Here is a 63,880-nt window from a genome sequence, read left to right as displayed (position 1 = left end):
ATAGTAGTATTATCCACAGAATCCAGACTCCACCAAAAATCAATGGGCTGGTTCACCGTTGCTTTTTTTTTACTGAAGGTATTTGAAAATAAAGAATGTGGTCATTACACAGAGAAGTCAGAAATTAAGAGCAGTTTTGAAATCTGGTAGGTAAATAGTACATTTTATTACACATATGTATATATCAGACTTCTGATTAAATCAGAAGAGGGATGGCTCCAAAAGAAGGACTGTCCCTAAAAGTAGGGTCTGTTAGAAGAAGAGCTATTTGTCCTGCAATACATTTAGTTATTAGTGCCATACAAATGGATTCATATAGAGAAGCGCAAGATCCAGATAACCCTGATTTGCCTGATTGACAAAATATTTTGCGTTGTTCTTTATTTTTGCTGACCTTTAGTGAGATGGAAATAAAGCCTCTCATTGGCTGTCTCTGGTGGGGCATCACCTGTTGTCATGTGACCCATCACTGTAACAGCTGATAGATACACTTGACACAAGTCTTGGTTTACATAGCTCCCAACTGTCCCTGATTTGAAGGGACTGTCCCTGATTTGGAACAAAGTCCCTCTGTCCCTCTTTCCTTTTCCTGTTCCTCATTTTGGTCTGATCTATATAGTTGTATATAAAATGCACTATTTATCTATCAGTGTTTCCCAGTGCTAAACCTTTCATCCCATTTCTAAATTGCTTCATTTGTAAATTCCAAAAGCCAATATAAAGGAGTTGTAGTGGTAAAAAAAAAGCACTTGTTGGTTTAACATATAATTTTTTTGTACAATTCTTCTTTATGGGGGGTGTGGCAGAGGGTGTGTCCTATGCCTACAGACTTCTGCTAATATGTGTCTCTCATTCCCATTTCAGAAAGTTGGGAAGTATATGGTTTCAAACAGTGGCAGAAGTGGTTAAATAGCTTTGCTTTGTAACATAGTTTAACAAGATAATACCACAGAATTAATATATGTATGTGTTACAAAATAATCTTACATACATATAAACAACATGAATATAGTATAGAATATAGTGCAAATTCACAAGCCTAAAAAAAAATTCAAAAATTTTTTTGCTAAATAAATGAATAATTAAATTTGAATTTAAAGGTAAGCTTACTTTAAAAAAATAGGATTTTTTCTACTCACTGTAAAATCCTTTTCTCAGAGTCCATGGACAGACACAGCTCCTTAAATCTTGACGAGTGGGTTATGTTCCGGGTTATGTTCCCTGTTTACAGGAGAGGACTAGGCAGAAACATGTTAGATAATCAAATACATGTTAAATTAACAGAGTTGAACAGCCCCGCCCAGGGGGCAGTCCCTCCAGACACAACCCTCCTCACTGCAGCATGCAGCCTCAGTTCGTAACAAACAGTAAAAACCTAAAAAGGAGGGGTGGGAGCTGTGTCCGTCCATGGACGAGTACAAAAAATCCTATTTTCTCTTATTGTCCATGGACCGACACAGCTCCTTAAATCTTGACAAGTGGGACGTCCCCAAGCAGTGTCAAAAAACGAGGGGTGGGAAATATATCAGTAAAACCAATTTTAACTGCACCCCAAAACCTCCTCAACGGAGGAGGTGCAACTTTAAACCGCTGCCTGCAAAAACTAGCGGCCGAAAGAAGCATCAGAAGATGCACGCACAGCAAGCATTTAAATACTGGGAAAAACGTGAACGGACGAGTAAGTCGCCGCCTCGCACACCTGTGAGACACCGACGCATGCTGTCCGAAAAAACCCAAGAAGCACCATTGCTCTGGTCGAAAGTGCCATGACGGGCAAGGGGGGCCCGCCCCTTAAGTGAATAGGCCTGTATGACAGCCTGTCTGATCCACCGAAAAAAGGTGGTAGACTAGATAGACCGCCAGGTCCTTTTGTGGACCAGACACCGACACAAAAGAGAGTCAGATCTCCAAAACGGAGCCGTAGCAGGCTGGTACACCCGCAAAGTGAGTACCACGCCTAAAGTATGAAAGGCAACCTCCGTAGGAATGCGCCGGCCGAGGACAGAAGGATGGAAGAACAATGTCCTTATTCCGGCGAAAGGCCAAAACCACCTTCAGAAGAAGAAGGAAAGGTCGCGGGCGCACCACCACCTAATCCTTATGTAGGATCAAGCATGGCGGCTTGCAAGACAAGACCGCCAACTCAGAAACCCCTCTAACAGAGGTAAAGGCCACCTTCTGAGATAGTGTCAAGAGAAATCTCTCTGATGTTTCCAAAAGGAAGGTTCCTGGAGAACCGAGAGCACCAGAGTCAAAATTAATGGGGGAAGAGACGGGCCAAGAGGGGAAAGTATAGGACAAACCCCCTGCACAAAAAGGTACCCACCAGGGAACGGGCAGCAAAAAGACCACTGAAAGAACACAGCCAAGGCGAAACCACCTTCAGAAGAAGAAGGAAAGGTCGCGGGCGCACCACCACCTAATCCTTATGTAGGATCAAGCATGGCGGCTTGCAAGACAAGACCGCCAACTCAGAAACCCCTCTAACAGAGGTAAAGGCCACCTTCTGAGATAGTGTCAAGAGAAATCTCTCTGATGTTTCCAAAAGGAAGGTTCCTGGAGAACCGAGAGCACCAGAGTCAAAACTCATGGGGGAAGAGATGGGCCAAGAGGGGAAAGTATAGGACAAACCCCCTGCACAAAAAGGTACCCACCAGGGAACGGGCAGCAAAAAGACCACTGAAGGCTGAAATCTGCCCCCAAACGGTGCTTTAAGCTATTTTTAGATCCACTCCAAGCTGTTGTGTTTTCTTTGTTGTTTTGTTGGCCAGACCTTTATTTATTTTCTTTTTCTGATTGAACCCAGGTGGAAGACACCCATTTAGCCCACAAACTGATCTGTTTCTCTTTCGCTGTTTGTATTGGATGGCGGTGGTCTCCATCCAGCTCGGGGGCTGCCATGTGCATATGGGAGTTATTTTCCTGATCTCTTGCTGTCCTCCCCTGTCTGTAGACAGGGGTGGCCACCTGCACATCGGCGCCATGTTTTCCACGCCCACACACGGACAACTCCCTGATGTCACAGAGGTGTGGGCTGTGTGGGTCATCCTGGACGGTTGGGTTCTTTTACACATGTAATACTTATGAAATTTCCACATTGTCCCGTAGTCTCCCTGCTCATACCAACTTTCTAACCATGTTGGTTTGCATTCATGTATATACCATATCTCAGATAGTCTTTTATGCTAACATACTTCAGTAAGCTTAATTTATTTACTTACATCCTTATATATAGATTACATTTTATCTAGTATAACCTTACACATTAAGCTCATTTTGCAACCATGATGCCTTCTAATACATGTGCATCCTTGCAGATATTTTCTAGACATGATTTCAAGGGGCTTAGTGGAGACTGCAGTGATAAATACCCCCATCCAGACCATGCTGATCCTCCGGATGTTCCCCTGTTGTGGCTTTTGTTTGCTCCGTCTCCTCAGCTCCCGAGCTGGATGTACTACACGGCCACCATCTTGATATCCAGCGTTTGGCAATTCATTTCAGCCCATTGGTAAGTATGAGGTCCCTCTTCAGACCTCTCTTGCCAATCATTCTGCCTGCCCCCATTTATTAACAACATACATCTAATGATTTTATCCCTTACATTGCAGATACAACATTCATGCATTTGCCCCTGAAGAAGCGAGCAGGGTCTCGCAAAACTAGTAGGGCTTTATTGATGCTTGTTTTATGCCTGTACATGCTGGATATTATTAATGTCTGCATTATGTCTACATATTTCCCTGTTTATATGTATGCACATTTTATTTGCTTATTGTATATGTGTATCCACTGGCCCGGCAACTTTCAAGTTTTATTGTTGCTCATTGATGTATAACATTTGTAATAAATCTTTATATATTTACTTTCATCGGTGCTGTGTACATTGGCTATTATGCCGGGTAACTCACAATCATTGTTGTTGCCGCTCCGTTACATAACACTTTGAAAATAATAAATTAATCATTGTTCGCTGTGAACATTGGCTAAACCTATTTTACCTAATTCAAAGTCCCAGGGCTGCCTATTTTGTCTACAAGTGTTTCTGGGCACACTCCCTTGCTAACCAGACCAGCAATCTCTGTTTCATGACACAATTCTCTATGGTGAGAACTGTGGCAAACAAACCGGCCCAAGAGGCTTAACCACACCTGGGACCATTTCACAATGCTAGGTTGAGTGCACCCGAAAATGTGTGACACTACTCACAGGGCATAGTGACCTTGAGGGAGATTTACTACAACTGGAGCACTTAGAATCTGGTGAAGCTATGCATAGTATTCAATCAGCTTCTAACTTCAGCTTTGACAATGAATACTGTACGCTGATTGGCTACCATGCACAGCTGCATTTTTTATTAATAGGAGCAGACTAGATATAAATGAAATACAATGTTAAAATGAGTATATGATTTTATATTTTGACCAGGATAGATAATCTTTAACATTTTTTTTACAAGGTTTCTGATGGAAGGGGGATCCCAGGAACATACAGCCCCCTTTACCATTGTCTTTGTATATTCTGCAATGATTTACAATGGGAAATCCCCATATAAACACACAAGGATTACTATGATATAACAGAAAACAAAAGTGCTTACAATTTTACAGTCTATATAAAAAAAGGGAAGAAAGTCACAAGAATACAAACAAATTCCACTTGGGCATTACGTAGCATACATGTGCTAACCATGAAAAATAATACAAGTGATGGCAGATCCATTTATATTACGGCTGCCCATTACTTAGTCTTAGGCCCCTTTCACACTAAGGAGTTTTTTAGGCGGCACAGAGCTAAAAATAGTGCCTAATAACCGCCTGAAAAACTCCTGCCCAGCCTTCTCAATGTAAAAGCCAGAGGGCTTTCACACTGAGGCGATGCGCTGGCAGGAGAGAAAAAAATCTCCTGCAAGCAGCATCTTAGGATCGGTGAGAGGAGCGGTATGTAAAACAATGGGAAATCGCGGTAATACCGCCAGCAATGCGTCTCTGCAGAGGCGCATTGCGGGCGGTATTAACCCTTTATCGGCCGCTAATGGGGGTTAATACCGTATCGCTAGCGGCCGAATCCCGCGGCAATTTCCGATGGTATAGCGCCGATATTTTTAGCGCCGCTATACCGCCACCATGCCTCCCATCCCAGTGTGAAAGGGGCCTTAGAATGTACACACTAACAGAGTTTTGTAGTACGGTAATAATAATAATAAGAAAAAAATGTTATTTTAACCACTTCCTGACTTTATACGGCCGCAGGGTGGATCTAAATTTCCGGGAGGCCATCTATATACGGCCTCCAGCTACTGGGGGGCGCGTGCCCGCCGCATCACTGAGATGCTGTGCGCGTGCCTGGCGGCCGCGATGTCCGCCAGGCTCCCGCGATCGGTGGTTACAGAGACAAGGACGTGGATCTGTGTGTGTAAACACACAGCTCCACGTCCTGTCAGGGAGAGAGGAGACCGATCTGTGTCCCTTGTATATAGGGACACAGATCGGACACCTCCCCCAGTCAGTCCCCTCCCCCACAGTTAGAAACACTATGCAGGGCACACATTTAACCCCTTCCTCACCCCCTAGTGTTAACCCCTTCAATGCCAGTCACATTTATACAGTAATCAGTGCATATAGAACTTATAGAACTGATCGCAGTATAAATGTGAATAGTGCCAAAAATGGGTCAAAAGTGTCCGCTATAATGTCGCAGTGCCGATAAAAATCGCAGATCGCCGACATTACTAGTAAAAAAATAAATAAAAAATAATAATTCTGTCCCCTATTTTGTAGGCGCTATAACTTTTGCGCAAACCAAATGCATATTGCGATTTTTTTTTTTTACAAAAAATATGTAAAAGAATACGTAGCGGCCTAGACTGAGAAAAAAAAAGGTTTTTAAAAAAAATTGGGCTATTTATTATAGCAACAAGTAAAAAATATTGAATTTTTTTTCAACATGTACAATTTTTTTGTTTATAGCGCAAAAAATAAAAACCGCAGAGGTGATCAAATATCACCAAAAGAAAGCTCTACTTGTGGGGAAAAAAGGACGTCAATTTTGTTTGGGAGCCACGTCGCACAACTGCGCAATTTTCAGTTAAAGCGACGCAGTGCCGGAAGCTGAAATTTTAACCTGGGCAGGAGGGGGGTATATGTGCCCAGTAAGCAAGTGGTTAAATTAAAACAAAGTGATGGCTGTGGAAGTTCTACATTTTATTGTGACATTTCTTGGAAGTTTCCACTTCCTCTTTTTCATTCGGCCACATCCAGTATTAATCCAATCAAATATCTACATTTACTTCTTTATTTCACTTGTATGTCTTGTTAAAGTTTGTGTCTTATCAACGATGAAGAAATTCAATACTGATATAGAGAAGTTGTCCTTGTGTGCATGTACTAACATTGTAAATAAAAAGAATTCTTGGAAAACTAAAATAGCACCAAGAAAACATTTCCAGACCAAAATGACTTCTAATGCCCTGTACACACGATCAGAGTTTCCGTCTGAATAAACTCAGACGGGTTTTTCAGACGAAATTCCGCTCAAGCTATCTTGCATACACATGGACACACCAAATTCCGACCGTCAAAAACGCAGTGACGTACAACATTAAGACGATCCTTGAAAAATAGAAGTTGAATTGTTTCTGAGCTTGCACGGTTGTTTTTTTCTACGTCGGCGTTTCATACAGACAAACTGAATTTCCGACCATGTTCTCTTTCTAACTCCGTCGGAATTTCTGACGGAAAAAGTCAGATGGGGCATACACACGGTCGGAATATCTGATGAAAAAATTCTGTCTCACTTTTTCCATCGGAAATGCCGATCGTGTGTACGAGGCATTAGCCCTGGTTCACACCAAATCCAACTTTGAAATTGTGCGACTTCACTTGAAATAGCACAATTTCAAAGTCGCATGTCAGTTTGTCAGATCCTTTGTGAGGTCAGGCACTGATGTTGGATAAGAAGGCCTGACTCGCAGCCTCCGCTCTAATTTATCCCAAAGGTGTATATCAGGTTGACATCAGGACTCATCTATGTCTTTATGAACCTTGCTGACAAAATAATAATAGATGAATAATAATAATTTAAAAATAAATGAAAACGAAGGGAAAAGCCAAAAAAGCTGAAATACAGATGATAGTTTTCTCTACTGGCAATAAAAAACGCCAAAGCTCAAAAACACGTGCAGGTCGTGCATAAAAACACACAAAAAAACGCTCAAAGGCGTTACGCTCAGGTGTGAATGCAGCCTAATGGCCCACATAGACAGCAACTATGTTTGAACTTTATCTCCAGAAAATAAATGACCTACACTGCAGGCAAAGAAAAGGCCGGGTTCACACCTATGCGAATTGGTTACGGCTTAAACCGTATCTAATTTGCATAACAATATAAAATACATTGATTTCAATGAATTTGTGTATAGTGATACCGGCGCAAAAAAAAATATATTTGGTTTTATAATATATTTGTTGTATCTGCTACAGTTCTTGTACTCACCTACAGGAGGTGTGCAAATGTTAGTGATAAATATTTGTATATGATATTCATATACTACTGCGCTGATATGTTATAGATTTAAATTTTAGCGTTTTTTACCCTTATATTTATATAACACCAGTATTCCAAAAACAATGTGAAAACAATAATATAACAAATGTTGAATTATTCCATGACACCACCGTGCGGTGGTGTCATGGCGTTTTTTTTATATATAAATATAAGGGTAAAAAACACTAACATTGATTTCAATGAGGCTGGTTCACATATGTGCGATGCATTCGCACTGCGCATTGCCCAAAAAACGTGTGCGTTTTCTAGGCATTGCGGTGCGGCTCAGGTTCAAATTCAGGCCCAAAAACCAGCATGGGTTCCCCTCCATGAGCATACCAGGCCCTTAGGTCTGGTATGGATTTTAACGGGAACCCCTACACCGAAAAAACGGCGTGGGGGGTTCCCCCAAAATCCATACCAGATCCTTATTCGAGCACGCAGCCCGGCCGGTCAGGAAAGGGGGTGGGGACGAGCGAGCGCCACCCCTCCTGAACCGTACTAGGCCGCATGCCCTCAACATGGGGGGGTGGGTGCTTTGGGGCAGGGGGGCACCCTGCGACCCCCCACCCCAAAGCACCCTGTCCCCATGTTGATGAGGACAGGGCCTCTTCCTGATAACCCTGGCCGTTGGTTGTCGGGGTCTGCGGGCGAGGGGCTTATCGGAATCCAGGAGCCCCCTTTAATAAGGAGGCCCCCAGATCCCACCCTATGTGAATGAGTATGGGGTACATCGTACCCCTACCCATTCACCTGGTGGAAGAAAAATGTCAATAAAAAAACACTACACAGGTTTTAAAAGTAATTTATTAGGCAGCTTTTTCGGGGGTTTTCTTCCGACTCCGGGGGTCTTCTTCCGACTCTCCGGTGCCTTCTCTGCGCTCTCCAGTTCTCCTCCCGCTCTCCGGTGCTTTCTTCCTTCTGCCGGGCACCACCGATATCTTCTTCTAGCTCTTTTACTAGCGGGGGAACGGTCTTCCTTGTCGCCTTCTTCCCTCTTCTCTTCTTGAGATGTTGACTCAACGCTCTGTCCCACTGAAATGTCGGTTTCACGGTGCGCAACGACTTATATAGGAATGGTGCGTGGTCACCGGGTGATGTCACCCGGTGACTCCACCCATTTATGGCGTCACAGCCCCTGCCCGCAGACCCCTACAACCAATGGCCAGGGTTGTCGGGAAGAGGCCCTATCTTCATCAACATGGGGACAGGGTGCTTTGGAGTGGGGGGCCGCAGGGCACCCCCCTGCCTCAAAGCATGCACCCCCCCCCCCATGTTGAGGGTATGCGGCCTGGTACGGTTCGGGGGGGTGCGCTCGCTCGTCCCCACCCCCTTTCCTGACCGGCCGGGCTGCGTGCTCGGATAAGGGTCTGGTATGGATTTTGGGGGATCCCCATGCAAATTTTTTTTAAATCTACCAAAGAAGTTGAGTGCACATGCTCAGCGTCATATCCAGAGTTTGTCATTGGGAAATAAATGTATGAATGCTGCCAGCATTGCTGCAGAGGTTGAGGGGGTGGGAGGTCAGTCTGTCAGTGCTCATACCATACGCCGCACACTGCATCAAACTGGTCTTCATTGTTGTCATCCCAGCCAGAAAGAAGGCTCCTAGATGATGCACAAGAAAGCTTGCAAACAGTTTATTGAAGACAAGCAGACGAAGGACATGGATTACGGGAACCATGTCCTGTGGTCTGATGAGACCAATATAAACTTATTTGGTTCAGATGGTGTCAAGCATGTGTGGTGACAACCAGGTGAGGCGTACAAAGTCAAGTGTGTCTTGCCTACAGTCAAGCATGGTGTTGGGAGTGTCATGGTCTGGGGCTACATGAGTGCTCCCGGCACTGGGGAGCTACAGTTCATTGAGGGAACCATGAATGCCAACATGTATTGCAACATACTGAAGCCAAACATGATCCCCTCCCTTCAGAGACTGGGCCGCAGGGCAGTATTCCAACATGATCACGACCCCAAACACACCTCAAAGACAGCCACTGCCTTGCTAAAGAAGCTGAAGGTAAAGGTGATGGACTGGCCAAGCATGTCTCCAGACCTAACCCCTATTAAGCATCTGTGGGGCATCCTCAAATGGAAGGTGGAGGAGCGCAAGGTCTCTAACATCCACCAGCTCTGTGATGTCATCATGGAGGAGTGGAAGAGGACTTCAGTGGCAACCTGTGAAGCTCTGGTGAACTCCATGCCCAAGAGGGTTAAGGCAGTGCTGGAAAATAATGGTGGCCACACAATATAATACAATATTATACAAGCTGTACACTCACTACTTTACATTGTAGAAAAGTGTAATTTCTTCAGTGTTGTCACCTGAGAAGATATAATAAAAATAGTTACAAAAATGTGAGAGGCGTACTCACTTTTGTGAGATACTGTACATATGTGATTTTGCACAAGAGAGCCGCCATGTAGTAGTAAAATTGACGGTCTTTAAGCTTTTTTGGTTTTACGTTTCCTGTGGATTACAGGAGTGCAGTTTGTTCTGCACTCCTGTGATCCATTTTAACACGACAGCATATGGTCGGGATCCACCCAGAAGCTTGGACCGGTGTCCTGTTGAGACATGCCCCCTATGGAAAAATGCCCGGCCGGAACTGTACATGCGCCGCGCAGAACAGAGCCTCAGAACAGCTGAGTTTACGGTCAGCTCTTGTCTCGCGTTGCTGAGGCACGTTCATGTAGGAGAGGGGTGGATATTTCAATGATAGGCAGTGCTGGGGGTGGAATTTTTATCGATGGCCAAACAAATCTGCTAAAGTAATCTTTAATATAGAAAAAGCCACTCTTCAATTGACTAAACATGCTCCGCAAGCGTTCAAAATCAATAGCAGATAAAGATTTATTTTGCAGATTTCTTCGGCCATCGATAAAAATTCTGCCCCCCCAGCACTGCCCATCATTGAAAAATCCGACCCCTTCTTGTAAATATCCGCCCCTCACCTACATGAACATGCCTCGGCCACGCGAGACAACAGCTGATCGTAAACTCAGCTGTTCTGCAGTTCCACCCGGGCACTATTCGATAGCTGGGCAATTCTCGACAGAACACCGGCACCTAGCTCTGCCTCTCAGTGATGCCAGCCCCCCTCCTCTACAGCCTAGTGCTCCAGTGAGCCCTGGAGGGGAGAGCAGAGGGCCGCTGACTGTGACTGACAGTCCCGAATCTCTGCTCAGAGACTCCGTTTCAGGGATGAATCAGGGCCGAATCTTTGCCTGAATTTGGCCCTGAAACTGAAACAAAGACTCTGCAGCCGCCCCGGAGATATGTGAACTGTCTCCATAGAGAGTCGATCACCATCTCCTGTCATGCGAATCGGATGGGGGGAACCTGCATTTAATTTGCATAGGTGTGAACCAGCCTTAGTGGTGTTGGATCGCTCAGTTTTCACTGCAGAGCCAGCGCCGGCACCTAGCTCTGCCTCTCAGTGATGCCAGTCCCCCTTGCATTTTACTGCTCCTAGAAGCTAAATAGTATTATCCTATGTGTCCATGTACACTCATTTAGGCTATTATCATTTTTTGAGCTTCAGCATTTAGGAGCAAAAACATATATTTTTTTGTAGAGTTTCTTGGAGTGTTTTTCCAACAGAAAAAAACGATGAATGCTCCTAACTGCTACTAAAATGCCACTAACAGCTTTTTGTTTTTTTTTCTTCATGTACTGCAAAAACGTTAATAAAATGATATCGCTCCTAAATGCTTCTAAGGCCCCTTTAACACTGGCGCGATTTTGATGCGATTTCAGGGAATGCCTGTGTAAAATTGAGGTCAAAGTTGGACCAAAGTAGTACAGGGACTACTTTGAAGTTGGTGCGACTTGAAGTCGCACAGATATGAATGTTTATCATTGGAAATCGTGGAGTACGACTTGTCATGCCACGCTGATGTCCAAAGTCGCAGGAAAAGTCGCACACGTGTGAAAGGGGCCTTAAAGCTTCTACTAAAATGCTACTAGAAGCTGGCATAAAAATGCTATTATCAATATTTTTCATCCAGCGATTTTTTTTCCTAGCTTTTTTGGAGCTTATGAAAAATGCTAGGAGCCTTACTATATCCAAAATGAATAAAACAGTTTTGCTAAGAGGCAATGTTCCCGGCATGAATTGTGGAGAACCTCTGCACTTCTAGGCCTCACGGGCCCGACAGTCCTCTATGGCTGCTACTACTTTCACTTTTCTTCTGCACAGGCTCTCCAATTAACCTAAACTGCAGAATGACAACAAAAAAATGTGCTTCTTGTGTGTTTACAGACAATCTGGTGTTAGGAAACCATTACCATGCACTCTGATCACCTGTGGGCGGGGTCACCTGCCTGCACTCACCTGAGTGGGTGTGTCGTCAGCACCTATGACAGGAGACAGCTCAGTGTCAGCTCTGATGTTGCTGGGGTAAGTCCTATGCTGCACTCTTCCCTGTTACTACTTCTGAACATAGATCAGAGCTGGAAGACCGAAATATATAAATGTAGAATGTATGAAAATATAGACAAACTTTTTATTATTTAGTAAAGCCCTGACAACTAGGGGTCTGCACATATATTAGGAAACCAGTGCCAGGCTCCAGACATTGGGCAGGAAGAGGGCATCATTCTTTACCTTACAATGGAAACATAATAGGATATTCTATAATGATATGCAGTATAAAGGCACAGCTCATTTTGGGAGGACATTGCCTCCTATTGATGTCAGCTTTCACCTTTTCTGCAGAGCGCTGAGGTTCTGCTGTTTAAATCTGATGTTTCTTAGTAAGATAATTGCTTTTTGTTTTATTACATTTTGCTGCTAAGTGATGATACATATGTGTGTGACTTGTAGATTTTGATGCAAAAGTTATTTTAAAAGTCACTGCTGTGTTAGGATTAATTCACACCAGTGCGTTTTTTTTTTCATGCTTTTTACAGAAACGCAGGACTTTATTTATTTATTTTTTTTTAACATGGATTCCTATGGAACACGGCCACATCAATGCATTTTTGTGTCTCTGCGTTTTTGAAAAGGGCCAGGGACTTTTTTTTATATTTTTTTTAATGCAAAACCGTGCTGTTTTTGGGCTAATAGACTTCTATGGAGAAGCTGCAGAAAAGCATGCAGTGCAATTTTACTGCATTTTTTTGCTATGACGTTTTTTTATCTGCAAAAAAAATAAATAAAATGAGCATAAAATCCGCAAATTGTGGCAGAATTGTGGTAAAAAAAAAAAACACTGCAAAAAGCACAGCAGAAACACTCAAAAGCAAACTGCATAGGAGTGAATGGAGCCTAAGTAAAGCTCTTCCACATTTACAGCGATAAAGGTAACCACAGCTCCCCCCTCAAGTCAAGTATATTGTACTGTTCTGTATGCCGTCTCTTTTCCTATACTCAAGACTAATTGGGGACAGAGTAACTGTTGTCATATATATTTATTGCAAGATATTGCTTGTACCAAAGCGATGACATCACTGTTCATTAAACAGGGCTCCACAGGAATGGCACAGGTATGCCGTTCCTACAGAGCGCATGCTTCGGTGGTGTCACCGGTGCATTCACAAGTAAATATCTCCCAAACAGCGCACGTTTAAGGGATATTTACTGTACCTATAGGTAAGCCACAGTATATGGTATATGCTTACCTATAGCTAAACATCAACAAATGGAGTTTACTCCCACTTGAAGTCTGAACAAAGGGGGGGGGTTCTCATAAAAACAAAATATGTACACATATGCTTCTTTGCGCATTTAAATGCATCTATATGCATCAATTTTACAGATCATTACGCAGTAAAAAAATTACGGTCGTGTAAATTAGGTCTTTACACTTTTTGAAGTCTCTTGAAATCTTTTTCAAAAACTGTTTAGGAATAAGATGTTGTTTTATATATGGAGTCTGCCAGTGGTGGGAAAAGTCACCAAAGAAACTAAATTTTTAGGCCCCGCATTCAACTGCTCACCAAATAAAAAAATAATTTACTGTGTATCAATTGACAGAGGGGTCCCAGCACCTATCTGACTCACGTTTAGTAGAAACAAACCCCAAAGTCCCACAGGGCTCTTGTGCAGCCTTGCAATCTGCAGAGATTGTATGCCCACCTTGGTATCTATATAAATGAGTTTGCATTCTGAGCATCTAACGTCCTGTCTTATTTCTGGATAGCTAAGGACAGGGAATGCTGAGAGTTGCAGTAGCTGTAGCACTGACTGAGCCCTTTAGACCTTTAATATCTCCATCCTGACACAGAGCAATTCATGCTACTTACCTTGTGCACTAACATAATAGTTTGTGCTACCCACTGAAAGAAACTGCTGGGATCTATAGTTCAGTCAGAGGACGAAACCAATGTCTAATCTTTCCTAAAATAGATCCAAGAATGCTCACCGTGACACTGGCTCTAAAGCCTCATACACACGATCCGATTGTTGGCAGGGGATTGTGTGATGACAGACTGTTGGTCTAAAATCTGACCGTTGGTACGCTCCTTCAGACAATTGTTGGCCAACAAATGTTGGATGGCAGGATGTCCAGATTTCCGTATCGTCTGTAAAAAAAAAAGTCCATCACACAAGTCCAAAGTAGAAACAAGCATGCTTGGAATCAATGTTCACGCAACACGACATTAGCAGAAGGTGCTCAAAGGGTGGCGTTCAAGAGCTGAAATTCCACCTAGTGCGTCACTACGTTTGTGTTTGTTGGCCGACAATTGTGTGCCATTAGTATGCAAGACAAAATCTAGGCACACGCCCTTTTGACAAAAGGCCAATGCCTGGTTGGCCAAAAATCAGATTGTGTGTACGAGTCCTAAGGCCTGGTTCACACCTATGCATTTTTTTGTGCGTTTTCAGATCATTTAACACGGTTTCCTATGGCTGTAGTTCACATTTGTGCATTTTATGGAAAGGGCTAGGGACTTTTTCTGGTTTTTGGTTCCATAGACTTCAATGGATGAAAAACGTGTTTTAAAAAAGCAAAACGCAAAATGCACCCGGAATATGCAAACTGCAACCTGCAAAGGTGTGAACCAGGCCCAAAGGGTGATTTAATTATTTTGCAGTTTCACGATTATGTGTTGCCCTTGGGGTAATTCTCTTTAGTTCAAAGGATATTTCCATCCATTACGATGAATTCAGAATAACAAATGAAAGCTTTGGTAATTATTATGTGTGAAATAAAACAAATCCTAGGATATAAAATATTACGTGATGGAGGGGCGTGGCTTGACCTGGCTTGAGGATGGCTGCTTAACTCCTTGGCTCCCGCCGCTACGGCTCATCTTTTGATCGCCGGAGGGTAATTAATCGCGATTTCTACACAACTACTATCCTATTAGATTCTCAAGATACTACTGATCTTAGTGATCGATTTTTGAAAAAGCGATTATCGATTTCGGAATCACAATCAGCGATTTGTTGCAGCCTCATTGACAATATCTAGAGGCCCTCACTTCGATATCAGTCAGAGCTTTTATCCCCTGTTTTGATTGAAATTGAAAATTGATTCCAGAATGGCGGCTGATAATATAAAAGAACTACCAAACATTGGATCTCTACAGCCCAGTTTGATGGACCTTAGATCAGTCGCGATTGACATTAAAGAGACATTTAAAGAGTCATTGTCCGCAGCTATAGCTGAACTGCGTATCGACATACGCGACATTGCTGTTAGAGTGCAGGACGTTGAAGTAACTACCGCTCAACATGACACGGTGCTTCGCCGTATGGCTTTTAAAATGGATACCCATACACTTCAATTGAGAGACCTCCAACGTCACACTGAGGACTTGGAGAACAGAGGACGAAGACACAACATTCGTGTTAGGGGACTCCCTGAGGAAATTGATTTCGACCACCTACTTGGATGTGTTACCGAACTATTTAATGGAATTCTAGGTAAACCCCCCCAGTCCTTAATAGGGATGGAACGTTTCCATAGAGCCCTTAGACCGAGGAGGAAAGACACTGACCCCCCTAGAGATGTGATTTGTTGCTTGATTGACTATGGGCTAAAGGAAGAAATTCTTAGAAACGCCAGACTAAAATCCAATCTCTCTTATAATGGAGCGCGTATACAGATTTTTCAGGATCTGTCCAGCATTACCCTAAAGAACAGAAGAGACCTTAAGCCACTACTTGAGATTCTACGTAGCAAGGGCATTGTTTACAGGTGGAAGTTCCCCTTTGCACTTTCTGCTACGCACCAGGGCCGCACTGCCCTATTAAAAGTACCTGAGGACCTCAAACCCTTCTGTGACGCACTTTCTTTACCGTTGATTGATGTCCCTGACTGGTACGCGGAGTTCCGTCACGCACACAAGAAGAAGGACCCTGGATCATCCGACGCTATGGAAACACAAGCTGCAAGAATGCGTAGGAGGCGCTCTCCCTCTACTGACAGGAGCTCTCTTACATCACGCGGACCGCAGGCTGAACCAACCAGCTCTCCCTGCTCACGAAAGTCACGCTGCAAGTAATGAAGAACAGCGCTGTTCGTTCTGCCTGTGTCCCGTAGGACTGTTTACCTATTGTCTGACTCATATGTCAGTATGATACTTTTATTTTGTTCACATGTGCAGATTTATGCCTAAACTTTCTTCACCTTGTTATCTAATTGTTGCTGAGTGTTATCATCCCCACAGTAATGCTACATTCTATGCTCTGTGTTTAACACATAGACCATAGTTGTTTTTCCTTTTAGGATTTCTTGTTTACACACAGGGAAAATTTTATTTATCTCTTCTAACTAATTGATACAATGTTCTCTTTTCCTTTTTTGAAAGATTTAATAATATTGTTACATCCTTTTGTATCCATTAGCATACTAGTTAATTTCTTATTGTTTGCTGAAAATGTTTGCACGCACTATTTCTATGAGTGGTTAAAACCCAGGACTTTTATTTTAATCTCCTGTATTTTAAACCTATTGTTATCTGGATACTCTTTACTCAGTCTCCTCTATGGTTTAGCAAAACAAAATAATCCTACACTGCTGAGATATTTTTCCTTTTTTATATGTCTCATTTACTCTGATTTTGCTTACACATAGAGGCTGATTTCTTCACTCACGCTAGATTAAATATTTATATGTTCCAATATCTGGGTAAGTTTTCATTGTATACAATTCCACCGATGTCTGCCGGCTCTACTTTTGTTATCTTTTATTGCCGCATAGTAATTTATATCTTATTCATTTACTTATTGCATCACATTATTTACTTTCCTCTTCATATCCTTGCTGTTTTCACGTTTTTTTTTTTTTTTTTTGATCTTACAACAACCTCTCCTTTATTATACCTATATTTTTTTTTTTATATATACCGTGGCGGCGGGATATAGGTCCTTTATTTTAGTCTCTTCTCGATCCGGGCTCTCCAACCCCTCTCAGTAATAGGGTGGTGGGCATTGCCGTCCTTGATTGCATTCCCACTACTTTGTTCTGGACCAAACCTTTGTAATATTTACGGTTAAGAAAACATATCGGTTTTCTCCGTGGTTTTTTTTTTTTTTTTCTTCGGTTTTTTTTTTTTTTTCCCCCTTTTTTTTTTAAATATTTTTTTTTTTTTTTTTTTTCCCTCCTATTGTGTACAATTCATTACTCTTAAGGTCAAATGTCACAGCCAAACAACAACAATTCGAATTCCTCACAAACTATCAATTTGTACTCTTTAAATGTTAAGGGCCTCAATATCCCTGAGAAGAGGTCGAAACTATTTTTATTGCTACGTAAAGCTAAAGCAGATATTGTTTTTTTACAGGAAACCCATTTTAAGTCCGACAATATTCCAAATTTTCACAATAATCTGTACCCTGTTGATTATCACGCCACTAATCCGGATTCCAAATCAAAGGGGGTTTCAATCTTTGTTTCTAAACACTGCCCATTGCGAGTCCAGGATTCCTTAATTGATCCTGGAGGTCGTTATATTTTTTTGAAAGGTACTCTTTACAACAAAGACATTACCTTAGCTAACATTTACGTCCCGAACAAAAAACAAGTCCCTTTCATCAGGGACACTTTCGACGCTCTCTTCCATTTCCAATCTGGTATGTTAATATTAGGTGGAGATTTTAATGTGACTCTGGATCCTTTAATTGACTCTTCTTCTGGTACCTCCACTTTGCCATATTCCGCTCTTCGTTCAATTAAAAACTTGCTTAAAGACTTTACACTCCATGACACATGGCGCACTTTACATCCTAAGGCCAAAGATTACACTTTCTTTTCTCCACCTCATAATAAATACTCCAGGATTGATTATTTCTTCTTGAACCAGACAGAACTTGACTCATTAATCTCAGCGTCCATTGAACCTATGATCCTTTCTGATCATCATCCAATAACACTTTCCATTACTCTCTCCAATAAACCAATTAATTCTTTTATATGGAGGCTTGATAATTCCCTCCTTAACAACCCTGAAAATGTAGAATTGATTACTTCTCACCTAACCCATTTTTTTAGAGAAAATGATTCCTCTGAAATACAACCTCTGAACCTATGGATGACTCACAAATGTGTCATTAGAGGCTTACTCATTTCCCTGGCTTCAAAGCGTAGAAAGGCTCACCGAGCTCACATAGCTGCTCTGACTGACCGTATTCGTATACTTGAAAACAAACACAAACAGTCGTTAGCGATTGAAGCATATAATGAACTTCTTCATGCCAGAGAGCTTCTACTTGAGGAATTGAATAAAACAACCAAACGTAAATTTATGCTGTCCCATAAGCTTTTCTATGAATTTGGCAACAAATCCGGGAAATTGCTAGCTAGAGCCCTGAAAAATAATAAATCTAACACGACTATTCACTCCATATCTGACCCCTCAGGGAAAAAATTTCACTCTTCCACTGATATTGCTGCACAATTTAAGATTTTTTACTCAAACCTTTATAATATTTCTGCTGACCAGAGTTTCGACCATTCCACACGTAGAAAACAATTGATCACAGAATTTTTAGTAACTCACAGCCCTAATCCCATCACTAAAGAGGAGGCCGAATATTTGGACCGCCCACTGGAATGGGATGAATCTAAATTTGCCCTTAAACAGCTGAAAACTGGCAAATGTCCTGGTCCGGATGGTTTGAGTGTAGGCTACTATAACACCTTCACAGATATTGTGCTCCCTTATTTTTTGAAAACTTTCAACTCAATCCCAGATCAACCTCTCAACAACAACAGGGATCTTCTTGAGGCACACATCACGATGATTCCTAAACCTGGTAAAGACACACTTTTAGTCTCTAACTATAGGCCCATTTCCCTCCTTAATGTTGATTTGAAACTTTATGCTAAAATTTTATCAAATAGATTATTGCCATTAATCCCTAATTTAGTTTCTTTGGACCAGGTTGGTTTTGTCCCTGGACGTGAATCTAGAGACAATACCCAAAAGGCCATCAATATCCATCATTGGCTGACGAGACACTCTACACCTGGATTCTTCCTCTCCCTCGACGCGGAGAAAGCATTCGACAGGGTTGCTTGGGACTATATGGCTGAATGCCTGAAAGCCCTTGGGATTGGTGACCGCATGTTACGTTACATTCTTACTCTTTACTCCTCTCCCACTGCTAGAATAAAAATTAATGGATGCCTGTCGGAGGCTTTCTCCGTGTCGAACGGAACCCGCCAGGGATGTCCTCTGTCTCCAATCATATTTGTTTTAACTCTGGAACCTATCCTTAGGAGAATTCGATCTAATCCCAGCATTAAAGGTGTTGATATCAATGACAAACTATACAAATTAGCAGCCTATGCAGATGACATCCTGCTCTTTTTAACGGATCCTGTTAATACTATACCTAATCTAATAAAGGACTTTTCAATTTTCTCTTCAATTTCCAACTTTCAAATCAATTTTAATAAATCCAGAGCTTTAAATATCACTCTGCAGAATGATGTGGTTTCCCTGTGCAAACGTATATTCCCATTCATATGGGAAACGCATTCGCTAACCTATTTAGGCATACGCATACCCATTCTACTAAAGGACTTATATTCCTCTAACTTTCTACCTATGCTTAAATCTATTCAGGATGACCTCCTAAAATGGGACAAAAACCTTTTTTCATGGTTTGGAAGAATAGCCATAATCAGGATGAATATCCTCCCCAGATTACTCTATCTTTTGCAAACCATCCCGATTAAATTGCCAGCTTCCTTCTTTAAATTATATAAAAAATTGTGTTCAAAATTTATTTGGGATTCCAACCAACCCAGGATTAAGTGGGATACTCTACTCAACCCTAAACTGTTAGGTGGGGTAGGTTTACCAAATATACAAAAATATTATTGGTCTTGCCATTTGTCCCGTGTTATTGATTGGCACATTCATAAGAAGACCAAAGATTGGATTGATCTTGAGGGACTTTCTTCTAAAATTCCTTTATATCACCTTCCTTGGACGAACCCCCGTAATATACCCCGAGGCAATAGCTCGCACCCCCTTACTGGTCCCACGTTACAAGTCTTTAGGTTAATATGTGCTAAATTTGACATATCGTCTTCCCCGGGCCCAATGACACCTTTCCCTATAATCCCTAATCTTTTTTCTGAATCCGCTGTATCCATCTCCATAGATCCTACTTTATTTCCTTCATTAAGAGCGGAACTCTTTTTCAAAGATGGTAAATTTTTGACTTACGACGCATTTTGTCTTACTTTCCCGAACCTCACTATTTCTAAAATGGACTATGAGATTATGCTAAATTCTATTTCAAACTCTGGTTCTCTTTTGACTTGGAACAGGCCTAAAACCCCCTTTGAAATGTTATGTGTTAGTAATAGCCCGCAAAGACATCTCATATCGAAAACGTACTCACTATTATTTTCTGATGTTGATCTTGAAATGGATGAAAAAGTTCAATATTGGGAAAGGGTTCTTGATATACACATATCTACCAACGAATGGCGTCACATTTTCACATTCATCCATAAGGGCTCTCTGAATGTTCTCACTCAAGAAAACGGTTATAAAATATATTCCAAATGGTATAGAACACCTAATGTTATTCACAAATTTAGCCCTTCCACTTCACCTACCTGTTGGCGTTGCAAGTCTGCTTTGGGTACTCTCATACATATTTGGTGGGAATGCCCAATCATACAAACATTTTGGAAAGAGGTTTACCGTATTATTCCCCTAATCACTACTTACTCTCCGAACTTCACCGCTGCCCAATTCTTATTACATCATACCTCACTACCCTACCACGTTTATAAGAATTCCATAGTATTACATTTGATTAATGCAGCAAAGCTCTGTATCCCAACACATTGGAAGGACACCTCTCCTCCTAGCATTTCAGAATGGCTTCAAAGAATTAAATGAATAGCGGAAATGGAAGATCTGATTCTTCAATCATTGGACTCTCCCTCTAAATTTCAAGATAAATGGAAATGTTGGATACGCTTTACTGACTCTACAGAGTTTCGTAACTTAACCCATCGCCCTGCTTCTGACTGAGACTACCCTGACCTTTTATATGACAAATTACCGAGACTCCCTATCCCCCCCCCCCTTTTTTTTTTTTTTTTTTTTTCTTTTTTCTTCTTTTTCTTTTTATGTTTTGCTTGGTGATTCTTATTTGGAAAATAGTTATTAAACAATTATTATCCATTCCTGATAGAATTTTCCACTTGTTATCATCAGTTATGAAAAACAAAGAGATATGTATTCTCTTGACTTTTGTTGTTCCGTGGATATTTTTAATTCACTTCATTCATTCGTTCTGTTATTTATCTTGATGTATTAATAGATGTTTTTTGCTTTATTGTACAACCTATTTTAAAATTCCAATAAAATCTTTAAACAAAATATTACGTGATGTGTAAATAAAAACACAAAAACATGCACATACGGCGTGAAAAATTAAACAAGTCTGGTATGTAAAATCTTTCTGGATTATGAAGAAATTACTGTTATGTTTTAGGAAGTGAATTTCTTTAGTTCATTAAAGTCAATTCAGAGTAACACATGAAAGGTTTAGTAAATTTGTTGTGGGAAATAAAACTAATTTGGAATGTTAAATACTATGTAAAAAAAAGTGTGTAAATACAATTATTATTATTTATACAGGATTTACATAGTGGCAACACGCAGCGATATACAATATAAAGGGGGACAGTACAATTACAATACAGAAGGAGTAAGAGGTAAAAATAACACAAAAATGTGTAAATATTAAACAAATGAAACAATACTGGGGCATGAAAACACTATGAATTGCAATGAAACTACTGTTATATTTTGGGAAGTGATGTAAAAAAAAATCATTAAATTAATTAAAACTAATTTAGATTAACAAATGAAAGTTTTAGTAAATATTATGTAAGAAATAAAAAAAATCTTGGATAATAAAGATACTAAGTACTAAAACTGCTACATATCAGGGAAAACATGAATCTAATATAGTTGAGATGAGGTGGTGTATTTTCAGTGCCTTGATGGTTTATTTTCGTAGCGAAAAGCCAGAATAAAATACTCTGATACACAGAGAGACTTCCCATAGTCAGGAGACAATATAATGGGTTACCAAAGGCTATACCAAAAAAGATTGGAGATTGAAAACGAGGAAAATAAAAAAAAAAATCAGGCAGAAAAATGTGTCTGCCTCCCCTTTGTTTTGCTTTTTTTCTTAAACCGTAGTGACCGTATCTTAGAAAAATACGAGTTCAAGACTGAACAAACCTGTTTTTGTAAATTAGAAGAGAAGAAGCTGGGACAGCCGCACTCCAAAAACTTTCTTTTTAATACAACTGGTCCCAAAAATAGAGAACCTGTTCTCTATTTTCTCATCGGGAGATTCTTGCCAATTGTTTTCCTGCCTAGAAACCCGAGCGTGTGTATACTTGCCTCTCCATGGAAACCTGTGCATGCTCAAAATGACTTCAACACAGCATGCGCGGTAGCTTCCAAGGCATAGGTAGGGTGAAGCAAGATGGCGGTGACGGCATCGAATGTGACGAGCGCATGCTCGTCGTAGTCGATGACGTCACCGCATTCATGCCATTCAAAAGAACGGCGGTTCTTTTGAATGGTGTGTCTGTACACTCGGCCGGCAAGAGATTCTTGCCAAGAATCTCGTCAGGAAACGCTGTACGCGCGATGTCCCGTAATTGGACACATGGCAGTCTACGAGCCGTTCCACTGGAGACTCTGTTTGAGTTGACTGCACGGTAGACGTGCAGCGTCATGACGCAGAGTGGTCCCTTTGGGTCCACACAGGATGTTGTTTCTTCATGCCCGCGCTTTCACCATTGGTTGCCAGGCCTGCACTGTGATAGTGTTTGACCTGGATAATGTTCGAGGCTGGGTTGTGAGTGGATAGGAGCAATCACATGACCTTCACACCCGATTTTCGCTGGCTTTTTCATATGTTTCTGATCATGTGTATATTTTAGGTGCTTCCGGGTACACACAGTGAGTCATCACTAACCTGGAAGTGTTTTATAGTGTCTTATGTCATTGGTTCCTGGTTTGTGAGTTGGAGCTTAGCATATCATTTGACTGGCTCCCCTCCAATCACAGGCCGTAGCATTGAGATCTTGACTGATTGGTTAATTATTGGTTTATACTTTTTATATGTGCAATATGGGGGAACAGGTAGATGCCCCAGTAGCATCGGGCTAGGTACACCGCTCCCCATATTGCTGTTATACAATGATCACTTTTTACCTGTATGTTGGTATTTTACAAATAAAACCCCATCCTTTTTTTGACCTGCACCATTGGAAGCCCCTTTTTCTTTTCTTTCATGTTCTGTGGACGTGAGTTTTTTTTCAGTTCTTCCATTTGGCCATTTGTTCCTCAGTTAGGGCTATTACCATAAAGAACCCATAAAGAACCCACCGAATGCTTTTGGATTGTCCTTGGACCCTTTGTGTCATTCGGTTCTCCCATAAGATTGGGATATCCATGTCCGACTGAACACTGGTCGTGAGCAACTGGGTCCACCGGTTCCATTTGTGGCTACCTCCATTCAGATCCCAACAAGAAATGCCTGGAGTGCCTCTGGATCGTGCCGACCATCCGGTCCACCCATTGATTGTGAACACATATGCCTGATTGATCTTTTGTCTCCCCAGTTTTTCACCCCAAAAAAATGGGGAGAAGAAAGTTTATGATGTCTACAATTCATTGGTTTGTGTACATTGCAGAATATTATTATAATTCTGTTGCAAATTCCTACCTTTTTATTGCTGTTCTGAACAAACTTTTTCATTATGATTCCTGGCAGAGAAAGGTTTAGCTCATTAACCACCTGGTGAATCAGGGCTGTAGATGAAGGCTTCAGTCTCCCTCTAACAGTGGTTAACCCATTGGGGTTTGTTACTAAGCAAAGTATTTTACTGCATTTAATTATTTTTATGTGCTGGTTTGTTAAATGGCAGGCAAAACCCTGTAGAAAAGTTATCTATTGGTAATTACCAGTCTCCGAACAAACAGCCCTCTTCAGGCTTTTCAATAAAGAAGACATGGATGAACATAGCTGCATAGCTGTATGAGTCTTGCTTTACATGGTTATATGTTCTGCCAATGACCAGTCGAATAGCCTTCCTAATAGCTAGGAAGATGTGGAGGAACATGACTGTGTGAATCTTACTTTGATTAAGCAACCAGAGATGAGGCTGATGATACCTAACAGGTTGTCTTATTTATTAATCAAGTGGCCAATACACCTAAAGGGGTTGTAAAGGAAAAAATGTTTTTCCCTAACTAGCTTCCTTTACCTTAGTGCAGTCCTCCTTCACTTACCTCATCCTTCGATTTTGCTTTTAAATGTCCTTATTTCTTCTGAGAAATGCTCACTTCCTGTTCTTCTGTCTAACGCAACACCGTAATGCGAGGCTTTCTTCCTGGTGTGGAGAAAGCCTCTTGAGGGGGTAGAGGGCGAGCAGGCAAGTCAGGACACTCTCTACTTTGCAGATAGAGAAAGAAGATGTGTGTTAGTCGGTGTCCTGACTCTCCTATTCCTGCTATTGTATTTTAGGCCATATCATGTCTCAGATTGAGCCATAGAAATCGCTTCAATCCAGCAGCTCAGGTAGGCACAGTTTAACTCTCGCTCCCATTCAAGTCAGGTTTCTGGACCAGTGGCCTAAACTTGTGTTTGAAGAAACTAAATCATCTGCAATGTCATTCCCTTCTGATGACTTAGTGGCTGGTGGGTGTAGTAAGACACCAGCAAAGTAGTAGGGGAGCTCTACTTCAAGAGCAATGGGCTCAGGGCTAATGGTCTTTTTCAAGGGTCCAAGATGGTTTTTCAATGTCCTGGAGTTGAGAACGGCATTTCAGGCTCTTAGCCTTCAGTCACCTCATCCGGGATAAGCCTGTCCTGGTAAAGTTGGCCAGCATAACGACTGTGACTTACATCAGGAAACAAGGCTTGGTCTCTACCTTCTGAAGGAGGTTTCTCTTATTCTAGAATCCGCCCAAGTCAATCTTCTGCAGCCTATGTGCCTGGTCAGAAGAATCTTCAGGCAAACTATTTGTTCAGGACAACAATGAATGGTTCAGACTACTGTGAGTCTTTTGAGAACTAACAGAGCTTGGTATTTTTCTTCCAGAGGTAGACCGCTCACATCCCCAGTCAACATCAAGTTGCTGAAGTTTCATTCCGGGGCCCAGAATCCGCAAGCAATCGGGGTGGAGTTGCTGACCGCAGAGTGGATCTCCAAGACAGCTTATGCCTTTCTGCTACTCTGTCTGAATCTCTGCTTCCAGCTGAGGTGAGGGAAGCGGACAGTTCTGGTGATGATCCCAGATTGGCCTAAGGGGCCTTGGTACCCTCTGCTCATCCTTATGAGTGTCAAGGGTTGACTCCCTCTGCCTGTAGGATCGAATCTTCTCCAAAGTCCCATTCATGCAACAACCGACAGGCTCAAGCCGATGGCCTGGGTCTGGAGAGGCAGATGGATTTTGAATGCTTTGTGAAGATTGTGAATATTCTTACGAAAACAAGAAAGGACTAATTAAAAAAAAAAAAAAAAACAAGAAAGCGCTAAGCGTGCCTATAGTAGAATATAGCATAAATTCCCAGTATTATTGCTGATCAAGATTCTGTGCTGGACTCTTCAAAAGCCTGTTGTGAAATGCCAGCAGGCATGGCTTGATTAAGGTCTATGCGCAAGTATGCTATAGGCACACATTTAGGCTATCTCTGCCTTCACCGGCATACAGTTGGCATCCAACACTTAATTATACTATATAAGATGCAATTTGGATAAAACCTCAAATTTGTTCCCGAAATTAGATCTCCCATTGTTGTTGGTTGGGTGAAGATGCCTTCAATCACCCTGTGGTACCTCTCACTGAAAACTGCATTACTGGTGGCAATAATATCAGCCAGAAGAGAGCAAGCATTGGTGGCCTTGGGGTTTAAAGAACCCATACTCGTGTACTTCCCAGACAGGGTGGTACTCATGCCAATGATCAAATTTGTGCCTGAACAGACCTTCAGAGTTCATATTACACAAGAGGCTGTCCTCCTACATTCCTTTTGTTGAGTACTCAAGAAATTTATCCCATCGGATGTGGGCCAAGATTTAAAATGTTTGATCAAGGCGACTTCTGCCATCTGGAAGTCGGAGCATCTGTTTGTCATTCCAGGTGGAACACAATGATTTTACTGCTTCCAGCAAGTTTATTGCCTCTTGGTTGGTAAAGCTCATCTCCTTGTCCTACAAGTTGAAAGGGTTTTCTGTGCCAGGAGAATCACTGTACTCTTCACTAGAAGGGTCTCAACCTTGAGAGTGGCAGCGGGCCGAGTGTCTGAAACTATCTGCAAGGCAGCTTTGTGAGCATCAAAATATTCATATTTGTGGATTAATGACAGTTGAGTTTGGCAGAGGCATCCTGGCTTCTGTGTTTTTTTTTTGTTTGTCAGACTTGGAGTGTGTAGCATTATCCCTCCCCTGTTTTGGCTAGCTGTGCTGACATGGAAATTTAATAGAATTTAAATAATTACCATAATTTTCCTTTCCTGACGAGCTTCATGGCAGCACAGATCTCACCCAGCTTGGTAGGACTAATTTACTAGTTAAAGGTGGGCTCAAATTTATATAAGTCCTGGAGGCATGGGGGGGCAGAGCCTTTGCCCAGCTGTGCTGCCATGGAGCTCGTCGGGAAAGGAAAATTACGGTAAGTATTTGAATTACGTTTTCTGCTCATTTGCCTCTCTCCTCCTGTCAGCACAAAAGCTTCCATTTCGTAATGGCTCCCCCACAGCTGCATGTTTTCCTGTGCAAAGAAACGCATAGCACACTTGCCTACAGGGCACATTCACCTACTTTCTGGGAAATGTACATGCTGGGACATCTTTTGACGTTGTCCCAGAATGAGAGTCACATCGCCTCACGGTGGGCAAGTGGTTAATGTAGGTAATGCAATTCAAGCGGAGTGCCACCCATATTTTCATCTTTATATAAATTTTTTCCTTTCTGCTCGATAACAGCATTTGGGGAAAATATATTTTTTACTTGCTGTAGCTGTCTTGTTGCCAAGGGGGCCCTTGTAATCTGCCATTTCTGGGCCCCGACGATGTACGCCATATCCTGCGGAACCTGTGCTCCTGGGAAAATACAGCCCATCTTAAATCTAGTATGCACAAGCCGACTATTGGGCAACATTGGCCAGTTTCTATTGACCTGGCCAGTGGAACCTGCCATTCGGTCCATGTGCACAGCAGCTGGTCTGACAGAAGCCGGCTGTGCGTCTGGCTTCCGTAGAAGGGTTGTGACCGAAAAAAGTTCTGCCAACTGGCTCCCGATAAGCTCTCTCAGCCAATAGCTGAGAGCGCTGACCGCAGTGTTCTGGTGGGGGGCCATCCCCATGTCAGACTACAATAGCACAGTAGGGGAAATTGCTGTACAAACATTGGATTGTTAGTACAGCGGCTCCAACCTGAGTTTCAACCCAACCACTGGGTTGAACGAAAAATAACTAGTAGTATGTACAAGGCTTTACTCAGTGTATACCTCGTCCACAAAATGAGTTGGTGTGAACTAAAGCTTCATACACACTACTGGTTTTTGGCTAAGAGCGCTGACTGGGAGCCGGTCGGCAGACCTTTTGTGGTCATGAGGCCCATTCGGCAGGGCTTCTGCAAGGCTGGCTGCCGTACACACGTGCTGAATGTCTGCTGGTTTCTCTTGAACCGGTCGATGCCAACCAACATTTGGCCCGTGTGTACTAGGCTTAAAACAAGAGGCAAATAAATACCTTTTATCTATGTGTTGGGCAATTCAACACATATGGTGTGAATGGGCCCCTAAAATCACTTGCCAGCTGCCATTCCACTGTCCAATGCGAATGCCCAGTTATGATACGGTCACTGGACAGGACAGGACAGTATTTTCCATACTAGTTGTGCATAATTGCTGTTATTTTACAACAGGATGTGAGGCACAATGCTGTACTCAAACAGTGACTATAAAGCGTCACATTCTCTGAGTGCCCCTTCCAGGGTCTGCCCCTCCTTCCTCCAGGTGGCTTTAGCTGGCAATGACAGCGAGTTACTATGGGTCACCCATGGGAAACGTGAAATGAACAGGGAGGATAAACTTGCCAGGCCAGTTTTACAACCAGTGGATATAAGTTAGAGTTTAACAGTTGGAGGGCGAGTCTCTCATACTGGCTGAGCGCAGTGCGGGTTCGGTGTACACAACACATAAATACATAGGGACAGCGTGCTGACTCTTCAACTGTCAAAACAGTAACTGACAAATCTTCAGTTTCAATCTTTTTACATGGGATCTCTTTTTACCTTTGCATACCTCAGCTTAATCTTATGGCTGTGTGATAGGGTTTGTTGTCACTAGTACATTGCAGTCATGCATGCTTAATGCGGGCTATTGTGTATCTAACATGAGTTACAGTAAGTTACCAAAGCTTTATGTTACACTAAAATCAGATTTGCCACATATCACAGCTAGTAATGAGCCAAACACACCTGGGTTCAGTTTAAGCAGGATTTGGCAAACATGACTTAAGTTCATGCGCTGAATCTGAACTCCATTAAAGTCAATGGGAGCCGAATGTTAAACAGTTTTGGCCATTTGTAAGGGTAATAGGCAATGGATTGTCAAACAAATGGCATGCAGGACTGGGCCCACAATGTCTTTACCCAAAGCCAACTCGTCCCTTGGCTCCGGGTGGAGGCTCCGGCATCTGGCTGGTCCCTGCTGTCTTCTGGAACCTGACTGTCTCCCAGAAGACAGGGGGGGGGGGGGGGAGCCAACCACCAGACATGTAGTAGATCGCTGTGGCTACTGCGGCGATCTTTCGCTGACAGGTATCTGTCCCTCCTCCTAAAAGGTAAATAGGCAGGTCCTCTTAAATATGAGATCTGGGGTCAAAAAGACCTCAGATCTCATATTTAGACCAAAATGCACTAAAAAAATAAAATAAAAATGTTGTCATTTGAAAAAATTACAACAAAAAATGTGCCTTTTAAGACGTATGGACGGAAGTGACGTTTTGATGTCGCTTCCGCCCTGCTATGGTATAGAGACGGGTGGGGGCCATCTTTCCCTCACTCTTCTGCATACCCAGCTAGGAAGAGGACCAGATCACCTCCGCCGAAGGCTCCGGTATGCGGCGGAGGGCGCGGGAGAGAGTGGGAGGGGGACCCCTCTCCCGCCGCCAATGGTGATCTCATGGCGAATCTGCTGCAGAGACCACCATTATCGTTTACAGGACCAATGCCTGAAGAGATGGATATCTCGGTTGTGGCAGCAGCTGCTGCCGTTACCAAGAAATCCCTCTTCAAAAAGAGGACGTATATAGTCGTGCGCTGGTCCTTAAGTTGTTAAAGACCTGGGGTCAGCCCAACTGGGGAGGAGTTGTTGGGTAGAAGAGCAGGAGTGAGAGTGTGGAGGCTGTCGGGGCCCATGGGGAGCTCCACAGTCGGAGGGGGGGGGGGGGGGTTATATCCTAGGCCGGGGGTTGGGTGCATCCAGGAGGAGTGACGAGATACTGGAGGGAGAGGCACATGAGAGAGCAAGGAGAGGACAGTGGGAAAGAACAATTTCAAGAGTCTCCAGGGAGGACAACTGGTCGCGGCCAGGAGGCTGGTGAGCGAACTGGGAGATGGCAGTTTGAGATGGGTGCAGAACCAGAAGAGGACTGTGGAAAGAGGTCTTTGCAGCCAGGTTGGTTGGCAAGTCCTGAAGAGAGCTATCAGAGTGGTAGCTGAATAGAGGACAGTTAGCACCTGAACCATTTCTGCACCACAGGGGCCCAAGGTCTCTGCCCGCAAAAGGCAGTTCATTGAGGTCTGGTTGAAGTAGTGTCAAGCCTACTCATGCGCTGCTAGCTAGTCTGGAGGAGTAACAGTCTGCAGCAAGGGAAGTGCTGGTGGAGCAACGGTGTGCAGCAAGTCATATATATATATATCCCAAGCAAGTTTGCACTGAATATTCCTGAGCATTCCATAATTCCCAAAAAACAAAAAAAACAAAGCTATGGACTGTTCTGTGTCTCAGAGGGATTGAGAGATGGATGCCTGGCTTGGCAGGGTGACACTACATTCAGCAACCCCTATGGGGGCTAGGCTACACATTTATCCTAGAGGAGGGTCTGGTATACATGTTAACCACTTAACCCCCGGACCATATTGCTGCCCAAAGACCAGAGCACTTTTTTGCGATTCGGCACTGCGTCGCTTTAACCGACAATTGCGACGTGGCTCCCAAACAAAATTGGCGTCCTTTTTTCCCCACAAATAAAGCTTTCTTTTGGTGGTATTTGATCACCTCTGCGGTTTTTAGTTTTTGCGCTATAAACAAAAATAGAGCGACAATTTTGAAAAAAAAAATATATATTTTTTACTTTTTGCTATAATAAATATCCCCCAAAAATATAGAAAAAAAATGTTTTTTTCCTCAGTTTAGGCCGATACGTATTCTTCTACATATTTTTCATTTAAAAAAATCGCAATAAGTGTTTATTGATTGGTTTGCGCAAAAGTTATAGCGTTTACAAAATAGGGGGTATTTTTATGGCATTTTTATTAATATTTTTTTTTACTAGTAATGGCGGCAATCAGCGGTTTTTTTCAGTACTGCGACATTATGGCGGACACTTCTGACACATTTTTGGGACCATTGGCATTTTTATAGCGATCAGTGCTATAAAAATGCATTGGATTACTATAAAAATGCCACTGGCAGTGAAGGGGTTAACACTAGGGGGCGGGGGAGGGGTTAAGTATGTTCCCTGGGTGTGTTCTAACTGTAGGGGGGGGTGGCCTCACTAGGGGAAATCACTGATCTTCTGTTCATACATTGTACATTCCTCCCCGACATGACCAGGAGCTGTGTGTTTACACACACAGCTCCCAGTCCCCGCTTTGTAACGAGCGATCGCGTGTGCCCGGCGGCGATCGCGCCCGCCGGGCACGCGCACGGGAGTCGGGGGCGAGCGGGCGGCGTGTGCGCCCCTAGTGGCCTGCGCGAGTGCAGACGTTATACTACGGGCTCTCACGCAGGAGAGCCGACTTGCCGCCGTAAAACGACGGTGGGCGGTCGGGAAGCAGTTAATGCACAAAAAACATCATGTGGTCCCCCCCATAATTTATACCAGGCAATTCAGGTCTGGTATGAATTTTAAGGGGGACCTTGTGCAAAAAAAAAAAAAAAAAAAAAAAAAAAAAAACATTTGTACATAACATTTGGCTCCCGCAAGCAGGCAAATGTAGGGGCATATGTTCGAATGTCCGGACAGCCTTCAGCTCATCCTTAACCACTGCATGCAAATTTTTCACATCATTTCAATGTTCGTATTATTTTGGAGTTCTCCTAACATTCTTGTTGACAACAGTCCCTAGTACAAGCACAGTGGTGGTAAATCTTCCTAATGAGGATTCAGACTACAATAAAAACCTGACAAGAGAATCTAAAATTATTAAATAAATAAAAAAAGATTTTGCTTGAATTTGCTTTAAAAGGCCAGTCCACCCAGAACTGAAATTTCAGTGCTTGGTGGATGCTAAAGAACTCTGCACACCCCTGCTGTGGTCCTCGCCTTCCCAACTGGATTTTTTTTTTATGCTATATAATGGAGAATGTGGCAGGTCTGGAGCACACAAATGCAGGCAGGACATCCAGATGACAAGGGAGATTGAGTTTATTGTTGGGGTATCTGAGACCTTTAGGAAGCCAGGGGCTGACTCGGCCCTCCAGGCTACATCTGTTGCTAAAATTTCACTTTTAGATGAACTGACCCTTCAAGATTAATGTTTTCTTGGGTTCTCCTTTTGAATATACAATATATGAGAACTGCTTTTACTTTTTGCATATGCAGTCATTTATTCCTTCTCAGTGATGGTGCTTTCCTGTTCCTCTCTCCCTTCATGATATTTACTCTAGAGCCTCGTACACACGCACACGAGTAAACCGTGCGGGTGTACGAGGCTTTGAGGTTTCTCGTCAAGAAAACTGCCCAGAATCTAGATGAGAAAAATAGAGAACCTGCTCTCTATTTTCTCGCTGTGAGATTCTCGGCAGTGTTTTCCTGCTGAGAAACCCGAGCGTGTGTATACTTGCCTCTCCATGTTAACCCACGCATGCTCGAAATTTATTTGACGCATGCGCGGTAGCTTTCAAGACATAGGTAGGGTGAAGCAAGATGGCGGCGACGGCATCGAATGTGACGAGCGCATGCTCATCGTAGTCGAAGACATCACCGCGTTCGTGCCATTCAAAAGAACGACGGTTCTTTTGAATGGAGTGTCCATACACTCGGCCGGCAAGAGATTCTTGCCAAGAATCTCGTCAGGAAAAACAACGTTTTTTTTCTGACGAGAATCTGGGCAGTGTGTACAGGGCTTAAGAGTAGAAAATTAACCCAGTCAAGCTTCTTTTTTGTCAAATATCCATCACAAACCAAGCAAACGTAAAAACCTAGGAATTTTCTCTATACACAAATGGACATTGAGACGACACCCCTGCAGCGGGCTAAAGCCTCATACACACTACTAGCTTTTTTTTTTCATTCAACCCAGTAGGTCAGAGCCGCTGTAATAACAATCAGCCAGAACACTTCGGTCAGCACTCTGTCATTGGCTGACAGAGTGCCGGTCTGCAGACATTTTTTGGTCATGACCTTTCGACAGAAGCCGGCTGTACATACAGGCCGAATGTTGACCGGTGTCTACTGAACCGGCCGATGGCAAGTGGAGGAACAGAGGAGTGGAGATCCAGGAGTTTTATCCTATACGCACTATAGGAGGGGTGATTGGATCTGGTGAGTGGGGACCCATGTGGGGGAGCACCCCTAACACTTCAAGAGCACCTGTATTCACCTCAAGATCACTTGCTGTGTTTCACTATTAATTTGCATTGTGAGACTTTTTCACTGGCTTTTGGATATTGACGAAAGGAATCCCAAAAGTGTCATTTATGGGACTTTATATACACCTGTGATTGGACTTTCACTTATTATTGTTTACTTTGTTCACACATTTCCTGTTTTTTATAGACATTTTTTGATATATCTTTGCTTTATATACTTACTTGATACATGTGCACATATATATGACCATAACTTATATATTGTTTCAACCACTTGAGGCACTAGTCAGCAGCTTTGGCTGTCGTATTTATTTTATTTTATTTTTATTCTATTTATTCACCATATTCTCATAAGGAGGTATGGCCAGAGATCTCACTCTTTATGAATAATACTCAATAGACATTTAGGCACCCCAGTATTTAGTTATACAGGTGCACATTTGGTCCTTGGTATCTATTCACACGGATGGTGAGGGATTATCACTTAAGCTTAGGACACAGCACGGTTAAACCCTTTTGCTGATCCCCGTAGCTATTGTGTCCCGGTTAGGCAGCGCCACTACCCTCACTTACCCTTTTTTCCTTCTATTGAACGGGCCGATGCCACCGTAATTCAGCCCGTGTGTACTAGGCTTAAGTGTACAGACTGCTATTTTAGTAAATAGACCCCAAGCTTTCTACGATGCTCATCCCTGTCTGTGCAGTCTTTCGTCAGGGGGACACAACACATGACTGTTTACCAGAAGGCCACTAGAGGGCAAACTTACTAAAATATGTATGAAATGCAGGGATGGAAATATGATACAGCAAGCTCGTTGAAAGTCACATAAAAAAAAAAAAAAAATCTGATGCTCTTTTGCACGCTCATGAGCTGGGAGGCAGTTGGCAATATAGTTACTGTCAGACCTCAGATGCAAAGGTATATGTGACAAAGAAGACACAGAAGCTGCGCCTTTCCGAATAGAATAAAACATTTTTTACACCAATTAAATGTGATTTTTTTTTACCTTTAGATATGTTACCCCAAAAGCCGCACCCGGCAAGACGTGGCAGGATTTTGATTGACTATACACTAGTTTATCTTAATGGCAGCCCTTTGTAGTTGCTAACCTCTACTTCAACTGTTGTATGATCATAAAGACTGGATGCCAACAGTTTGTTTATCCCTGTTTGCAACTGCTGAAGAAATAAGAGATGTGTGAAAAAAAAAAAAATAATGTAGTGCCAAGATCCATTGATTCACTAGACTCCCAGGATCCTGTTCTGTATATTTGCCTTCTAATACACGCATTGGTAAGAATTTTGTGAGTGGGCTCAGAGAGAGGTCAGGGCTGGAACCAAAGAACATTGCTTTTCAACAGGCTCAGATCCAGGACTCTTCAGAAGAGGAGGATAGATGCAGCCACACTGATTTAGTTAGCGGGACGGCCTTGAGCAGAAGATTAATCACACATCAGCCAATTTTAACCTCCCTTTTTTTTTTTTTTGCTATAGATGGAGTCGTAAAGGGTTAGAACATCAGTTGTGTCTGCTTGGAAGATTCACACTCACTATTTGCTCATTATTACCAGGAAAAAAAGTGATGGTAAGTCCAAAAAATGTACAGTTGTTACAGAAACAGGAGGTGAGGGGGAACAGATGGGACAACTGTCTAAGAAAGGATTTCCGCTAACTTTGGAGATCATTTCCGCTAACTTCCTGTTAGCGGAAATGTCAAGAGAAATCTCCCCAGTGGGAACACAATCTGTATTAAAAACATGGATTTTATTCTTTCACTGCCCTATCCCAAATTGCATAAAAAAGACCAGTTTAAGGCAGTCCATACATGAGTCAGAGACTAACCCAATTCCTCAATCTACACATTTGAGATGGATGGGGAAATCACTCCGCAGAACTATTGTATTTTGACAGTGGGGAGACTTCCTCACCCTCAGAATACACTGACCAGCATGGCAGGGAAAATCCAATAGGGAGGTTGTACAGAGGTCAACTGGTGAATAGACTTCTGTACAACCTCCTTGCCGATACATGAATTGATATTCGGCAGTCCCTGCTGAACCAAATGGATTTTAATCCATGTATGGCCAGTTTTAAATCAGTGAAATCTAGCCTGTGAAAAAGAAAAAGGATTTGAGTCTGAGTAAAACACAAGAGTTAAACTTACAAAGAACAAGCCCACCCTTGGCAAAGGTATTTGAATTTACCCATGATTATTCCAGAAGCAATTAACATACTGTAAATGATAAACTGCATGCTGGCCTGGTGCCCAGGCCTTCTGACTTACTGGCTTTAATTATACTAATCTACATTATATCAGATAAGACTTTTATATTAGGTGAAAAGAGTCAACTGAGAGCAATGGTCTGCAACAACATGAATCAAGCAAGCTTCACCTGGAAAATAAATTCCTATTGGTTGATCTTTATCTCATTTAACACAGCAGAGGCATTTTTTTATAGAGGTCTTTTCAAAGAACGTTTAACTGTGTACATCAGTTGCACAATGAGGCTCCATGCACACTGGGCTTAAAAAAATCACCAGTCAGAAAAATAAACTCCCGCTGATATAAAGCGTTTTTGTACAGGAGTTTAGGAGAGCTCAGGAGTGTTTAGCGTTTTTTCTGCCAAAAAGCTCCAATCATTTTTTTTTTCCCTAGGAATAGTGTAATTCAGCACTAGAAATAAATTGAGTAAAATTAAAAAAGCTGCTCCTCATATACAATGATGATTGCAATGGTTGAATGGATAAATAGAGGGCGCTAGACTACAGGTGAGAAACCAAATAAAACCTGTGTGTTCGCTACGGAGGTGGCGACGATCCCAGACGACCCACTACATACCGCATATTGGCGGTGAAGTGTCTGCAGCCCCAGTGTCGGGAGGCACTTTTACAGTAAGAGGCCATTTGGCTTTTCCTTATGTTTTTAAAGTTTTAAATAAAAGCAATATTACGCTATTGGCTTTCCCCTGTTTTTTTTCACATATCCCTATTTGGAACGCCGGGGACGAGGCTACACATCTATTATCCTGTCAACAAGTGTGCAGGCACAATCCTGCTCAAGCCTTTTTGACTATGTTTTTCATTAAAGCGGTTCTCCACCCTAAAGTGAAGTCCCGCTGATCGGAACCCTCCCCCCCTCCGGTGTCACATTTGACACCTTTCAGGGGCGAGGGGGGTGCAGATACCTGTCTAAAGACAGGTATTTGAACCCACTTCCGGCCCGGCATTCAATGCCGGGCAAAAGACCGGCATTGCGTCACATCCCGTCGCCCCCCCCGTTGTGTGCTGGGAACACTCGGCTCCCAGCACACAGCGGGAGCCAATCAGCGGGCGCGGCGCGACTCGCGCATGCGCCGTAGGGAACCGGGCAGTGAAGCCGCAGCGCTTCACTTCCTGGTTCCCTCAGCGTGGATGGAGGGGGGAGCAGAAGGGTGACGAGCGATCGACTGGTCATCTGCTGTGGACGGCGCTGGACTCCAGGACAGGTAAGTGTCCTTATATTAAAAGTCAGCAGCTGCAGTATTTGTAGCTGCTGGCTTTTAATATTTTTTTTTGGCGGAACATCCGCTTTAAAGTAGTAAAACCATTCTGGTAAGCGCATCCATTTTCTTCAGCACATTTTGGGTGTAAAGAAGATTCAGGTGTGGTGGTGGCACTTTTTTCACTTAATCAAGATCACAGCAAATAAGAAGAGCAAATTACCTACTTATTGCACTTTTATATTGGGACTTTATGTCATAGAGAATATCTATGACACAGAGACACTATTTATTATTTTTCATAATTAGTTCACTTCGTATGATTGATTATTGTATTTTTATGTTCACGATTATAGGGGATTTATTTGGTTTATCACCTGTAGTCTAGCGCCCTCTATTTATCCATTTTTTTTTCCTGCCTTTAAACTCTGAGCTTAAAATATGCCTCTAAACATCCTAATGTGCATGGACACATAGGGGTTTATTTAATAAAGTCAAAGCCACTTTGCACTACAAGTGCAGTCACTGTAGATCTGAGAGGGACATGCAAGGAAAAAAAAAAACAGCATTTTTGCTTGTACTGTACAAGATTGGATGATAAAATCAGCAGAGCTTCTCCTCATCTCAGATCTTCCCCCTCAGATCTACATAGACTATACTTCCAAGTGCACTTGTAGTGCAAAGTAAATCAACCCCATGGGATAACATTGAGTTACTACTACAGGCTAAATGCAAAACTCCTGTAGAAGCAGCATTCTTTCAGCCAGTGTGCATGAATCCTGAAGCTCACAATCTAATGCCCCAGTTATACACACGTACATGGGTGACTGAGTGTAGGCTAATTTACCTACCAGTGTGGCTTTTTGGTTGTTGTAAAAGAAAACCAGAGAAACACACCAGGAGCATACAAATTCTGAATAGTTCCCTTAGAGATGATCCCCTGGCATCCTCCGAGCTTATTTGAAGTGACAGTTGAACCCAGAATCCAAGTGCTGTCCACAGGTATTCATCTGTCTCATCAAAGAGTCAAACCACTGAAAATTCATATTTCAGCTTTAGGGGTAATCTTTCTTCTCCTACGGCAGTGGTTCTCAACCTGGGGGTCGGGACCCCCTCGGGGGTCAAATGATGATTTGCCAGGGGTCACCAAATCCTGGGCTGTTCCTGAAGCCTGCACTGTTCTCCCAAGAAGGGAGATGATAAGAGGGGGAGGAACAAAGAAAAAGGGGGAGAAAGGAAAAAAAGAGAGCAAGAAAGACAGTTAGAGGGAAGGATGGGGGAAAAAACAAGGAATTAGGATAGAGAGAGAAAGGGAAAGAAAGTTAAACAAAGAAAGAGTGGTACATCCTAAAATGTACTATAAGGGGTTTTAATACTGTACGAGTGGAAAGCACTCAGGGTTAGGGGCGCAAATTACTTGTCTTGCCTTGGGTGCTTTCAACCCACGCTATGAAAATAATTTTCCTGTTAGGGGTCCCCACAACTTGGGAAATTTTATCAAGGGGTCACGGCACTAGAAGGTTGAGAACCACTGTCCTACGGTATTCTCTATAATATACATGAAGTAATCCAGCAAGAAAGGTGAGATCCCCTCATAATAGGCATAGCAGGTGTGTAGACCTGGGAACTCAGCACAGAGATGTTCTCAGTGAAGTCTACAGGAAATGCAATATGTTATCTATATAGCCATAGAATGGGGGTGGGGGGGGGGGGCGTTGTCTGTGCCTCTTCTGTAGCAGCACATACAGGGTTAACACCTTCTTCCTCATCTTCTTTATAAAGTGAACTTGCATTTTACATAATATCTCGCTGTGAAAGCCAATAGAAAGCCAGTTCCAACAAGCGACTGGTATTCTATTGATCCACATTCCTGCCTGTTGCTGACAATGTAACCTGATAAATAAATCGGTTGTCGTTCCAGGCTACTGTGACTTGAGCACCTGCCACACAGACTGACTGAAGCCTGCTTTAGATCTCCATCATCAGGGGCCCATCTATACTTCTCAGTGTTACAGAAGTGAAACTCTATTCAACCACTGGTTCCCATTTCTCAATAGAAAAGCCACGGGGTGCTGTGCATCATGTCCAAAATCTGGTGAGTCATATCTGTTTGTCTATGGCCACCTCAGCAATTGGAATAATCATTTTAGATCCTATCAATTTTGAGTGCTGATCTCAATCTGATTTGTAGCTGTGGGGGAAATGCATACAGTTCGTTGAGAGAGAACTGTCTACTGTATAGTGCCTCATAGTAACCAACCAGGAGCAAACATCTACCGGTACATCTCAAGAAACGCATAAAGAGATTCCCATTACTTCTAGTGCAAACCCCCTGCGCTAGACTTATCAGTTTTCCTATTTGACTGCTCCTAACCTGTTTTAGGATGATGTGAGGGTTTATAAATTGGCTTCTAAGAGATAAATGTATTTCTATTTTTCGTGGGGATAAATATGTGTCCAATAATTATACAAGCTAAAGCCCTTTCTTTGTCTCTGCTGCCTCTAGGCTCAAGTTAACTGTGCCTAATCCAGCTCTGCAAAGATGTGAGTTCCCAGCACCAGGATAAACATATTTTACAAATAAGGTGTAGAAGCTATCAAGTTCAAGTTGGACCTCTAATCCTGCTTTTCTAACCTAATATTTTGCAGGCATATGCCAATTGTTTGGGCAAATGCAATCACTTGCTACCACCGGCACTTTACATCAAGACTGTGAAAAAATTATAACTGGCTAGCTTACCATGTGATAATTTTAGGGACAAATAAACAAACTGTTTATAGTTTCATGGAGCACGGTCAGGTCAGGTATATGTGCAAAAATAATAATTTGCAGATATGCACCTACATGTAAAATTGCAGTGGCGCTGGCCACTGAAATTCACTGATTCTTGCTGGCAGCCACATGAATGTAGCCTTTAACACTGACACACTTTGATTATTAGAATTTAAAAGTAGCTGCTATGCAACTGGCATCTTCCTGGTATCCGACACCCTCATAGACTAAAGACTTGTACACACGATCAGATTATCAGACGAATATTCGTCCGTTTTTTGTTGCATGCAAGTCTCATATCAAACGTGAAAGTGAAGAGGTTACTTAACTTACGAAAATTCTCATATGACACAATACAACTTCGGAAGTGATGTAATTTGTTGCATTGTTTGCTAATGTGTTCCTTCGTTTCCGAGCATGCATAGTCTTGCACTTACGATTTTGTTTTCGGGTGTTATATTGACGTACGATAAGAATTTTATAGCATGCACTGTTGGGTTTTGTACAAAAAGTCGGAATCGACTATCAAAAGCACTATACAGTAAAACCTTGGTTTGAGAGTAACTTGGTTTGAGAGCGTTTTGCAAGACAAGCAAAATGTTTTAATAAATTTTACCTTGATATACAAGCGATGTCTTGATATAAGAGTAGTGTCATGTCACAACTGAGTATAAAAAAGAAGAGAGGAGCCTTTAAGTGTAGCAATATGGTTACATTTAATGAAGGTACAGCATTTAGCAACTTATTGCTACACTTAGACTCTTCTCATTTATACCCTGTAAAAAAATGCCTTGATATACAAGTGCTTTGGATTACAAGCATGTTTCTGGAACGAATTATGCTCGCAAACCAAGGTTTTACTGTACTAACGATCAGATAATCAGCCGATCATTCGCTGTGCAAAATTTTACTTCTGATTTTCTTATCATGTGTACAGGCCTTTATTTGATGGTATTGGGGCTTTCAACTTTCATAACAGTAAAGTAAACCTTTCCTGGTATAAACATTGGGCCTACTGTTGCCATTCTTCTTTTATATACAGTTGCAAGAATGATATGGATTTCTGCACAAATTGGTCATAAAATGTGATCTGATCTTCATCTAAGTCACAACAATAGACAATCACAGTCTGCTTAAACTAATAACACACAAAGAATTAAATATTACAATGTTTTGTTTTTTTACACACCATGTATACATTTACAGTGCAGGTGGAAAAAGTATGTGAATCCTTGGATAACTGGTTGAACCTCTTTTGGCAGCAATAACTTCAACAAATGTTTCCTGTAGTTGCAGATCAGATGTGCACAACAATCAGGAGTAATTCTTGACCATTCCTATTTACAGAACTGTTTCAGTTCAGCAATATTCTTGGGATAGCAATACAACATACAATGCATTAACAACACATTACATATCAAACATATAACATATATCTATATATATTTTATAATATAGTATTTATTTATCTGAAAAAGTGCATTTCATTAACAGGTAAGAAACAGTAGAGACAAGAGTCCGTGTTCAAAGAAAAGCAAAAGAGATCTCAACGGTTTGAAATGCTCATCCTCTTCCACCAGAACCACCACTCGTGAAGATAATTTGGGGTCTAAATACACCCCTGTTGTAATTGCTCTTACCAAAAGGTACTGTATATACAGCGTTGTATGACCTAAAAAAAAAGGGTACATAAACACATCCAGCGACTGGTGCTCAAATATAGAGGTAAAAACATAGTGTTGTGTGTTTCTTCCAAACTCAACTTTGGTTTCATCTGTCCACAGAATATTTTTCCAGTACTGCTGTGGAACATCCAGGTGTTTTACGCATCATAGATTCGCTAACAGGGATGTTAGCATATGCCAGAGACTTTTGTAAGCCTTTAGCTGACACTTTGGCATTCTTCTTCACCTCATTGAGCAGTCTGCGCTGTGCTCTTGCAGTCATCTTTACAGGATGGCTACTCCTAGGGAGAGTAGCAGCAGTGCTAAACTTTCTCCATTTATAGACAATTTGTCTTACGATGGACTGATGAACAGTAAGGCTTTTGGAGATACTTTTATAACCCTTTCCAGCTTTATGCAAGTCAACAATTCTTAATTGTAGGTCTTCCGAGAGCTCTTTTGTTTGAGGCATCATTCACATCAGGCAATGCTTCTTGTGAAAAGCAAACCAAGAACTGGTGTGTGTGTTTTTTATAGGGCAGGGCGGCTGTAACCAACACCTCCAATCTCATCTCATTGATTGGACTCCAGTTGGCTGACACCTCACTCCAATTAGCTCTTGGAGATGTCATTAGTCTAGGGGTTCACATACTTTTTCCACATGCGCTGTGAATGTTTACATGGGGTGTTCAATAAAAACATGGTAACATTTAATTCTTTGTGTGTTATTAGTTTAAGCAGACTGTTCTTGTCTATTGTTGTGACTTAGATAAAGATCAGATCACATTTTATGACCAATTTGTGCAGAAATCCATATCATTCCAAAAGGGTTCACATACTTTTTCTTACAACTGTATACAGGTATAGGCTTATTGTCTGGCTAGTACATTAACCAGCTAGGTTCAGTAAGACCTACTGTATATGTGTTAAGTCAGACAAATATTGAAAAGGGGTAAATATGACCGCATTTGCAAAATGAAAAGTAGCATGGGGTGCCTTCATTCTTCTATGGTTAGGCATTCTTTAAGGTAGCTCAAAGAACACTTAGGGCATGCTAAAGTGGCTTCTTCTCTTTATATATATATAAATATTCTTTATAATTTTTAATACAATACAGCCGCAATGCAGGAAATAGAATAATAAAATAAACACATACTTATAAAATATTACTCTATGGATTGACCATACAGCTGACTAAGGATGGGCTCGGGCGTGTTCGCAACCTCATGTGCAGAGTCCGCCAGGAAGTCGGCACTGCACATGGCTAATCACAGCCAGTGAGACATGTTCCCAATCTGCGGCTGTACAGATCGAGAAATGTCTTACTGCGTGTGATTAGCAATGCCGACTTCCTGGCGGGTTCTGCATGTGCGATTGCGAACACACCCATCCTTACTGCTGACCAAAGGTGTCTCTAATGCTCTTTCCTGTAGAAAAGAGCTGTTTTACTAGCCAGAACACCAGGAGAAAAAATGGAGAAAGAGAAGAAAAGGAAAAAAAAAAAAAGAAGGGAAACCTAATAAATAATATTATAAAGTGTCCTTCGCGCTGCTATGAGCTAATAATGATAAGTAACCAAACAAAAATGTGAATGCAGCAAAACCTAGTAGTGTTTACAGTACACAAGTGGAATAATGTTAGAAGAGGGGTTTTGCACAAAAACTAAACACTGTCAAAAATAAGTGACGGTGATAAGTGATGATCAATCAAAAAACAAATGAATCATAAAATGTGCAAAAGTGTGTATATATATATATATATATATATATATATATATATATATATATATATATATATATATATATATAAATAAAATACATAAAAAATAGGGGTGAAGTGATAAGTGTCCCATAGGTAAAATACAGTAACGAGCTGCCAAACAGGGGTAAAGATGCAGCTGAATGTCCACTAAGCCAGGTATATATGAATGACAATAAGAGAGAAGGTCATATCCATAAAAGGGCTCCCAGAACTCTCACCTCAAAAACAAGAGTATAGAGCATCAAAGATATCCTTTGTATCATCCACCTCCTTGCAGCCAAAGTGTCTTCCCACCTGTCACACTTCAATGGTGCTTCTCCTCGATCAATCCCTAATAAACACTCCGTTCCAAGGGAGGGGGGAGAGAGAGAGAGAGAGAGAACAAAGAGCCTCCAATGGTGTAGTATGTAAACCCAGGGGGGAAATGTATTCAAGAAAAACCTGTGCTTACATCAAATATAAAATAGCGTGCAATAATACAAAAAAACAGCGGCGTCCTCGGCGCCTGCTTACTTCACTCCAGGTGTACGTCCGTCCGATCCCTATGCGTTACGACACGGTCACGTGTCTTCATCTGGGTCCCCAGATGAAGACACGTGACCGTGTCGTAACGCGTAGGGATTGAACGGACGTACACCTGGAGTGACGTCAGCAGGCGCCGACGCTGGTTGTTTGTATTATTGCACGCTCATCATCACTTATCACTGTCACTTATTTTTGACAGTGTTTAGTTTTTGCGCAAAACCCCTCTTCTAACATAATGAATTTTTTCCTTTTTCCCTCCTGATCCCCTCTTAGTTTTAAATGTACCTTTCCCTTCCTTTCTCCTTCCCGTCTCCAAACTCCTTATTTTATATATAAGATAAGTTAGAATATAACCAGAAGGTTACCAATCAACCTGAAAATTTGCAGATAACAGTACACCATTTGATCAAAAGGGAAGAGGAAAAAATGTAAACATACTGCCTATATACATCACACTTATATAGATGTTAAAATTTAAGATGTGCATACCTCCATTATACAGCATACTGATGGGATAAAAATACATGCTTATGTTTACTGACTCTTTTTCCTGTAAAGCACCAACCTACAAAAAAAAAAAAAAATTCAATAAAAAATAAATAATAAAAAAAAAAAACGAAAGGAAAACAAAAATGTCTCTCTCCCCTTCTCGCTTGGCATCCATCCCTGGCCCTAGTAGACCTGATATAAAATCTTAAGAATTAAACAGTATTTCTCACTCTGTTCTTTCATTGCCATTGCGAGGTCCTCCAATTCCTGAATCTCTGTAATTTTAGCCAGCCAGTGAGATTTAGTTGGAGCGACTGGACTTTTCCAAAGTGCTGGTCTACATGCTTTTGCAGCCGTTAGGGGTGTCTCAACAATGATTTTTTTGTAGCTTTTATTGAATAAGGGTGTGTCATGAAGTAAGTATTCTGCAGGATTCTTCTCAAGAGAGACACCAGTTAGTTCTTTAACTGTATGTTCAACCATATCCCAGAAGTCTTTCAGTTTCGGACAATCCAAAAAAAAATGTGAAACCGGGTACTCCGATTTCTGACAGCGCCAAACGACGTCTGGGGAAACATACAATGTAGTATTGATGGCATTTGACACCATCTTGTAAGGAGTTTTAAATCCTTTTTGATATCTGCTCACCACTGAGGACCTGTGAGCAAATATTAAGATTCTATCCTTTTAAGTTTGCATGAAGGTAATTTGTAAATCTCTTTCCCATTGTTGGAGAAGGGAAAGATTCTGTGGGGCATTGGCCATTATCAGGACTGAGTACAAATGGGACAATACATGTCTCATTGGTTTTCCTGCAAGGCAGGACTGCTTAAATGTAAAAGGGTCTCTTATATTAGAATACCTCTCCGGCAAAGTGCAAAGATATGCACCCAACTGGGAACAGCAAAGGAAGCCTAAAGAGCGGGAGAAATTCTTTAAAATTTCATGACTCGTCATAAGCCGCTGGTTCTCAGTTTTTCCGACATTAAAAGTTCTTGTTGCAAATTCTGATCGTCTGTATGGAATTCCAATGCACAAAAATCCTACGCATACTCGGAATCAATTCAACACAACGCATGAACTTCATTTTTCTCGGCTCGTCGTAATAATGTACGTGACCGTGTTCTTGGCGATCGGAATTTTCGAAAACATTTGTGTGACAGTGTGTATGCAAGACAAGTTTGAGTCAACATTCCACCGTAAAAAAAATGGTATTTTAGTGGGTCCTAAAAAAACGATACCGCCTTATGTCTTTGGGAGTGTCAAAATGTTTGTGGCTTCTCAACCAATGTTACAAAGTGTTTTTTTTTTAGCTCTCCTTCATTGTTCTTGCAGCTTGTTAAATCTGTATCTTAGTGAGTAATGGAAGATTACAAGAAAACTTCACTGTCTCAATCAACATTGACTATTTTTATACTTCTATAGTTATGTCCTGGTTTCCACGTCTAGGCAAATGATAGATCCCAGGAGTCTTTAGGAGAGGAGGATGTTTTTTTCTTAGCTAAGCACACTCTCCTGCCTGCATGCCTGAGCTAAGGGCAGATGCATTTCAGGAATTAAACACTACATAAATCATCTGCCCTTACTCAAGTTTGCCACGGCCGGAAATGCTAGGGGGGGGGGGGGTTCAATGTGATTTCTCAGCAAAATAAAGCATGGAGACATGGATGGGAGAGTTTGCTTTGAATATTAAAAATGAATTATATGGCGTTTCTGGCTTGTGGTGCTCAGATGCAGTGTCGTTCCACTTTAATAATTGTTAATACAGACATGGTTACTTGCTTTTTTTTAAGTTGGCTTCAGTGCTCTCCCATTTTTTACCACCTCTTGATTCTAGATCAATATCCTGGTTTTTAATTAGACTGAAGTTCTTTCTGAAGAACATTTTAGGCTGCAGGGTATGAGTGGCTGCACAGTGAAGCGTCTCAGGGTGGAGCGTTGATCAATTTGCCTCTCCTCGAGGCCATTAAGAGTTTGTGCTGCAGTTGTTAGTCAGGTTCTCCACTGATCCATCTCTATACGTTACTGCTAATGCAAAGGCAGCTAGGATTCTACTTCGGTCCTCCACAGAGGAAACAAGCACAGGGTAAGGATAAGATTGCATCATTAAAACAGCCCCACTATTGACTCTGTACTAATCTTAACAACTTCTAGAAGGATATTAAACATAATGCTAATCTGCTTTAAGCTCACCATACATGTTACAGTGTAAAGACGCGTACAAACGATCAGACATTCCAACATCAAAACCGTGGATTTTTTTCAGATGGATGTTTGCTCAAACTTGTCTTGCATACACACGGTCACACAAATGTTGTCGGAAATTGCGAACGTCAAGAACACGGTGACGTACAACACTACGACGAGCCGAGAAAAATTAAGTTCAATGATTCCGAGCATGCGTCTAATTGATTTCGAGCATGTGTCAAATTTTTGTACATTGAATTGTGTACACACGTCTGAAATTCCGACAAGAACTTTTGTTGTTGGAAAAATTGAGAACCAGCTCTCAAACATTTGTTGTTGGAAATTCTGACAGCAAATGTCCGATGGAGCCTACACACGGTTGGACTTTCCGACAACAAGCTTGCATCGAACATTTGTTGTCGGAAATTCCGACCGTGTGTATGCAGCATAATAGTAAAATAGCCTTTAGATCTGTCATCCTCTATGTAGTGCATAAATTGAATGCAAATTGATTGGATAGATTAATTTAGGTCTTCACATCACATAGGGGGTTATTTACAAAAGGCAAATCCACGTTGCACTACAAGTGCATGGTGCACTTGGAAGTGCAGGCGCTGTAGATCTGAAAGAAGGGAAATATCTGCTGATTTTATCATCCAATCATGTGCAAGCTAAAATGCTGTTTTTTATTTTTCTTGCATGTCCCCCTCAGATGTACAGCGACTGCACTTCCAAGTGTAGTTTGCACTTGTAGTGCAAAGTGGATTTTCCTTTTCGTAAATAACCACCATAGTTTTGGTAAATCTAAAATTGATTGTATGGTTTGATTGTAACATTAATCAAATCTGAATAGACAAGAAGCTTTCAAAAGAGATGTAAACATTACAACGACTGTCTATGCTCTATTGTGTACAGTAAATGCCAACTGCCTTTCTGTCACACAATATATTCACACAGAACTTTATATAAACCTGTGTTTTTATTTTGTTTTTCCTTTCTTCAGACCCAGGCAAGATGGCACAGAGCCGCCAGTTTATTTGTATCCCCTCTCGTAGAATTGTAGGTCATACCAGACACTCTGGTCCTACTTCAGAAGATGTGATGAGGGCAGAAAACTCCGACTTCTTCCCATCCGTCAGCTTGGCTGTGGTTCTGTTTCTCATTTTTATTTCTGTCCTTTCAGTTTTGTTCCAGCGAAACACCGGTTATATCACCATAAAAAAACTCTCCGATGTTAATGGCAGAGCTGTCCAATTCCACCCTCTGCTCTACAGACAGCCACTGTTGACTCAGCTGATGGTGGGAAGATTAGTCAAAAATTGGGATGAGGGAACAATAGTATTAGCAGCAGCTGAAGATGCTACCCAGACACTGGAGTGCTTTTCCATCAACATCATGGCAATTCTTTCAAATCAAATTCAACCTTTCATCAAACAGGTTGGGGAACACAAGCCTCCTGAAGCCATCAGGAATCACCACTTCGCCAGAATTCCAAAAGCCTTCTCTGTAGCAGTCATAACTCGGACAAAGGGGAACATTTTCCATGGAGTTATTTTGGGTCCTCCAAGCCTGGTGACAGGAAATCTTTATGTAATGGAGATAAAGCTTCAGGCTTCAGGTGAGCAGTCAACTGTATTAGAAGAGCCTTTGGACATAGCCATTGAGCTACTACATCATCTCTACAAATCCAAACCAATTCCAGACACCTTTGAGGTCAGAAACTCTACACGACAACAGTTGGGGGTCATCAAAATTAAAGGAGATCCTTACCTGGAAAGCGGGCTTGTGTGTTAGCCTTTGTCTTTTTTCAAAGATGTTTTACAAGCTATTTCAAGCATTGTCAAAAATGGGACAACTGCGGTAGTCTCTTCAAGTTGGGAATGGAGTTTATGGGGAGAGTTTTAAAGTGGTTCTCCAAAAAGACTACTTCTATACGCTCATATGGGGTTGGGCATTTACAACCATGAGACCGCTCATGATGAAAAGGAGCTGACCTCCTTCCCACAATGCTGGTTTCCTAGCCATCTCTGGATTCTATAACTTCTCAATCATTTATCTGGAGCAAGCATGTAGCCAGTAAAGTCAGACCTCCTGGTCCACATACTTGCAAGGGGGAAGTGACTCAAAGTATTGAAGGCAACTGGTTGTCAAGAAAGCCACAAAACTAATTGTCCGTCAGCCTTCATATTTATTTAATGCCAGGTTTCCATTGGTTGAATCTTTAATAATGGTCTGAAAAGAGTCAGGAAATCACTTCAATCAACTGTAATAACCAATAAGATTTTTAGCATTTTGTCTACTGTGCACTGGCAGAATAAAGGGGATAATCTACTATCTATGCTTATCAATGTTTCTTTACATGTCAGCTTGGCGTAAAATAATAATAATAAGAGGTAATATTTTTACTTTAACAAGTTCAACTTGTATATGTAATGGCAGCCATATTTGCTCAATATGTATGCAGGCTGGTTTCTTGCTGTGCAGTGCCACAAAATGGTTGTGCTCTGCTGCTCCTTCTCACAATGCAAGTCAGTGGGATTTATTTACTAAAGCTGGAGAGTGCAAAATCTGGTTTAGGTCTGCATAGAAACCAATCAGCTTCCAGGATTTATTGCCAAAGCTTAATTGAACAAGCTGAAGTTTTAAGTCGATTGGCTACCATGTACAGTTGCACCAGATTCTGAGAGCACCAGTTTTAGTAAATTTCCCCAAATATGTCAGCTGAAAGCAATGCACTTTTTGTTGCTGATATCTTATCTCAACAGTTAAAGTGGATTTGGCATTTAACCACTTAAGCCCCGGACCTTTAGGCAGCTAAATGCCCAGGCCAGGTTTTGCGATTCGGGACTGCGTCGCTTTACCAGACAATTGCGCGGTCGTGCGACGTGGCTCCCAAACAAAATTGGCGTCCTTTTTCCCCCACAAATAGAGCTTTCTTTTGGTGGTATTTGATCACCTGTGCGGTTTTTATTTTTTGCGCTATAAACAAAAATAAATAGAGCGACAATTTTGAAAAAAATTCAATATTTTTTACTTTTTGGTATAATAAATATCCCCCAAAAACATATATATATATAAACATTTTTTTTTCCTAAGTGTAGGCCAATACGTATTCTTCTACCTATTTTTGGTAAAAAAAATCGCAATAAGTGTTTATCGATTGGTTTGCGCAAAATTTATAGGGTATAATGTATTGCATTTTTATAAAAAAAAAATGTTTTACTACTATTTGCGGCGATCATCGATTTTTTTTTTTTTGTGACTGCGACATTATGGCGGACACTTCGGACAATTTTGACACATTTTTGGGACCATTGTCATTTTCACAGCAAAAAATGCATTTAAATTGCATTGTTTATTGTGAAAATGACAGTTGCAGTTTGGGAGTTAACCACAGGGGGCGCTGTAGGAGTTAGGGTTCACCTAGTGTGTGTTTACAACTGTAGGGGGGTGTGGCTGTAGGACTGACATCATCGATCCAGTCTCCCTATAAAAGGGATCACTCGATCGATACGCCGTCACAGTGAAGCACAGGGAAGTCGCGTTTACATACGGCTCTCCCCATTCTTCAGCTCCGGGGAGCGATCGCGGCAATAAACGAATAGCCGCGCCGTCGTCCCGGATCACTCCCCGAGGTAAGCTGCCGGCCGCACGCAGCGGAGGGGGTCCCGATCGGACCCCCCACCCGCCAGAAGGCAGGGACGTATATATACACCCATCTGCCTGTACGTGCCATTCTGTGGACGTAAATAGGCGTGTGGCGGGCGTTAAGTGGTTAAAGCTGAATTCCAAATTGTCAGCCACTTTGTAAAAAGTGTAGGCACTCTGGCCCAGATTCACAAAGCACTTACGCCGTCGTATCTGTGCGCCAGACCCACAAACAGATATGCGCCTAAAACCAGGCTACACCCCGCCGACGTATCTTGCTTACGCCGGCTTACGTGGGCGTACATTTTGGCTGGGAGCATGGTGCCGCTCCCATTGATTAGCCATTCAAACATGCAAATGAGGGAAATACGGCGATTCACGAATCCGGGTGTGCCCGACACAGGCTACGCGAGGTGCGCTTAAGTTGTACGTCCGGCGTAAAGTTATTCCACATAAAGGAGGTGCAACCCAGCAGCAGACATGCAAAGGTCTGCACCAGGGAACACAAGCCGGCATATTTTACGTTGGACGTGTGTCTGGCTGGGCGTAGGTTTAACTTCACGCCGTACGCAGTGATCCGGCGTAGTTTAGGCAGTTGTTCCGACGTGGTTGTGAGAAGGCGCAGGGGGATGCGTCCACGTCAAATGCGCAGTTGGTGATGCGTATCTGTCTGGTGCTCGGCCCATCATTTGCATGGGGTCAGGCCTCATTTGCATGGGTCACGCCCACTTCCGCCTGCGCCCTCGAAACCTACGCCACGCTGACGCAGCGTTGGGAGCAATAGCTTGCTGAATGCATTGCTTGCCTCTCTGCGTTGGCGTAGGGTACATTGGTTACTCTACGGAGGCGTAATGTGCGCCTGCTCTCTGTGAATCTGGGCCACTGAGTGTAAGTCCAAGGAGGTGCATGACATCTTCTGGATTTATCTCTATTATTTATATGTGACACGTATATAGCTCTGCCAAGGCATACACTGACACTCAGGGTTGTGAGGGAGAAGAGAGACACACAGAGCGACTATGCGTCCCCCTGCTGCACTGTCAGTGGTGGAGGTGATTGGGGGTGGGATGGCAACACCAACAGTCCAGTGCCACTGATGTCACCCCTATACCACCACTGCCACTGATGTCATTCCTATCCCCACCACAAATGCCACTGATGTCATCCCTAGCACCAATGTCAACCCTATCCCCCCCATCACCACTCCCTGATTGGGGGGGGGGGGGTTCAGTCACAGGTAGCGGTGGTGGTGTGGGGCCGATGGGATCAGTGACACTGATGCTTACCTGCACTCCAGTATCAGTTGATTCTCCCTCCTTCTCATTGATCAGTATTGTCTCTGCCTGCATCTGCCTCCCTTCATGTTCCTCCAGTGATGCCTCCACTAACATGGGTTCTCGCAGAGCAGAGAAGTCCTCCCCTTCACTCTACTTGCGATCTTGGTAGTTTGGTCACTGATACAAAGGGGAGGGGTAGGCATTAATGTTAAAGATGCTTAGACCTGAAGCATCAGCTTCGGGCTCCCCAAAATACAGCTGTTGCTGATTTCTAGGAGTGCAATAAAACTGTCAGATGTAAAGAATAGAGATAAGCGCATAAGATGTCATGCAGCTCCTTGTGATTAATTCCTAGTGTGCCTTCACTTTTTACAAAGTAGCTGAATTCCTGGAATTCAGCTTCAGGCTTGGTGCAATGCGAAATATCCTGCAAATCCACTGCAGGTTCCTGCAACGCAACTGACACACAGGCAGTTCACACTGCCTTGTGCAAACTGCTGGGAGTGTAAATACAAAGGCCCGGATTCAGAAAGGACTTACGACGGCGTATCTGGAGATACGCCGTTGTAAGTCCAAATGAGCGCCGTCGTATCTATGCGCTTATTCAGAAAGGCAGTTACGACTGAATTTGGCCAAGATACGACCAACGTAAGTCTCTTACGCCGTCGTATCTTGGGTGCATATTTACGCTGGCCGCAAGGGGCGCTTCCATAGATTTACGCGTTGAATATGCAAATGACCTAGATATGGTACATTCACAAATGTACTTGCGCCCATCGGATTTAGCTACGCCGTTTACGTAAGGCTTATGTCCGGCATAAGTTTACCCCTCATAAAGCAGGGGTAAGAAATGTTAAGGTATGGACATTGGAACAGCGCCGTATTTTACGTTGTTTGCGTAAGTCGTACGTGAATGGGGCTGGGCGTAAGTTACGTTCACGTCTAAAGCATTGAGCCAACGTATCTTAGGGAGTATTTGCGACGTGATTCTGAGCATGCGCGCGCATGCGCCGTTCGATCGGCCATTCATTTACATGGGGTCACGCTTCATTAAAATACAACACGCCCACTGCCTTGCTACTTTGAATTACGCGGGCTTACGCCAGCCCATTTACGTTACGCCGGTGTACATATGGGAGCAAGTGCTTTGTGAATACAGTACTTGCCTCTCTATGTTACGTCGGCGTAGCGCATATGAGATGCGCTACGCCCGCTCAAAGATACGACAATGTATCTGAATCGCGGCCTTCGATAATAACACCCCCAGATCGGTTTGCATATCATAGTGCGAACTGTCAATTCGGACATGAATCAGATCGTATTCCGATACGGACCAAATAAAGGGTCCTGAACGACTTTGGTTTGAATGCATTGCGACTTCAGCCATACAATACTTACTTTACCCCAGGCTATTGCTCTGGAGTGGGTGAAAACAAGGCCTTGTCCATATTAGAGTCTATTTTCAGCCAATTGGTTCATAGAAATTTAGCATGAGATGCAAATTTTTATTTTTTTTTACTTTTTCTGCATTAGGTCAGAGCAGTTATCTACCTGGTTTTGGTGAATCTTTTTTCTTAAAAAGAGGCAGAGACCAATGTTAATGTTCCTTGTACAGCACTGCAGAATATGTCACTTCTAAACAAAAGGACTAAAATAATTACAAATACATAATATGCACATAAAGAACAACTATTTGCTACCTTTTGATCTGATAAATAAAACGAAATTTTATTTTTTTGTAATTTTTTTTGCAAAATTAAAGAAATTAAAATTTTTATAAATTTTTTTACACATACTGTCACAGTTCAGTACAGCGTAATTATATAACTGATGTGGTGGTGATCAGGGACACTATTTTTTTTTTTTTCTTTGACCAGAGAAATATAACGTTAACATAGTAACATTGTACTACCCTGGGGAAGTGTTTCTTTTTTTTTTTACACAATTTTTTGCATATAGCAGCGAATTTCATTGCTATAACCAAGAATTTTACTGAATGAAACGGATTCATTCAGTTTGTTTTGTTGTGATTAGCTGTGATTCGCCAGAGCAAATCACATGGTAGAGATGGGCTGTGATTGGCCTTGTCTGTACCATGTGATCACATTGATGACCATCGAACACAGCCGATAACTGATCTGTGTAACGGCTAGCTGCCAGTACCATGTGACCAATCCTTTCATGTAATCTATTGTGTATAATTGTGTTGCTAGCTGTGATTGGTCATCAATGTGATCACATCGTACAGACAGGGACAATCACAGTTAGCAATACAGCTGTACACAATGGAAGGCAAGAAAAAATTGGTCACATAGTATCAGTGTACCGGCAGCGAGACGGTACACTGATAAGTCATCGGCTGTGTCAGATTGACACAGCTAGTGACAGATCACGCCACAGCGCGATCCGGAAGGACATTATATAACGTCCACCCAGATTGACGAAAGTCCCGCTTGGCTGTCATTAAGCTATAGGTCGGGAGGGAACTGGTTAAAGGAGAAATCCAGCCTGATGAGATGCCGAGACTGATGGCAGTGACGTCAGTGGAGAGCAGACTTCAGATCGCTCTCTGCTGAAAACGGGTCACTGGAGTGCAAAACTAATTGCACTCTTGTAGCCCATAGGAGAAGCAGACCAGGTGCTCTAGCCAGGGACCAGAGAAAAGGAGGATCTGGGCTGCTCTGTGCAAAATCATACTATAACATGTTTGTTATTTTAGAAGAAAAAAAAAACGAGACTTTACAATCACTTTAAACTGGCCATACAGCCAGGGGGCTAATAAAAAAAAAAAAAAAAAATATAGAAACAGAGTCCCCTTATCCACACAATCCAGATGGTTAGGGGAATCCTCCATACTGTGTCATTGTATACTGACAGCGGGACTTCCCACCTTTTAGAATACACTGATCAGTGCTGCTGCTGCGCTTTGACCCATCTATGGCCATTCACGTTTGAGAGTGACTGCTCTCAAAAGGGAACGAGCATAGATGGTTCGAAATTCTGCCAGTCCCTGCTGAACTGGCCAAATTTCCATATAACTATGACTAGCTGTAGGAGCTGAGTGCATTCCTGGCATACCCACAGGTATTTTTCTGTACTTGCAGGAAGGAAGGTGCAACCCCACTAAGGAAAGATTGAAAAAGTAGAGACTGGACTGTAGTAAATCATCAGCCTCTACCCAGCAGCCTGACTGCCCATTAGTGCCATTTATCTGATAATTTATGAGGAGGTATAGATTTGAACCCCAAAGCCTAGTTCCAAAACATGCGCTCAAAAAAACAAAGACAAGTGCTTCATCATGCAAATTTTTTCAAACCACAATAAAATGTATGAAATATGATTAATATACACTCACATGCATTTGTGCGCTGCAAACTGGTGCACATCAGAACTTAAAGGGGTTGTAAACCCTCGTGTTTTTTCAAAAAACTTCTCACACTGACCGGCCCCCTAGCCCCCCCATTGAGTGTAGATCATATTGGAAAGGTGAGCAGGTGAAGGGGTGCACGTGCTGAAATATTTAAAGTCACAGCACGTGTTTCTGATGTGCACCAGGTTATAGTGCACAGTAGCATGTGAGTGCATAGAAGTAAGGAAAGTATTACTCTCACCTTAGACCCCTTTCACACTGAGGCAGTTTTCAGGTGTTTTAGCACTAGAAATAGTGCCTGAAAACTGCCTCCCATTCATTGCAATGAGTGCTTTCACACTTACGGGATGTTCGGAAAAGTCCTGCAAGCAGCATCTTTTGGGCGGTGTAGGAGTGCTGTTTACAGCGCTACCAAAATGCCCTTGCCCATTGCAATGAATGGGCAGCGCTTCCGACACGCCGCAACACGGAAGCTTTTAACCTTTTATTTGGGGTTAAAAGTACCCCACTAGCGGCCGAAAAGCGCAGCAAAACGTGGCCCTCAAACAGCAGTAAAGCGCTGCTAAAATAAGCGGCGCTTTACCGTGAACACATGGCCGGCCCCAGGTGAAAGGAGTCTTAATTTAAACAATATGCACGATGAAGATTTTATCTTTTTGAGCATATTTCTTGGAGAATCTGGAAGACTGCCATATACTGTACTTATTTTGATGTACGTGGAATAAAATCTAGAGTGACATTGCATAAAGCATTTATTGTTCTATACTAGGTGTAGATCATATAATAAAGATGAGCAGGTGGTGCTGCTGGTGTATGATTGTACATGGTGAACTATTTAAAAGGTACAGCACGGCTTATTGTGGAATAACATATTGGTGGACTTTTGTTCAATACTTGGCACACATGGGAATGTGAACTGGATATTTTACTTATTTTTATATATAGTGTGTCAATTACCAGATATAATTTCATGGGGGGTTTCACCATTGTTCCTATACTGTTGCCATTAAGATTGCACAAGTATTTATAACAGGTGTTTTCTAGAGAGGCATAACATTTTTTGTTGCATTATTGATTTAGTGGTGTTTAGGCAAATCCTACATGGCAGAGGGTGTCATCATTGAGAGGGGGGTGGGGGGGTGTCACTACTGTTCATACTCATAGTGCAGTCTTACAATAACAACAGTATATGAACAGGGGTTCCTAAAGGCAAAACGCTACGTGTTGCAATATTGGATTGAGAGGTGTTTAGATACACCCTGCTCAGCAGAGGGCGTTACCACCATTCATATACTGTATACTAATTTGCTTTGCTTTATTCATTTTATGTTTGTTAGTGGTATTATGTATGATTCACATGCACTTATTATATTGTTTTTTAGAGACTTGTGTTGCATTTTATTTTACTTGATACATTTACATACTGTAGGTGTAAGAACACACGTCACTTCTTACAGCAATTAAGTAATCCATTTACTCATTGAGGTATTATTGTCCACTGCGCAGTGTTTTTTATATTATTATATAGTGTAGGTGCATTACATGCGTTTATGGTAACATTGAATAACAATGACTGGGGAATTCAATTGTCTTACAAGTCAGATTCATCTTCCATCCACTTTTTGGATTTTTAACCATCTTTAGAAGTAATGAATGTTTTTAACCAAAATATATTAAAAAAAAAAATATTCCAATCCGACCTCGTTGGAGGCAATCCCCAATAATGTAAAGATATTCAGGTGATTTTTTTTTAGAACAAACTATTTTGGGATTCTCACAGGTCGATCATGAGTCCCTGCTGTACAGAAGGCGAATAATAACATATGAATGATAGATTTGGTTGGCTATTCCTCAATTCCTACTCGGACTGATTCAGGGTGATTATTAAATTTTTTTAAATCCTTGGACCTTGTCTCCCTGAAAATCCCTCTGTTATTTTTAGGAAGCGTTATTCTTTAAAATATATAAATCGCTCCCAATGAATTAGAGCAGCCTGAGAGAACAACTTTTAACCTTACCAGAGATGTGGCATTTGTAAAGCTGTAGGCCCTAATAGTACTCATACATAACATTAGGGCCAGCAGACATTTTCCTGTGCCTGCACTCTGGGAGTAATAATAAAGAAATCCACTAGATGGCAGTAAATCTACATGAGTGGCAGAGGACCTGTAGAATTACTCAGATATACAGTATATACTGTAGATAGTCTGCACTGCAAAAACAGGTCCAGGTCCCACTGACTCCAATGCATTTTGACTCCCGGGAAATTAACATTTCTAATTTAATATTCCCAATGAAAACATATCTAGGTGTTCCAAAGCTCCTGCGGTTATTTTTCGCCACCACAAAATCGTATAAACTCATCTAGGAGCATCATATAAGATGTATCGCGACTCATTTCATATAGCGGTCTCTCCCTCAATTGGCTGTTATTTTCTTAATGCCGAACCTTCTCTAGATCATATCTTAAAACTTGCATAATGGTCCAAATTTTTCTTTAAACATTTCAGTATGAGAGCCCAGTAGTACATTTTACAAATCGCAAGCTGAAAAAAAAAAAAAACAAAAAAAAAAACAATACATTTTAAATGAATAAATAAGTTTTATTTTTTTTGGATTCAGCATGATATGATAAAGAACTTTAGTAAAAAGAAGTCAAATAAATTTCAGTCATTAAAGAACGCATAAAAATAAATTTAGTCTGCATCCAGAGCCCCATCGGAGACCTCTCTTACCACATCAAAGTCCCTCCTTACATCAGAGTTTTCCCTTACCCCATCTGAGTCCCTGTTACATAACAGTCCCCATCAGTGTTCCCTTTACATCAGGGTCCCGATTCGAGTTGTCCATTACATCCAGGTCCCTATCGGAGTTCCCTGTACCATATATCAGTGTCCCCCCTTTACATCAGGCCTGACCTGAAGTGAGACCTGTGTGAGAGCACCGTGGGCTGACAATAAGAAGACCCCAGCAGCGGCCCAAATAAAATTCTGTAGTGGTCTAGCTATGGGGCCATATTTTGCAGACCCCTGACCCAAGTACATTGCAGTGCACTTAACTATTATGACCTTTAATTTGCCTCTGCAATGATTCTCTACTGGTGCTACAGAAATGTCCCATGTTTCTACCTTCCAGCTCCTAGGCTCCTTCTCATATCAAAGCCCAATTTGTGGGTGCGTCAATTGTTGAGAAACGGCAATGCTCCATTCCCACCACCCCCAGAAGTAAACATGCCCGTGGGTCGTACTTGTTGCTCTCTCCCTGACGTCATTGGCTGACACCAGTCCTGCACTATTTCCAGGAGCATCCCTTCAGCACAGTACCGGGGTCTTGTCCTGATGGCAGAAGAACAGGCAGGCGGGTCCTCCTCCCACTGCAAGGATCATGAGCTCAGGGAAGTGCAAGGCATCCAAGGAAGGTTAATATACAGGTCACTGCAGGGACAGTACAGAGATTAGATATACAGGAGAAGAGGGGTGAAAGGGTTAAAAACAAATCCATGGCTGCTGCCGCCCAACAGGGACTAATTGAATGATTTGTTCATTAGTTTCTCCTTCCACTTGTTGGCCAATAATTGCGGGCGCGCTCCCGTGATACAGAGAGCGGCCATAGCCGCTCACTGTATCACTTGGCCAGCCGCGTCACTGGATCTGATTGACAGCAGCGCCAGCCAATGGCTGCGCTGCTCTCAATCCATCCGCTCTAGCCAATCAGCGCCCAAGCTGAGCGGCGAAGAGGATATCGGGACCGCGAGGGACTTTCGAGGGGTCAGGTAAGTATAAGGGGGGCTCGGGGGGGGGGGGGGGCCAGCAGCAGATTTTTTTTTACCTTAATGCATAGATTGCATTAAGGTGAAAAAACTCTTTCCTTTACAACCCCTTTAAAGCAATCTACTGAGCTGGTCAGAACCACCTCTGGAGGGAGTTTGTTCCACATTTTTACAGCTATTACTGTGAAGAAACCTTTCCGTATTTGGAGATGAAATAGTGTGAATGGGCTTTTTTTTTTGCAGTGTCTTTACCTTCCAAGTGATGCATGCAGGCAACCCATTGAAATCTATTAGGATGCAAGGCTCCTTAGACGGTTGTCCTAATGTGACAGGTGTGTGGATGCATGTTAGTGGCGTCAAACACACACACACAGTGTTAGCGGCTGCTCACCGGCACCTACATGCCTGTCACCTTTCATTGCTGCCCGCATCAATATTGGGGTTGGTTGTATCTGTAAGGACCCTTTTACACGGTTGGACCGTTCAGATCCGCCTATCAGTTTTGTCGGCGGACCTGAACTGCTGCTCCATGCAATGCTATGGAGCGTCGGATGTCAGCGGAGACATGTCCGCTGACATCCAACCCGATCTGCCAAAATCAGACGTATGGTGGCATGTCCCCATCCATCCATATCGGATGAGATCTGATGAAAATGGACATGCTGTGAGACAGCGGCGCTGCACAAGCCCCTCCCCGCTCAGTGAGCAGAGATGGACTTGCCATCCGCCAGCTCAGCAGAGATCAGCGGAGAGATCTCCCACTGAGCTGGCGGACTCCGTAGCATCGGAGTCCACTTTGTGTGAAAGAAGCCTAAGACTATATAAATGTATTTACTCTTACATTAAATAATTGCCTCTGCACTCAATTATTTAATTATTACCCTAAAAACGGGGGGGGGGGGGGGGGGGGGGAACCTGCAAGAGAAAGGTATAATGAGCTAGTATGCATAGCACACTAGCTCATTATGTGGCACTTACCTGAAATCGAAGCCCCTGAAGTCTTCCTCGTTCCCCGCCGCCATGTCCCCTCGCAGATACTTCCTTCTTCGCCGCTCCGGCGTTGTGATTGGCCGAATCGGCGATGACATCACTCCCGCGCGGGAACAGCAGGTCCCTGCGCATGCGTGGGAATACGGCATTAACCCAGGTTATGCCATTCAGAAAAACTGCACTTTCAGTGCGCCTGCGCATGCGCCGTAGACATTGGTGCCTGTAATTACTGTAAATATCTCCTAAACCGTGCAGGTTTAGGAGATATTTCTTGCACCTACAGGTAAGCCTTAATCTAGGCTTACCTGTAGGTGCAAGTTTTCTGGTTGGGTTTACAACCACTTTAAAGTGTCACTAAACCTACATCATAAAAAATATTAATACATGTTGTATTACATTCTGTTCATACTCTGTCATTATGGGATTCGTTTTCTGTAAAAAACCTGGTTGATGTTTCCATGCTGAGCATTTCCTCCCTTATTACATCCGAGTAGCTATAGTATAGAGTCACACACGTGGGCGTATACAGTGGTAAATGACAGCCCACTCCCTTCTTACTCCATGCCCACTAACAGCTAAACACAATGGGGATGGGATATTACAGGTAGATTGATGGAGTCTTCACCTCCCTTTTACCTCTTACTCTAAGACAGTGTTTCTCAACTCCAGTCCTCGAGGCGCCCCAACAGGTCATGTTTTCAGGATTTCCCTCAGATGAAACGGCTGTGGTAATTACCAAGGCAGTGAAACTGATCAAATCACCTGTGCAAAATAATGAAAAACCTGAAAACATGACCTGTTGGGGCGCCTTGAGGACTGGAGTTGAGAAACACTGCTCTAAGACACAGGCTGGAGGTGCTGCATGTGACTGGCATGTTATTGCAAAAAAAAATTGATTTCAAATATGTATTTGTATCTACTTGTGGCATGTACTGTGGCAGGTCGGCTCTAGTACGCAAAACTATGTGCCTGTAATCTAATCAATTTGCGCCTATTGGGATTTTTTACTACCATAAATATGTAGTAGAATACATATTGACCTAAATTGATGAAGAAATTAGATTTTAATTATTTTTTTATTGGATGTTTTTTTTAGAAGAAAGTAAAAATTATTGTTTTTTTTTTTTTTTAAATATCGCTCTTTTTTGCTTAAAGCGTAAAAAAGAACTGCAGAGGTGATCAAATGCCACCGAAGGAAAGCTCTATTTTTGGGTACAGCAAATTGTCAGTTAAAATAACGCAGTGCCGTATCGCAAAAAATGGCCTGGTCATTAAGGGGGTAAAACAGTCTGAGGCTAAAGTGGTTAAATATATATTTTTACTCTGTATTACAAAGGCTGTTTTTTTTTTTATGTGACCAGCAGCAGAGGACTAGAAGCTCCTATTGTTTTTTCCCTGCAGACAGGCTGGGAAAGAACTGTGTCATGTGACAGTGTATATTGATTGGGAAAAGGGTACTTAGATTTTTTTTTTTTTTAGTTAATATAATTACAGTGCCATCATCCACATACAGAAATAGAAGGGACAATGTGAATTAAAGTGGTTGTAGACACAACCACACTACTTGCACCTACAGGTAAGCAAGAAATATCTCCTTAACTTACACGGTCAAGGATATATTTGCAGAAAACACTACACCGATGTCTACGGCGCATGTGTGCCGTAGACAACGGCGCAGGCGCACTGAGTGTGCCGGTTTTCTGAATGGTAAAAAAAAGCCGGGACCCGCATGCATGCGCTTGACGTCATTGCCCCTCCGGCCAATCACAGCGCCGGAGTGGCAATACCCGGAAGGCACTCAGAGGAGAGATAGCGGCGGAGGGGAACGAAGAGCGCTTCAGGGTCTTCGATCTCAGGTAAGTGGCACATAATGAGCTAGTAGGCTATGCATACTAGCTCATTATGCCTTTTTCTTGCAGGTTTTTGTTTTACAGGAGACATTTTTGGGGGTTTACTTCCTCTTTAAACAGTCTAAAGACAAAACCATACTCACCTAAATGGCTGCAGCACTAATTCCAGTTGCAGCTGTCCCCTGCTGCTTCTAAGACCGAGAACTGAGTGCTCAAACATCGCTGATTGCTCAGCTCTCAGTCTTCAGCCTGCAGAGAGTCGGTGACTATCAGTATGGCGATTGCTGCACATTTGCAGTTGGCTACAGAATCCAATAATACCATATTGAGGTGGCCAACTGAGCCTGCACAATTTGGACTTCCCCACCATGGATTTTACCCATCTCCAGACTCCCTGTGACAGCACAGCAATTCATTGATCATCCATGTAGAGTAGCTGACTGATTTACACGCTGCCTTTTATTAGTATTCGTGTAACAAATACTATTTTTTTTTTCTCTTTGTTACATGCATGTATTGCAGAGATGCACTGCATATGATTTTATTTATTTATTTTTGTCATTTAGCTTGACATGCACTAAAAAAAGTACAATTTGCTTTAAAAACATGATAGTACATTTTCTTCAACACTAGGTGGCCCCACTAAAGAAAGGTTGGTTAGAATGTTATAGAAGAGGCTTGACTGTAGTAAATCAAAGATCTCTGCAAGTCCACCCAGCAGACTGTCTGCTTGCCCATTAGTGCCATTTATCCGGTAATTTATGAGGCTGGTGTAGATTTGAAATCCAAAGCCCATTTCCAGATCCAGACTAATAAAGAGCTGAGCAGCAGGCAAGGCTCACAATCTGCAATGTGAGTCAGCCAGGTGCAGTACGTGCTGTGCGTAACATATCCACAAGGAACGGTTATATGATAAATCATAATTTTTCTGGGAAATAATCACGCGTAATAGCACACAGTCACCTGTCAGTGACAATATACTTTCCGATTTCATTATTTAAGAAAATTGGTCTAATAAAAAAAACTCCTGATATTATTGTTCCTTGTAATGCTGAAGTAAATTTGTCATTTTCGATGTTTCATATTAAACAATGGTAACTTTCTCCTCCATGTCATCTGTATAATTTTTTGGTGACAAATAGCTTAGTAAAATACAGGTAGAAACAATTCCTACAAGAAACCCCCCTCAGTACTAGTGTGCACAAAAGCATATATCCCAATATTTGTTTAGCACTTTGGTCACTTTAAAAATGTGAAATGCATGTCATATGTCAATTTAAACCACCCAGAACATTAAAAACGGCACCATGTTATAAAAACATATACAATCCTGCTGAACCACTTCAGCCCCGAAAGGATTTGACCCCTTCCTGACCAGGCCATTTTTTGCGATACAGCACTGCATCGCTTTAACTGACAATTACGCGATTGTGCGACGTTGTATCAAACAAAATGTATGCCATTGTTTCCCCACAAATAGAGCTTTCTTTTGGTGGTATTTGATCACCTCTGCGGTTTAAATTTTTTTGCGCTATAAAAAAAAAGAAAAGACGGACAATTTTGAAAAAAAAACGATTTTGTAATTATTGCAATAATAAATATCCCAATAAAGAAAACAAATAAAAATAGTTCTTCATCAGTTTAGGCTATGTATTCTTCTACATATTTTTGGTAAAAAATAAAAAAAAACAACAATAAGCGTATATTAATTGGTTTGTGCAAAAGTTATAGTGTCTACAAAATAGGGGATAGATTTATGGCATTTTTTTTTTTTTTTTTTTACTAAAAATGGCGGCGATCTGCGATTTTTATTGGGACCGAGACATTGCGGCGGACAAATCGGACACGTTTAACACTTTTTAGGGACCATTGACACTTATACAGCGATAAGTGCTATAAATAGCCACGGATTACTGTATAAATGTCACTGGCAGGGAAGGGGCAATGAAGGGGTTAACTGTGTTCACAGTGGTGTGTTCTAACTGTGGGGGGAATGTGGCTGACTAGAGGAGGAGAGAGATCGTTGTTCCTACTTGTTAGGAACACACAATCTCTCTCCTCTCCCCTGACAGAACTGGGATGTGTTTACATACACAGATCCCAGTTCTCGCTCTGTCAAGAGCGATTGCAGATGCCCGACGTTCATTGTGCCTGCCGGGCACACGCATTGGCTTCGGGGACACAATGCGGGCAAGCGTGCCTGCTACAGCGTCTTAAAGAGACAAAATACAGCTACGACGGTTCACGCAACAGTTCCACTCAGCCACAGTATAACTGCGGCGGCTGGTCGTGAAGTAGTTAAGGCTGGATTCACATATGCTGCGGCCATGGTTCACAGCATGGGGTTGGGGTGCATCCTTGTTCACCGATTCAGGTGCGAATCGGGTCCGAATTTTTGCCTGAATTCGCAGCTGAATCGAAACCAAAGACGCCCAGGACCTTTTTTTTAGATGCGGACAGCAAACACCCCAGAGATGTGTGAATTGGCTCCATTGAGAGGCGGTCACACTCTCTTGTCATGCAAATTGAATACGGTGAAACCCGCATCCAATACGTATATGTGTGAAAGTGTGCACAAAAATAAATCCCCGGAAATATATTTTCAAACTTTACTTCAAACCTAGCCAAGGAAATAAGACTCATTATAGCCCTGAGCTTTGTAATCGAGATTATTCAAAGAGCTAAATGGACACCTCGTGCAGCAGACTTGGTAATTTTTATTTGGAATATGATGTCATAATCAACTCAGGGTATTTGGGAGGGTGACATTATATTGGTGGATGATACCTTTTTAATTTTTACCTTTTTTTGGACTTGCATAGCTCCCAACTGTCCCTGATTTGGAACAAATTGGCTCTGTACCTCATTCCTCCTCATTTGTTCCTCACTTTGGTCTGATCTATAGTTGTATATAAAATGCACCTTTTTATCTTTCAAAAAGTGTTTCCCAGTGCTAAATCTTTAATCCAATTTATAAATTGCTGCATGTGTAAGTTTCAAAAGCCAATATAAAGTAATAGTAGTGGTAAAAAAAAAGCACTTGTGGGTTTACCTAATAATTTTGTGTGTAATTCTCCTTTAAGGGGGCGTGGCAGGGGTATGTGTCCAATGCCTATGTACCTTTTGCTAATAGGTGTCCCTCATTCCCATCTCAAAAAGTTGGGAGGTATGCACTTACCACACATGCCTGATAAGGGGGTCCTGCGAGCCCCCAAGATGGTATATATATGATATGATCTCAGGTTGAACTTTTTAATTGGAAGTTTTAA

General features: G+C 42.1%; 1 protein-coding gene across 4 annotated transcripts; it reads left to right on the top strand.

The window, feature by feature from the left end:
* The first annotated feature begins 11,855 nt into the window (after positions 1-11,855).
* LOC120913867 lies at positions 11,856-48,043 on the top strand. Of its 4 annotated transcripts, XM_040324169.1 has the most exons (5): positions 11,856-11,948; positions 34,324-34,414; positions 38,230-38,403; positions 40,576-40,727; positions 46,711-48,043. In XM_040324169.1, the coding sequence occupies exon 5, from the start codon at positions 46,722-46,724 to the stop codon at positions 47,499-47,501; it is 780 nt and encodes a 259-aa protein (XP_040180103.1). In that variant the 5' UTR covers positions 11,856-11,948; positions 34,324-34,414; positions 38,230-38,403; positions 40,576-40,727; positions 46,711-46,721; the 3' UTR covers positions 47,502-48,043. The 4 variants fall into 4 exon arrangements, with proteins under 4 accessions (XP_040180103.1, XP_040180105.1, XP_040180104.1 ...); XM_040324171.1 differs by lacking the exon at positions 40,576-40,727; XM_040324170.1 differs by lacking the exons at positions 38,230-38,403; positions 40,576-40,727.
* Positions 48,044-63,880: the final 15,837 nt, after the last annotated feature.

This window comes from Rana temporaria, chromosome 9, assembly GCF_905171775.1.
Source record: "Rana temporaria chromosome 9, aRanTem1.1, whole genome shotgun sequence".
Taxonomy (NCBI): Eukaryota; Metazoa; Chordata; class Amphibia; order Anura; family Ranidae; genus Rana; species Rana temporaria.
The sequence above is the reverse complement of the archived record's forward strand: the minus strand, read 5'-3'. Positions and strand labels throughout refer to the sequence as shown.

Bases quoted from the DNA above. Each gene is read 5' to 3' on its own strand.
- LOC120913867 (XM_040324168.1), top strand. From the start codon at position 45,552: ATGCAAAGGCAGCTAGGATTCTACTTCGGTCCTCCACAGAGGAAACAA. The intron at 45,607-46,710 runs GTAAGGATAAGA...TCCTTTCTTCAG, and splicing joins ACAGAGGAAACAAGCACAGG to ACCCAGGCAAGATGGCACAG.